The 72,089-nt window shown below is 41.0% G+C and overlaps 1 pseudogene; it reads right to left on the minus strand.

The window, feature by feature from the left end:
• Positions 1–14,808: 14,808 nt before the first annotated feature.
• LOC147436782 (putative protein S-acyltransferase 7) lies at positions 14,809–48,127 on the minus strand (annotated as a pseudogene).
• Positions 48,128–72,089: the final 23,962 nt, after the last annotated feature.

The following is a 72,089-nucleotide window of genomic DNA, read 5'->3' on the forward strand; positions in this document are numbered from 1 at the left end:
ATGGTTTTGTTGTGAGTTCAATGATTTATGTATAGAATTTTTAGAGTGAAAGAGAGATTAAGTGAAGTGAGTAATCACTCTGGAGAGTGTAGGAGTCGTAGTGTGTAAATACATTTTGAGTTGTATTGGATTTAAATGGAAACCCGCGGGAGAGGGAGGGGGAAGGGGGTCTATGGCCTTAGCGGTAATGAACGCTGCAATATTAGCGGAAATGCACGCAGTAATACCTACGGTAAAATCCCGCTTGAACATCAAAAGGGTTTCTCTCTCCTTATTTTGAATTCCTCTCTCTTGTTTTGTGGTAATGGCCCGCGGGAAACACCACGATCTCTCATAGTGAAAGTTTGGATAATGTTTTTCCCAATTTACACTCAAGTTTTAGAAAGTCAGTACAAACTTTAGTTTTTACCCAGCTTTTTGCTAGTTTTGTGATCCAAATCCTATTTTCCTTTACAAAAATTGTTTATACACATGCAATGAGTCAATGGTATCAAATTTGAGCTGAAAATAAATAATCACGGTTATTTACTTTATGCCCAAAACGAACATTTTTTTGCACTTTTTCAATGGGACAGTCTTTTCAAGAGTTATTCTAAGTCTATGAATCAAGTCAAAACTTAATTTGGCCTAAAATATCAAGAAAAAGTAAATAGTCTGAGTCTTTTCAAACTCTTAAAATTTTTACCTCAATGTGTCCTTGAACTTACCCACTGGTTCATACAACTTCTAAGCATACTCTCTAGTTGGATTGAGTGATTTGGAGACTTTTCGTGCTATTTCTAGCCGTAGACCTGAAATTCTACAACTTCAAATAACAACTCACAATGATTCTTTCGGAGAGAGAAATTTTCTGAAATCCACCTCGGATCCTACTTACCCTACTCCTAGGTTCTCATGCAATGGGGTTGTGGAAAGTGTCCACAAACACTCGTTTTCTTGTTTTTTATGGTTTCTTAAGCATTGATGTTAAGACTTGTCTCGTCTATCAATCATTCTCAAAATCCTAATATAATTCTACAATCCTACAATCCTAAAGGCATTCAGCAAGTACAACTTACCTCCAAGCTACCTCTACACAGCAAAAGACGACAATCTTAAGCTATGCGGTTTCTAAAAGAAAGTTTTTACTCTAGGAGATCCCAGAGGAAGTTAAAGGATTACTTCACAAGATGCTCGTGTTTTTCCCTAGTTTAGGTCTCTTCGATCCCCAGCAGCGGTGCCAAAAGTGGGACGGGTGTCTAACCTCACTTCTATCTTATAACATATTTAGCAAGAACTACGATTAAATTGTCAACCCATGGGACGAAGCTGACTTGACTAGTGCATAGAGGCTACAAGAGGTTTTCAATCTCTTGGAAAACAAAAAACAACTCGCATCTAACTCAAGCTACACTCAAGTGACTGAAATCACCAAAAGCCAATCGTTCATCGGCGGCAAACAAATCACACCCAGTACAGCATCAAATGACATCCAAATGTAACGAAACTTCTAAGATAAGTGTATAAAACCTAAGCACACATGCTTATGGTCTCAAATCCCACTTTAGGTCAAGTGCAAAAATCATGATTATTAACAGTAGTGGATTTCTGACCTAGTCATTTTTGACCCAGAATGCATCTAAATGCGTACAAATGATGCCCAATACCCCACATATTCTTAGTTTTTTATTTTGAAGTGTAAATTTCTATTTATGATGAAATTAGGCCGCGGATCGGCAACGCTAAAAGCTACGAAATACTGTGAAATGCTTACGTCAATGCGTAGAGCTCTTACCTGCGGTTGCAATGCAACAAACACGACTGCAATGAGACAATCGGGGAGGGAGTAGGAAGTGCAAGAAGGAGAGAAGTGAGCTCTATTAGCTCACACTATGTATTTCATTATCCAAAACTTGAAATCAACTTACAAAAATTGGCTTTTATACCTTAGCCAAGGTTTTTGGTGGTCAAAACTAATAATCTAGGAGCTCTAACTAAAGATGGGTAATGACAGGTTGATACAATTTGGAAGCTTGTAGCCCCGGCTCATCAATTACAAAGTTTATCTGAAAAATAAGACAAAATAATAAGTGTTTTTACAATGAGAGCTCCGAAAAATGGTATCCAAGTTAGCTTGCTGCTAATAGAAACATGGGGCATCATCATTAGCACCTTAATGTGAAAAATCAAAGATATCAATGTTCATTCTACTCTCTTGGTTATTGTCAGCCATGTTAACAAAATTTGTGTGCTTACTTAGTGTATTCTTTGGCAATTTAAAACCTTAGTTCCTACTCCTCGTAGTCTTTGAAAAATGGCACTTAAGTATCTATACCCACGACTTCAATTCGTTAATTATAGTGAGTAGTAGAGTGGGTCTAATATTGCAAAATTGATGAGGGATAGCTCCTTTCAGACTTCTTATGTCTCAATAATGGTAAAGCCATAGGCAAGTCTAAAAAGACCTCATTATTAAGACCAAAGCTCCCGAGGTGAGCACCATATCCCACATAGTGGGCTCAACAAAATTGATAATAGATCCCAGTCCCACTTACGCTAATATAACTAACAAAATCAACCATTAATAAACTACTTAAGGACCTCTCTTCTTAAGCAAGAAAAGAGAAACCAAATGCTCTGATACCAATGTAATGGAAATAGCCTATGAACGTTGAGAGTAGCGAAATTAGAAATTAAAGAAAGCAATTCTGTGAGAATACATTGTGAGCATAGAGGGTGAGTTTGATTGATGGTAGCAACATAAACATAGTATTTAGTTAACTTGGTATGAACAATACTTTTGCAAGAGAGAGAGTTTAGTGAACATGAAAACAATTGAGGACCACATTTATGTGGAACTGTTCTTGTAAGATCTCCGATTTTTTAGTGTTACCATTCACCGAGCGAGGTTTCTTGAGCAAGTCAAAAAACCGAGCAAGACCTTCACGAGAGAGAGAGAGAGAGAGAGAGAGAGAGAGAGAGAGAGAGAGAGAGAGAGAGTTCAACAACAAAAAAGCTTAAGGACAAAAGTTCATGCCATTCGTAGGATGTTTAATCAGTTTGAAGAAGTGCAACTATATCATATTCCGAAGAAACAAAATGAAGATGCCGATTTACTTGCACAACAAGCAGTTACATGTGTTGAGAAAGAAGTGCAGGTCATCATGGTGGCAGCAGTTGTCAAGCAACTGAGATACCAAGGGTTGGAGTCATTGGCTCCCATTATTGGCTACATTTTGGAGGGTGAGTTTCCACAAGACTTCACGAAGGCTCAGAAGAGGAGACTCATGAAGAAGGCAAACGTGTATCTCTTCCTAAAAGGATCCCTCTACCAAAGAGGAAAAGATCAGGTGTGCAGAAGAGTACCAACTATCGAGGAAATTCCAGCCATTCTAAAAGGTTTTCATGAAGAGGCATGTGGTGGTCATTTTGCCCAAGAATTAACTGTGAAGAAGATTTTGCTTGTGGGGTATGTTTGGCCAAGTTTGCATGTGGATGTTCAACATTGGTGTAAAAGTTGTCACAATTGTCAGATAAATGGAAATAGAAGGTTGGTGCATGGCCCGAGGCAAATAGTGCTTTCAAATGGACCCTTTGAAAAATGGGGCATTGATGCTATGGATCCTCTGCCTAGAACAAAGAATGGTAAACTCTACATTCTAGTGGCTGTGGACTACATGACTAGGTGGGTAGAGGCTCAAAGTGTGGCAAGGGTAAATGGTAAAACTGTGAGCAAGTTTGTCTACACTAATATTTGTTGTAGATTTGGCACACCTCTAGAGATTGTTTCGGATAATGGTCCAGGGTTTAGGAAGGGCTTGCTCACAGAAGTTTGTGAAGAGCTTCACATTCTACATCGTCATAGCACACCATACTACCCAAGTCAAATGGTTTGGTGGAGAAGGCTAATGGTGTCATTGCAGGAATCATTAGAAAGATGGTGCAAAACAAGAAAAAATTATGGGATGACTTCTTGGATGGTGCCTTGTGGGCATATCGAACCACATATAGGGAAGCCATGGAGTTCACACCATTTCACTTGGTCTATGGTCAAGAAGCTTTGCAACCCATCGAGCTCAACATTCCAACAATGCGACTTCATGGCAAAGCAGCACAAGATGATCAAGAAGCATGGATGGATCGACTTCTTAACTTAGCTGAGCTTGAGTGGAAAAGAGAAGCAGCATATGATTGCTACAAGAGGAAAGCAACGCAAGCGAAAGAAAAGCTCGACAAGAAACTAAAGGACAAAGGCATCAAGGAAGGAGATCTGGTGCTAAGGTATGACAATCGACTTGATAATCGTTTTGATGCAAAATTTGAAACTAGATGGCAGGGGCCATACCTAGTTAAGAAGGATTTCAATTCAAGTTACTATCAACTTATGGACTTGAATGGGAAAGAGCACTCTAGGAAGGTAAATGGTTATCGCTTGAAGCCCTATTTGAGTCGCCTTCTACCAAAGGATCTACCAAAGATCTATCAAAGGGCAGCTGTCTCATGTAAGTATTGTTACATGAAGCACCAATGTAACTCCAGTCAAAATGCCGAGGGGCCAAACAATGAAGATCTCGTCAAGGACTCTGAAGTACTCTCTTTGGAAAAGATGCTCTATGATGGTACATGAATATACCATCATCCTGGGGGAGGGCTAATGATAGCCGTTTTTCGGCTTTCCAAAATAGCCATAGTAAGCTACCTCACCCTACCAAAATCACCTAAACACTGTGGCTATTCTTACCTTTTCATTGTACATAGGCGTGTGTGAGTTAGGGGGCTTTTTCCATATCTTCTTAAAATCCTCAGCTAGCTAGTCACTGGGCTAGTTGAGTCAAAAAAATAAAAAAAATAAAAGTATATTATGGCCTCTTTGTGTGTAAATATTTCATTGTATATATGGCCTAAATATAGGGATTTTTATAATTATTCTGGTATTTTATTTAAATATTTATACTTAGGTGTGTGTTTTATTAAACCTGTGTATACCTTCTTTCACCCTCTTACACCATAAGTATATTTTTTGCCAATATTTACATACTCTAACCTCATATTTTTCCTTTATACAAATCACTCCCACATTTTCACCCTCACCCTCGTGAAAACAAAAAATTGATTTCTACTCATTGGTCACGTTTATTATATTATTTACTTGCATACCTTTTCCTCTTTCACCCAAAATAATACAAAGAGGGACCATATCATATGATTCCAATATATTTCCATATCCATAATTCCTCCATATTTTTATTATTATTTTTACTCATTATTCTAACACCATGTGCTCATTGAGCTAAAGTCCATGAATAGTCCATACACTAGTCCCACCATGTATATATTTCTTTATTCACCAATAATACTTCTCCATGCATGGGTCAAGGGCAACTTGGATGCTTTTTCTTATGATATGACAAAGGAGGGGCTCACTCTTGGATGCATTGTACAAATTCAACAAAGGAGGGGGCCACTGAAGACTTTTTGTGAAGAAAAAACAGGTCTTTTGGTGGGATTTTTAATATCCATCTCCACTCCGAATTTGGAGCGGTGGTCAAACGAGACAATGTAGACCACGCTCTGAATAATCACCTCAAATTTTTTCATGATTTTTGGAGCTACCAGAGGTGAGCTATGATTTTTTGAGTGGACCCCAGTCTGCCCACTTTTGTCACAAATAGCCCATAGTCTTCTCTCACCTCTTTCCACACTTCTACACACACACACACACACACACACATTCCTCTCAATCCCTCACTCAAACCTACACCTTCAATGGTTTCTCTCACATTCTTCACCATTAACCTCCCCTCTTACTTCCATAGCTCTCATATGAGCTCTCCATGTATATACACCATCTCTATGCCTCTCTCTATTATCTCCAAAGTACAATTCCATCTTACTCCTTATATATATACATACATTCAACATGTGTACCATGCTTAACCTCTGAAAATCAAGAGATCTCATCAATGGAATTACCATTTTCATCGTGATAATCAACCTTGGCGACAGTGGCGTAAAGAAGAGAAGACGAAGAAGAAGATCGATAGTCATTTTGAGAACCTACATAAGTAAGTCCAAAACTTCTTTAAGCTTCACCATCACAAGGATTTTCTCACTTTATTCAACCATCTTACTTCAACCATCCACCCCATTCTACCCATTGTAAATATATCATTAACTTTCTAGTGATTACTAACACTAACCACTAACATACTAACACAAAATAGCATTGACCTAACCATAAAAGAAACCTCACCTCAAGACATGTACAAAGTAACTCTCTCTCTCTCTCTCTCTCTCTCTCTCTCCTTTTCCTTAAAACTCTACTTTCACCTTATTCACCATCAATAATGCTCTCTTTTGAGCCCACATCCATGACTCAAGCAGACAAAGAAGGCCCGCAATGTTTTGATATTCAAAAAAATCATAATCCTGATTTGTTAGCTTGTAAATTAGGATTTCTAATAATCTTAATGAGGGGTCTCCAATCTATAAATAGGCCCCTCTCCTTGTTGTAAAACAACCTCCAACATCTCACATAGCATCCCAACACTCTATGCGTGAGGAGAGACTTAGGTGTAGCAACCACTTGTGAGCTTCACTCTTGGTGTGAGAGAAGCCTTCGAGCTACACATTGCAAGTGAAAGAGCGTGAGTTCCACAAATCTCAAAACCACTATTGTATATGCTCCTTCATCATCAATAAATTGAGGTTTGGTGCATCAAAGGCGTGATTCGGCGATCAAATCTTCGTCCTTCCATTAGTGCAATACGTTTTGATGAATTCAAGGTGACTTGTGTATTTTGAGTTTCTATCGGTTGATCTTGATTTTAGAAAGTGTTTTAGTGTGTTTTTCATTGCCAATTTTGTGTCCATTGTAAGAGGGTATTGTGGTGAGAGGTCTCCCACACCCTAAGACAGTGTGTGTGTGTTTTGACAATGTTTAGCAATCACTAAGCTTTGAGTGAGTTTTGTACAAGCTCTACGATAGCAACCTAACAAACCATCTCCATTTGCAAGTCACAAATAAGGTATTACGCAAGATCCTTTTCTCTCTCTCTTCCCTTTGCTCTAGCTCTCTCTGGTCCATTTTGTGTGTGTCTTGGTGTGGGGTTGCTTGTGTGTGTTGTGTGGTGCATCTTCTTGGTTGTACCAAAATCTCTCTTGCGTCCTAGTTCGCATACCATAACTAGGTGGTGCCCCTATCTTGTTTGGGTTTGGCTGTGGGTTTGCTGTTTTGTTGTGCTTGTAGTTTCCCCAGCCCCAATTGAGCAGCACGGGAGCCTTGAGGGGTGTTTAGAGTTCGCCTCTCTTGTTGCCCACCCCGGACCGCCTCAATAGATACGGGCGAGAATACCAACGTATTCTCCCAGAGGAAGTAGAAAGAGCAACAGGTCCAGGAGCATCATCATATGCCCCTGAGGAAATGTCGAGAGCCGTCCACACCCCAAGCAAGTCAACGAATCCATTTTCGTATGAGTATGACACTACCTCACATTCCACCAGACCGCAAGCATTCAACAACCAAGACCAACCAGCAAACCAGCCATCATTGTAGGCATGGCTTCGGCAGAGTGCAACAATGGAACCAAACCGAAATCGAGATGGTTATCCAGCCGCACGAGGGCTCAGGGATTTGCAAGAACCACCACACTATTCAAGGTATCAAGAAGAGAGTAAGCCAAAGACACAAGGGTCGACCGAGCTTGGAGGACCACCCATCGAACGAGTTCGAAGAGAAGAACCACCTCCAGCAAGAACCGTTAGAAATTATGGCTTAGGAGAACCGTTGGGCGAATAACCAGCCTATTACAGAAGGCCTGAGGAGGTGTATAGACTTGGACGGGGTGATCCAATGATGAGGTTTGTAGACCATCGCATAATTAGACCTTCTCAAGTGCAAAAATGGGTAAACAAGAAATACACAGGAAACAGAGACCCAAGAGATCATGTAGCAGCCTTTGTGCGTGTAATTAGAGCCAAAGAGGTGTTATATTTTCCTACCCAATTTGCAGGGTTTGGACTAACCCTAGAGGATGATGCTGCAACTTGGTTTGACTCTGTGGAGCGTAGAGACTTTGAGTCGATGGAGGAAGTGTTTGACGAGTTTATTGAGGAATTCTCTCAAAGGGGAATAGCTCATAATACCGTCTCACAAATCCATAAATTCAAACAAAAAGATGGAGAATCTGTACGGAAGGCAGCCCTAAGACTAAAAAGATATGTTAAGTTATGTCCTGTTGAATAACTGCCAACTCAGTCCAGACTTATGCTGATATTCATCCAAGGACTAAGGAATGCAGATCTCCAGAAAGACTTACATATGAAGAGGATCACGACGTTGAATGAGTTGACCAAGGAGGCTTTGTACCTTGTGGACAATTGTGCGGTCTACAAAGAAGGGGAGTTCAAGGACCTTGATGACGATTCATCTTCACAGCAAAGTGGGAGCAAGTCTTCCAAGACAACACTGAAAGGAGAAATAGCGGTAAACTAGGAGTAGCTCGTAGATGAACTGCTAAAAAAGATCAACTTGTACGCCAAACCCCAAGCTAAACAGCCCAAGTGGTGTGCTATTGAACAAAAATGGACAAACCATGGGACCAAGGAATGTTACTATAACAAGGGATATGTGAGGGAGAGGCCTTAGGCTCCCCAAGCTCCTATAGCTTCCCCTCAAGTTCCACCCATGCCTAGATATCAAGCAGGCAACTTACCAAGACCTCTAGGTGTAGAAAGACCACAACCGGTGTTGGGGCAACAACCACCCCTACCAGGTTTACGACCAGTTGGTATAAGATACACACCAACGGTAACTGAATCAAAAGAAAAGGCTTTGGTGCCTATGCATGCATATTATGAAGATCCCAATGGATATGCGGCAAACCCTGTCTATTATCCACCGGAAGAACCCAAGACACCAGAACCATGGAGCATGATAGGGAACCAGGGACCTCCAACTGCTGCACAGGCCGCAGGAGAAGGAAGATATAGCTTAGATGAACGAACATTGTTGTTCATAGCCAATGGAGGCATGGGTGGACAGAGACAGGCTTACCAGCAACCAGGGGCTCAAGGAGCACCTCAACAACCCAAGGGACCCTGTTACAAGTGTGGCGGAGACCATTGGCTGAGAGATTGTCCTCTTGATGAAATCATTAGAGTCAATGCGTATTGCCCCGAATGTGGAATTACTCATTTGATTCCCGATTGCCCTAAAAACGCGAGAAAAGGAGCAAAAACCACCTTGAACCTGTTGGAAATAGTACCTTCCAGTGGAGGATCGGAAAATGAAACAATCATACCTATTCAGGCGGTAACACGAGCACAAGCCCAAAGAAGGACGAACGAACCCATAATAGAAGAACCAAAAACAGATGCCCAAGGTTCAGAAACGAAAAATCCGAGAAGCACTTGGAAAGCGAGAAAGGCGCGTAGGAAAGCCAGGAAAGAACTAGAGAAAACAGCCCTATCCGATGAGTTGAAACATACAAAGAATAGATTGGAGCGGTTAGAAGATCTAGCTAGCTTAAGCTCACACACCATAGCAGCCATAGCACCCAAGGAGATAGCAGAGTCCAAAAGTGCAGGATCAGGAGGATCTGTACTGGCAGACAAGGTAAACAAGGAGCTGGATGCGCTTCTAAAAGCTTATGAAGCTCGACTTAAAAAGAACCAAACCCAGGAGCAAAGGTGGATGACTTATCCATATGCAGAAATAGAAAAACAAAGGTTGGATATGTGTAAAAAGATGATCGAGACGGCTCAATCATTGATGGAAGACCCATTGGGTAAATCGGAAAATTCTCATGACGCACCAGCTCCAACCCCTATCCAACCAACGTTAGAGAAACATGAAGAAACAAAGGAAAGACTCACTAATGATTATGAATCCAGAGGAGAGCCTATCATAGCGCCAAATACCACCGATGAGGCAAGTGACGGGGTCCATCCTAAAATATTGGCAGAAATGGGAAAGGACAGTAACGGTCTAGATGATCTGTGGAAGCAAATCAGGGAGGCTAACGAGGCTAATAGGATGAGTCACTACATGAATAGCACGAGAAAAGAAAAGAACGTGATCTTACCTCCTATTGAAGAACTCGACGCAAGATCACAAGTGAACTTTGAGATACATTCACAAGGGCGAGACCAAGGATCTATTAGTTCGGGGCACAACCAACCAGACTCTTTGAGAACTTTACCCTCTTACCTGGGAGAATATGAAGCTAAGTCGGAAGTGAGAGCACTTCCATCTCAAAGACTTCCTTCTAACAAGGTGATGGATTCACAAGGATTTATTGAGCTGTTATCCACCCCGGTGGCATGCACAATCACGTTAGCAGAACTCCTAAGGTTAAGGCCAAACATGTGGACCACAGTAGGAAAATGCTTAGAAAAATTTGGAGTAAAAGACCCCACCTTGAAGCTACAAGAAGGAATCAGGGAGTTGGACAGACCTAACCTCAACACTAGACCTGTACCATTGAATAAGGTTGGAGAATATTACGAGGGAGAAGACGGAAACACGACGCTACCAGTAGAATTACAAGGAGTAGTTTCCAAATCTATTCTTGATAGTGGAGCAGGAGTTGCTATGGCCACCAAGGAAATCTGGAAAAAATGGGGAAACCAGCTTTGAGGGCTACCAGAATGAAGCTGCAGTTGGCAGATGGGTTCATGGAGAGGCCTCTCGGACTCTTAGAAAAAGTAATTGTCACTTCGTGCGGGATCGAGTATGAGCATACATTTGCAATAGTCGATTTCGACAAAAAGAAGAATTATGAGATAATCTTGGGATGACCATTCATGCAACAACTGAAGATGGTCCAAGATTGGGGTTATGACCACATATACCTCGGACATGGCGAGACGACAACTAAAATACACCTGAAAAACCATAGTTACAAAGATGTGAACCAAACACCAGTGGAAGAGTTTGATTCGGCGACAATAGTAGGATCGGAACTACCAGCATGGTTAGGGCAACCAAAAGAGCTATGGATGTGCCGAGCTTCACATTGTGGAAGCTTAAGAAAAGAGAAATGCGTCTTAGAAAGAGCAATTGAGGACAAGGAGTATATTTCGGAACCTTTCCCTGAAGATGCCTTGGAACCTCTAGAATGGGAACACATACTGGCAACATTAGATGTCTGTACCATTACCGACAGTCCAACAAAACAAATTTGCGATAAGGATGGCTACGACGTGCTACCCTATTACATGGTAAGCGTTATACCAGAGAAAGAGACGGTAGAACCTACAGAACAAGAAGAGTTTTACAACTCCTCTGAACAATTGGAAGTAATCGATGAGGCAGATAATGAGCGTTCAGACACCTCAAGTGAGCGTGGGAATGAAGCCGAGAATATCAAGTTTTATGATTTTGCTAATCAACACCATAGACGCCAAGAACGCTATAGGAGGAAAAGAGCAGGAAAGAAAGTGAGAGAGAACCTGATGCCCACGATAAAAGGTAAAACTCACCATTTGATGCTTGTAAAAGCAGAGGATTGTGTGAAAGATCAAATATCAGGGAAATTCTCAGAAAATCGAAAAGAGCGAATGCGAGAAGAAATAAAACAGGTAAGAAAAGTTAAAACCGAAACAAAGTCACAAAAATCTGAAAAATCAAAAAAAGAAACAACAAAAGACCAAGAGTGGACCAAACTAGAGCGTAAACAGAAATACCAAGAACTGAAAAGGTCTTTGAGAGAGATATGGACTACTGAAGAAGATAGTGATGGTAAAGGGGAGTCAGAAAAGGGCAACATGAACGTACCAGCACACTATCAAAAATTTACTATCCAAGATAGAAAAATCATCATGACACCACCAATCAGGGAGAGGACCAACCAAGAATCTTACGATGGGCTTGAAAATGCAAAGAGAATAGACCTCGTAGAACCAAGTGAAAAGCCTCAGCCGGTCTATATGGCTAACGATTTAGAGCCTGAGGAGGAAGCACAGATAACACAACTTCTCACGAAGTATAAAGATGTGTTCGCTTGGTCCTATAAAGACCTCAAAGGAGTTGATCCATTGATATGCCAACATACAATTCCTTTGAAATCGGACGCAAAACCTAGCAAACAACGTCCTTATACATATAATGACACATTTGCCAAACGAATCAAAGAAGAGATTGACAAACTGATGGAAGCGGAGTTCATCTATGAGATTGAACATACAGATTGGGTGTCACCCATTATGGTAGTTCCCAAGAAGAATGGAAAACTGCGGGTGTGTGTAAACCTCAAAAAGGTGAATGCAGCAACCATAAGGGATAATTATCCCTTGCCAATTACAGAACATGTCCTTGAGCGAGTGGCTGGGAAACGGGCTTATTCCTTTCTGGATGGGTTTTCAGGATACAACCAACTGGCAATAGCAAGGGAGGATCAACACAAAACAGCGTTTGCCACAAAATAGGGGATTTATGCATATCGAGTTATGCCATTTGGCTTAACAAATGCACCAGCCACTTTCCAAAGGTTAATGACTCACGCTTTCAAGGAATACCTAAGAATATTCTTAGAAATTTACATGGATGACCTGTGTGTACACTCTCTTCTGCGAGAGGAACAAATTGACCATTTGCAAAAGGTCTTTGAAAAGTGCAGAACATATCGAATCTGTCTGAACCAGGAAAAGTGTGTATTTATGGTTAAGCAAGGACGAATCTTAGGACACATTGTCTCAAGAAACAGCATAACCACAGACCTAGACAAAGTCAAAGTCATTGTAGACCTGCCCAGACCTACTAATGCGAAACAAGTGCAATCCTTCATGGGGGACTGCGATATTATCGAAGATTCATATACATGTATGCGGTTATCGCACAACCTTTGTATCATTTGCTAGTCAATTTCGAATGGACCAAGGAGTGTGAAACCTCATTCCAAAGGCTGAAGGAAAACCTTATATCAGCACCTGTACTAAAGGCACCAGATTGGGAAACGATATTCCATGTGCACATTGATGCTTCAACATATGCAATTGGAAGTATTCTAGCTCAACCTGGAGACAGAACAATGGATTTTCCGGTTTGCTATGCGAGCCGAAAGTTAAATAGTGCAGAAAAGAACTACACAACCACAGAGAGGGAAGGGTTAGGAATGATTTATGCTGTAAAGAAATTTCGGCATTATTTGCTTGCAAACAAATTTGTGTTCTTCACAGATCATCAAGCTCTTTTATACCTAGTAAATAAACCTTGCAATATAGGGAGAATCGTACGCTGGTTTATTATATTGCTAGAATTTGACTTCACAGTGGTAGCCAAAAAGGGTAAAACCCATCTGCGAGCTGATCATCTTTCAAGAATACACAACGGGGAAACTCCTCAAGGGGTAGATGATGACATAACAGATGCTTATCTTTTCAACCCCGGGGGATTCACTATTAGTAATGGGGGGATGTCACCTGCGTGCATCAAAAGTAGAGAAACCCCCTTATGTACGATATCTTACATGCTAACCTACCCCCCTACATACGGACAAGATACGTACATTCTCGCAATGACCACCCCCCCCTCATACGGATTTCGTACGGAATGTCATGACCTGCTATTTTATGTATGTTAGTAACATAACAATTTTAGAAGCACATACTTTTGCAAAAATACATGTTGACGTGCAAATGAATAGAAGTGTAGATTGTAGTGTGTTTTCATTTGCAATAGATGTTAAGAGAACAAACCATGAAAAGCAAAAAATATAATGAATACTAAATTATAACAAACCAATCGATTCAATGTAATTTGTCAAAAGACGATGTCAAAAGACAGACATCATTTCCCTTGTAAACTGATACAAATCTTAGTCTCAAAACAAATGATACTAGCCACCTACTTAGTAGGCTTCCCACATGGGATTTGAGGCACGCATATGAAATGGATTGTTCTCTAAATAACAAATAATGGTATGATCATAAACAACCATGGAAAACTTCACTTATTAAATAAAAACACATTACAAAAGGTATTAACTTATAATTTTTTCCCTAAATGTATCTCTTTCTTATTAAAATATCTCTCTCTCTCTCTCTCTCTCTCTCTCTCTCTCTCTCTCTCTCTCTCTCTCAGACACACACACACACATGTCATGTACCAAACTCAAACGTTTCTATTCATTCTGACTTTTGCAAACAATATGTAATAGAATATTAGAACTATAAAATAAAGGCAAACTTAAAAGTCTCCTCGTTTTTAAGTCAAAATTTGAAGCTTTTGCTAAAAGCATTTCTAGTTCACTTTAAGCCAAGCTTGCAATCAAGCTGGGTTATTATAATTCAAAGGATAAAAGCCAAAACTCTTGAAGAGAAAATTGAATAAATGATCCAAATAGCTTTTTTTTAACAAAAGAACTAGAGTCTAGAGACCGATAGCAAGAAAAGAGCACAACAAATGTGACTTTATATGAAAAGAACCACTAACCAATAAATCGCAAGACCAATGATTGGGTAGAAGATTGTGCCAAGCTCTCTTAGGCTCATCATTTTCCTCCTCTTCATCAAAGCCAGGGGACTGTCAAATACAAGTAGCACTAATGTGACCAATACAAACAAGTAACCAAGCCTCTTTCAGGTAATGCCTCCATAGAATGAGTGAGAGAACCACCTTCTTCCATGCAACCGTAGGAAGAATGATCCCGACTTTTTATAAAACCATTCTCATATCTGTACCTTATTTCTTTACTAGAACTCTCGTAGGTCTAATGAATAACACTCCTTTCTTGAACAAAAGCATCAAGAGCAGTAGGCATCCAGGGGACTTTCGCCCTAATCTCAATGTTGTTATAACTTTTGTCACCGCCATGGTCAAAAGCATCATCAACTTCGTTTGGTTTTGTCTGAAGCTTCAACTTGTGCACAAAAATCTATCCTGGACATTCCAAAACTCGAGTAAAGAATGTCTCTCATGTTGTGAAAAACTCCTTGATCATAAGGATTTTCCTTCTTGTCGTAGCGATAGCGGAAGTTTTCATAAGTCTTTCGTCCAATGCATTGTCCAGCCCATGGGCAATGATGGTCAAAGAGATAGACACAAATATTGTAGATAGAGCAATGTGAGCAACGGGGAGGCCTGTATAGCATGCAGGTGTCACAACACTTGATTTTCATAGCCATCCCATTCACAATCGCATCCTTTGTTCACGAAAGCCTTCGCCTTGGTGTTTTCCCGCCACTCCACTTGGATGATGAGTAGCATTCTTCCTTTGGTTCAGGTGGATATTTATTACGTGGAATTATACCAGGGTCCCTATCAGATGTCAGCTAGAGAAAAACTAAGACACCATATGTAAAAGCTAATGTAACCACCAGGATTGATATACCACCAAAGTGTGAAAAATCTTTCACAAGGTGCCTTCCAACAAAAATACCAAACACCAATACAGGGACTAGGATGAGAACCAAAGTCAATAGCAATAATGCAACATCAGGACCAAAAATCAGCCTTCTGCCCAATAGGAACCTATTGCTACCCTTCCAAGTCCAATCGGCATGCTTAACATCAATTGAAGTTTTGGCAAGGTTGGGCAGCCTTTGAATGTCTATTGTGATCTTGTTTGCATATCCATTCTCCCAACATCAAGCAGAAAATTGTCCTGCTAACTCTCCAAAGTGGGAATTTTTGCACGAAGAGGCCATGTCCCGTGCATCAGGCCCTGTCCAGCAGCTACATGCATTCATCTTAACGAGATTCCCTTCGAACAACGCCCAAAAACTTCATTAAGAATTCAGACATGCAAGCGATAACTAAGTTGAAACTGTGTGGGGTATGTGTGAGCACTAATACAATGGGTGCCTAATGAGAGAGAGAGAGAGAGAGAGAGAGAGAGAGAGAGAGAGAGAGAGAGAGAGAGAGAGAGAGAGAGAGAGAGCGACCTTTAGGTAAACCTAAAAAAAATTAGACTTACCCAAAGCTTGAAGCAAGCATCTATCATGACCGGAACAATAGCAACAAATAAGTAGATTGATGCTTTGTCTGCTTCAAAACCGTAGTGCTCTTACATAATTTCCACAAGTGTTTCCTAGCCAAACTCAGAGTGATACCTGGAAATGCCAAAACACCATCAGCTTGGACAAAAAGAATGATGCTCATGAGTACTCAGAATCTCCTAGTCCACTTTTCGTCTAAGAATGCAGAATAAGAAGCTGATACCTAATTCATATACCTTGGATAATAACACAAAAGGGGCATATGTCAAAAATTGTGGAATATGAAAGATGAGGTTTCTATGTTACACAATTCATACACTGGTCAATGTTGCACAGGAAAAGGATATATTTCTACATCCTGGAATCGATAATCTGCTATGAGTAAATGCAGAGGCTACCAACAGGTCCTTCCTCCTCTTCTTCTTAGTCACAACAATCTAATAGAAACTACAGTCTAGGATAGTGAAACATGGAAACCATTAACATGCAGATAAAAAAAAAATAGTGAGAAAAAGTACCCTAAAAGAATATCCGATAGTAGAATAATTATGAAGGCTTTTCCAGCATATTTAATCACTTATGCGTCAATGTTTGACTGGGGAAATTTGGCCACATATCTATTTTGACACTTGCAGAGTTGAATGTCTTGATGTTTGAGGAGGTAAATGATGGGTGTCCCAACCCTTAGCAACACACATTGAGCATGGCAGCACCTTTGCTTATAGAAGATATTGTGCATAAGTATTCCACAATTGCTAAACATACATTTTCATGCCTACCACAAGGTAGAAAGCGTAAACTAGAATACATTGCTACGATCCTGAAGCAAGCGACCACATTGTCTAGTCTTGCTTAGGGAATGTGTGCTCGAGAATTGTAAGAACGTCAATACAATTGGTAAAACCAAGTCACTCCATATGTGAGCACTGATCGCAATAAGTTAGGTAACTTAATCCTCTTCCACAGGAAGTTATCAAATGTATTAAGTTTGTACATAATGAATACAGCAAAAAATAGCTGCACACTTGGTGAGAAGAAATTACCCCTTGGCTATGCCGAGAATTATTTTCATTCGTGCATTCCATGGAATAGGTTCAGCTGCACCCAATGGGCCATGAAGCCACTACTGCAGGTTTCCGTTGTCCAATACTCATAAACAAGCATTCTGCAAAATGAATACCATTACATTCAACAAGAAAGACTGCTAGAACTAAAAAAAGAAATTAATATCTCCCACCTGTGAGGACCTTCGGCACGGTATCCGAGAAGGCTGACAAGGTTTTTATGCCGGACACATAAAAAAATGAGGGTGTAGATGTAGAGACACGGGCTATGCAGACGGTGGTATTGATGATGATGATGTTGAAGAGGCTAATGAGGATTTGAATGTCCAAGATATTGATGCCTACTGACTACACAGAAGAAGATTAGTCAAGTTTATGGTAGCATCACCCCAACAAATCTAGAAGCTTGTTGAACAAGTCTTAAAGATGTTAGCTAAGGGAAAGGACTGGGAGGTACCGTATTTTCTCATTGGTATAGCTATCTTAGTTTTCTAGTGGAGTAAATTAACTCTTTGAAATACCAAGAACAACACCCTCATGTGAAAGATTCTTAAATTGGCTTGTTAGGGTATGTGTCTTATGGCATAACCACTTAATATCCCTCCCCCCCCCCGGTGGGGTAGGCCTCCCCCCCTCCCTTATGCATACGATACAAGCATGAAATAATGGGGGAGGTACCCCTATTGTATACGCTTATGACTAATCTCTAAAAACCCCCCTCTTGTACACTCACGTGTTACCATACGGAAATCCATAGTGAATCCCCCGGGTTTTCAACATTGAAATGGTACCCAAATGGTCTCAGGAAATAGTTAGCATTCTCTCCTTCGGAAGTGAGTTTGATAATACAGGAAGTAGATCCAAACAGCAAACAATTCGACAAACAAAATACTTCCAGTTGATAGCAGGACGGCTGTATCATCTTGAATCTGACCTAATCCTACGATTATGTATGAATCCGGAAGAATTCGAGTGCTACCTTGAAGAGGCACATGTCCAGGGTTGTGCACTTCATTGTTCGACAATGAAAACACACCAGAGACTGAAACAATTAGGGGTTTATTGGCCAACTATTGAGGCGGTCCGGGGCGGGCAACAAGAAGAGCGGCCTCTAAACACCCTTCGAGGCTCCCATGCTGCTTAATTGGGGCTGGGGTAAGCACAATCAGAGACAACAACAACCCACAGCCAGAAACCAAACAAGAAAAGGGGCACCACCTAGTTGTAGATGCGAACTAGGACGCACTTGATATCTCCTTGTACTCAAACGCACAAAGAGAGGGGAATGCAAGATAGCCACACACACCAAACACAAACATTCACCATGCCAGAGAGAGGTAAAGTGCACAAATCAACTTGAGCAACTCATTCTTAGCCTTAAAGACTAGATGCACACAAAGCTTGATGAGAAATAGAGAGACAACAAAAACTTGACCTTGTTGCCAATACACAAATTGTCTTAGGGTCACGGGAGCCCTCTCACCGAGCACCCTCTTACAATTGAAAGTTTTGGCAAACAATTAAGCAAGCCCTCAAACCACCAAGCATGAAATGGCACAACAAACTTCAAGGACAATATAACTTCAACCACCTAATGAGCCAACTTATCAAGTCAATTTGGAGAGAAGAGTCCTAGTTGCAGCATACAATTGCACCCAAAACTATGAATCTTATTTATGGACAAGAGTAGGCTACAAGTGTGATTGCAGAGTATAGTATCACTCCACTCCTCTAGATGGCATAACTAACTTCAAGCTTCTCCATGCACCTATGTGTAGTGATGGAATAGAGCACTCACAATGCACACACTCTACACAACTAGGCTTGAAGAGTGGTGTGTTATGTGTTGAGAATAGTGTGGTGTAGTGTGATCATGTGATGATTTACAAGGGAGAGAAGGGCTCTATTTATAGGTTTTAGAAGCCCCGATTTGGATTAGGCCTAATCAAGTTTATTTGAAGGAATAAAAGATTATGCATATTTTTTTTTTTTTAATGAGGGTGGGTCTCTCTTGTCCTTTGAGTCACATGGATGTGGGCTCAAGGGAAGAGAATTATTGAGGATGAAAGGAGAGAGGGATTGAGTGAATAATTTGGGAGTGCCTACTCTAGTAGAGAGTGCATTTTACAATAAGGTTAGTGGTTAGTAGTTAGTAATTATCACTAAAAAATATTTACAAAATCATTCACCAAATGGTGAGATATATGATGAGGAAAGTTAGAGAAGGGATGAGCTTGTAAAGAGAGGTTGAAGCTTTGGAGAAGTTGACATTCACCTCTTTACAACACCGGAAGAAGAAGCAGTCAGCATGGCGAAGCAGCGCGTGTCGATGAAGCTATGTTATTTCAAACCTTGGAAAATTCATGATAAAAGCCTTCATTTGCAGAGGTTATCTTTGGATTTTTGCTGATTTTTTGAAGTTCTTTACAAAGTTGAAGAGAGTATGGTAATATGGACATATATGTAGAGAGAAAGGGGGACACATAGGGTGTAGAAATGGAGGATGAAGGCTATGGAGGTGTGAGAGATGTGGCAATGGTGAAGAGGGTGAATTAGGACATAGGAGTTGCAGGTTTGGGAGTGGGAAGGAGAGGGAGGAGTGTGTGTGAAAGAGGAAAATGATAAAGTGGAAGAGGGAGTGCGGCTGCATAGCATGGGCAAACTGGGGTCCACCAATAAAATCATATCTCACAGCTCCTAGGTCAAAAAAATATGAAAAACTTTGAGCTGAAAGTTCAGCTCACGAGCTACAACTTTTGTTTGTATCACCTTTTCAAATTCGGGGTGCATGTGATCTTTAAAAATTCAGCAATACCGACTGAGTTTCCCACTGCACAAGGTCCTTGTGAGGTTCTTCTTTGGATGATTCTTTTGAATACCTCCAAGAGTGAGCTCCCCATGGTGCATGCATGCATGTCATATACCCTTGACCTTATTTGGTAGTTCTATAATTGAAGATATTGTTGAGATCATGATATAAGTGAATAGTACAACTAAGAAAATCAAATATTGAGGGGTCTAAAAAAATATGTACATGTCAAATATAAATAATATAGGTGGAAAAAATATAAAGGGGTCAAAATAAATCTCTCTCATTATATGTCCACCATAAAAAGATGAATATTTTTGGTGTTTTAATTTATGAGAGTAAAAGAGAATGGATGTAGGAAGGAAAAATCACAATAGTGAAAAAATATACACATAGATAAAACTAGTTTTTTTGGATTTTTTTTGGGATGGAGTTACACCAAAAATAAGAGAAGCTTGCATGAAATTATTTTTATATGGAATAAAGAGTATGCAAAATGGTAAGAAAAAATATGGTAATGGTGAGTCAATGTACATAGCATAAATAACACACCATAGGTAGAAATATTTAAATAAATACCAAAATAATTATGAAAAATCCTTTTATTTAGGCCCTATATACAATGAAATATTTACACACAAATGGGCCATAATATACTTATATTTTTTTATTTTTTTATTTTTGGCTCAACTAGCTCAGTGACTAGCTAATTAAGGGTTTTTAAGAAGATATGGGAAAATTCCCCTAACTCACACACACCTATATACAGTGAAATGGTAGGGATAGCCACAGTGTTTGGATGATTTTGGTAGGGTGGTTTAACTCACTATGGAAATTACGGAGAGCCGAAAAACGGCTATCACTAGCCCTCCCCCAGGATGATGGTATATTCATGTACCATCATAGATCATCTTTTCCAAAGAGAGTGCCTCAGAGTCCTTGACAAGATCTTCAGTGTTTGGCCCCTCAGAATTTTGGTTTAAGTTACACTCATGCTTCATGTAACAATACTTACATGAGACAGCTGCCCTTTGACAGATCTTTGGTAGATCCTTTGGTAGAAGGCGACTCAAATAAGGCTTCAAGCGATACCCGTTTACCTTCCTGGAGTGCTCTTTCCCATTCAAGTCCATAAGTTGATAGTAACTTGAATTGAAAGCCTTCTTAACTATGTATGGCCCTTGCCATCTAGTTTCAAATTTGGCATCAAAACGATTATCGAGTCGATTGTCATACCTTAGCACAAGATCTCCTTCATTGATGCCTTTGTCCTTTAGTTTCTTGTCAAGCTTCTCCTTCGCCTGCGTAGCTTTCCTCTTGTAGCACTCGTATGCTGCTTCTGTTTTCCACTCAAGCTCAGCTAAAGTAAGAAGTCGATCCATCCATGCTTCTTGATCATCTTGTGCTGCTTTGCCATGAAGTCGTATTGTTGGGATGTTGAGCTCAATTGGTTGTAAATCCTCTTGACCATAGACCAAGTGAAATGGTTTAAACTCCGTGGCTTCCCTATATGTGGTTCGATACGCCCACAAGGCACCATCCAAGAAGTCATCCCACAACTTTGTCTTGTTTTTCACCATCTTTCTAATGATGCCTGCAATGACACCATTACCTTTTTCTACCAAACCATTTGATTGGGGATAGTAGGGTGTACTATGACGATGTAGAATGTGAAGTTCTTCACAGACCTCTGTGAGCAAGCCCTTTCTAAACCCTGGACCATTATCAGAAACAATCTCCAAAGGTGTGCAAAATCTACAACAAATGTGAGTGTAGACAAATTTGCTCACTGTCCTCTCATTTACCTTTGCCACACTTTGTGCTTCTACCCATCGCGTCATGTAGTCTATGGCCACCAAGATATACGATTTCCCATTTTTAGTCCTAGGCAATGGACCCATAGCATCAATGCCCCATTTTTCAAATGGACCATTTGCAAGGACTAACTGACGTGGACCAGGTAACAGACGCTTGTTTCCATTAATCTGACAGTTGTGACAGCTTTTACACCAATGTTGAACATCAATGTGCAAGCTTGGCCAAACATATCCGGCAAGCAAAATCTTTTTTGTAGTGAGTTCCTGTGCAAAATGACCACCACACGATTCCTCATGCAAACCTTTTAGAATGGCTAGGATTTCCTCAATAGTTGGTACTCTTCTGCACACTTGATCCTTCCCTCTTTGGTAGAGGGATCCTTCTAGGAAGAGATACGTGCTTACCTTTTTCATGAGTCTCCTCTTCTGAGCCTTCGTGAAGTCTTGTGGAAACTCACCCTCCAAAATGTAGCTAATAATGGGATTCAATGACTCCAATCCCTGGTATCTCAGTTGCTTGACAGTTGTTTCCACCATGATGACCTGCACTTCTTTCTCAACACGTGTAACTTCTTGTTGTGCAAGTAAATCGGCATCTTCATTCTGTTTCCTAGGAATATGATATAGTTGCACTTCTTCAAATTGATTAAACAATCTACGAATTGCATGAACTTTTGTCCTTAGGCTTTCATTCTTGCATGCCCAAATGCCTAAAATTTGCTTCACGATGAGAAGTGCATCCCCTTTTACCATGAGACGTTGTATACCTTGGCCAATGCATATCTTTAAACCATGAAGTAGTGTGTCATATTCTGCTTCATTGTTGCTAGTTGAACCTGGTAGATTGACCTTCTCTTGCATGACCACCTCCCCACTTGGGTTGAGCAATACTAGCCCTCCCCCTGCTTTTCCTGTGACTCGTGGAAAAGCTCCATCAAAGAACAAGGTAAAAGCATTAGGAATACTTTTAGGTGGTAGCAATGGTAGGGTCTTTACTTCAGGCACCTTAATCTCCTTCTCATGTACCCCATATGTAAGGATCCCTGCCAATTGTGTACGCACACTATCTTCTACCTTGAAAGAGTATTGGAACTCTTGCAATTCCATAAACCACTTTGAGATCCTAGTGCTAAGATTCATTTGAGATGACAACCAAGGAAACAAATTTTCTGCAGTGAGAATTACAAAAGGTTTTGGTAGCAAGTAGGATCTAAACTTTCTCACTGCAAACATAAGAGAAAGCATCATGAGTTCTGCCTCCGTGTAGCTTCTCTCCAAAGCATTCATGACCCTACTAGAAAAGTAGATGGGTCGCATCCTGGTACTGTGGGGATCTTGTTGTAATAAAACTGCACCAATTGTTTCCTTCCCAACACTAGAGCTAACAAAGAATGTGTACTCCCAACAAGGAGGGAGGCATGAGTATTGGTAGCTCTGACAAAATGACTTTAATGTTACAAAATTACTCTTCAAGCTCATAAGACCATGCAAATTCTACTTGTTGTGTCAACTTTTGCAAAGGATGAAGCAACTCCGAAGCTAAGTGAATAAAGCGTGACATATACTTCACCTTTTGAATGAATGAGATGACCTCTTTGAGATTCTTGGGTGATGGGAGCTCAATAAGAGCCTTTGCCTTTGAAGGATCCACCTCAATGCCTTTATAGGAAACCTTGTGACCAAGCAAGATCACTTCATCCTCACCTATGTGACACTTGTCGGGGTTGAGTTGACCTCCCATGTCGTAGAGCTTCTTTAAACCTTCTTGTACCCTTTGTAGATGCAATGATTTTGAGCTATAAATGCAAAAATCATCAATAAAAACCCTAATGGACTTCCCAAAGAATGCTTGAAACACCATGTTCATGAAGCGTTGGAATGTTGCAGGAGCATTTGTCAGACCAAATGGCATGAATCTAAAAGCATAACAACCCCAAGGAGTGATGAAGGTTGTTTTTAACTAATCTTCCTATTAAGTATGGAGCCTGATGTACCCTTGTAATTTTCTGTGGTAAAAGCGCACATTTGTAAGGCCCCCATTATGAGGAGAAGCCATCGTGCGTGAACGAAAATCACTCACCGAAAACCAAAATTTTCACGGACAAGAATCAGGGGCAACTTTAGAGGCCTTGGGGCCGGAGGCCCCCGAGACTGTTTTTTTCGCCGGAATATTATGGCCGGACGGCAGCCGAAAAGTGGTCGAAAAACAACCGGTCAGTTGGCCGGTGGCCGCTAGTCAATGGCCGATGGCCGGTGGCCGGTGGTCGAAAGTCAATGGCCGGTGGCCGGTGGCCGAATTCAAAAGTGGACTTGTCTTCTCAAGGGCGGCCACACATGGGCGGATTGGAGGGTCCGATTTGGACTTATTCGCACAAGGGCGGCTACACATGGCTACCTCTCATAAGAGATGGCAGCCCTTTTGGCCTATAAAAGGAGGCCATTTCTACACACATTTCATAGTGTGAAGTTGATGCAACAAGGTGAGTGTGAGGTGGTGAGAGTGAAGCAAGGCGGGAGCTCTATTAAGGGTTTAATCCCTTTGTAAACCACTTCTTCTTTTGAAGTGCTAAAGCCATTGAGTGGCTGCTTTCCCGTGGACGTAGCCCACATTGGGTGAACCACGTATATCGTATGTACTCTCTCTCTCTCTCTCTCTCTCTCTCTCTCTCTCTCTCTACTCTATAATCTCTTGTGTGTGAAATCTATCTCTCTCCATTAAGTAATCTACTCAAAAATCTATATAGCTACGTCTTATTTCCTAACACTTCCAATGCGATACCTATTTGAAAGTAACCCAAGTAGCCATCACACACAGTGTACTTCTCATGACTAGCTACCTCATTTAGTATCTCATCTTGAAATGGGAGGGAAAGTGATCTCTTTTTGATGCCTCATTGAGTGGATGGTAATCCACACACACTCTCCACTTGCCGGTTTCTTAGGAGTGACAACAACGGGAGAGACTCACTCTGAATTCTCCACTGGATAAATGAAACCTGCTGCTAGAAGCTTTCTTACCTCCTTGAGTAAAGCCTGCTCCTTGATGACTCCTAGCCTTCGTAGCTTCTGAGCCTTAGGTGTGGCCTCTGGCTTCAACTCAATTTTGTGTTGAACAGCATCTACTCCACACACATCGGTGTAGTCTTTAGAAAAAAGCCTAGGAAATTTCCTTAACACACCTTTGAGATCCTCTCTTTCATCCTTTGTAAGTGTTGTAGATAACATATCTTCTAGCATTCCTTCATCTTGCACATTTTGGTTCTCTTGGGAACCTACCTCTTCCAAACCTGGGCAAGAGGTCTCTTGGTTGTTTGGATTAAACCTTACCCCCATGACTTCGATGGAAGACTCCTCTTCAGTAATGCTGCCGCTACTTTCTCCTTCTGAAGTGTTATCGGTCTAGCCTTCCTCCGTCTCACTTTGAGATGATTCTTCATGGATCTCCTCTTGGCATTGCTCCTTCATGTCAAAGACAACCTTCTTATGATTGTCATTCCTGCAAATTAGCTTTCCACTCTCCCAATCCTACAAAGCTTGCATTTTCATTAGCCATGGTCTCCCTAGGATAAACGGGTAACCATTTCCTTTGGTAGACATAACATAAAAATCCACCGCCTTCTTAATGCCAAAGGCCTCCACAGAGACATTTTTACAAATGCCTACGCACCTAGCCTTTCTATTGTTTTCCATTTTGACTTTAATTTCAGGTGTCTCATGGATGTGCATGCCTAGTTTTTGCATGAGTCCCTCTGTCATGATGCAAATTTGTGCACCCCCATCCACTAGACCTTTCCTAACCAATCTTCCTTTGATGTAACAATCTAGCACAGGTGTAATATCCTCATTCATTTCAGCATGTGCAATTTTTACAACAGGAACACTCTCTTTTATCTTTCTCCTAGTGCTAACTGCCTTCGTTAAATCCCTCCTAACTTGTGGGCATAATGCAAGAAACAGAGGCCGTGAGATATCAGGACCCTTACCTCTCATGTCTTCCAATAGGTTATATGGAGCCATACCATGTCCAAGAAGGAAGTCTTGGAGGTTGATACGACGTCGAGTCCTCTTAGCTTCGTTGGTCTCCTTTGCCTTCTTTTCTCATCCATGGTCACTTTGTGATGTAAACCCTTCTTTCTCCTTACCTTTTCCTCGGCCACACTTAATGCCATTTTCTTCCATGTCAACCTCATTTGAGTTTGTCACCTCTACTACATGCACATTTGGGTCTGGAAAAGGTGGAACTCCTTCCACTCCTTGTGGAGGTGGTCTTGATCGATTTGGCCTTTGTAGAAGCCGTGGTTGCTGACTAGTTCCTTCACCTGCATTCATCACTGGGTAATTTAAGTTAGGTCTCCCTGGCTCCCCACGGGGCCAAGGACAATTATACATCCCATGTCTAGACTCACTGCAATTCCAACATTGCAAGACTCTCCTAGGTCGTGAATCTCGCTCGTCAGACTTCTTTGCTTGTCCCTTTGGACCTACAGGTTGTGCAAGGTGAATTGACAAGCTGCTTAAAGATTCATTTAACTTCTCAATCACTTCCACCGTTACCTCAGGAAGCTCCCTAGATGTTGATTCTTGTGACTTACCTTTGGGTCTAAGAACTTCTATTGGAACCTCCCCCCTTAAGCACTTGAGTTTCCTATATTTCTCAGTAGCCCTAGTTTCAGCTGCTTCAAAGGTAGCAGGTGCACCGGCCTCAACTTTTATCTTAAGGTTAGGAAAGAGTCCGGCTATGAACCTCTCCTTCTTTAGGAACTCTACACCATCACCAGGGTTAGCAACATTTATCACCCATACAGCCCAAAGACGTAGAAACTCTTGCTTGTACAAGTAGTAGTCATCTAAGTCTTTTTGCTTATGAGAAACAATGTCTTGCCATAGCTTTTGAGTGTTTTGGGGATCAAAGAAGTATCTCTTGAAATGATTCACAACTTCCGTGTAATTCCCTTTAACTTCCTCAGGCAAAGAGTCAAACCAAGTGCTAGCATCTTTCTCAAGGACCACCTCAAACATCTCTACACGTTCTTGATCAGTTACTATCCTCTTGATACGAAAAGACATCTTGAAATTTGCTAAAAATAATTCTGCATCCTCTCCAGGCTCTCCAAAGAAAAGAGGATATCCGGACATTTGGCGTTGGGCCTCCATTGAATCGGTTTCAAAGTGACAACACGTTTTTGTTTTTCTTTCTTAAAAAATTTTCACAATAATGTTTTCTAAATTGCAATCTATTCTACAACAAAATAAAAAATATTCACATCAAATGACCTATGATAATCAATAAGAGGCAGGATGACAGGGTTTGGTGATGCGAGAATTTCTCCTACTCTTTGGGCACCAAACATGAACACCATACGTTGTTGAAAATGGCTTTTTCTACTAATTGCAATGTTTATTCTAATGTGTGGAGTGAAATGAAAGGGGAAAACCTCTATTCTTGGGCCATTATCCATGGTCTATGCATGACCTAATTCTTAAAACAAAACAAAAATATAGACGTACAAACTAAGGTCGTACCTAATGAGAGGCAAAATAAAATGATTTACTGATGCGTTTATCTCTACCAACCTAAGAGGACCTAAAATTCTACGAATTACACGTTGAAATTGCAACTTAGTACTAACAATTATGTGTACCTTTTGCCTTGCAATGGGAATGAAGGGATCATACAAATTCTCATGATCCATGCAAGCTACTTGATTATGCTAAAGGTTGAGCCTTCACAAAAATACACAAGCCATCCTCTGTGGGGGCACCAATTGAGGCGGTCCGGGGCGGGCAACAAGAAGAGCGGCCTCTAAACACCCTTCGAGGCTCCCGTGCTGCTCAATTGGGGCTGGGGCAAGCACAATCAGAGACAACAACAACCCACAGCCAGAAACCAAACAAGAAAAGGGGCACCACCTAGTTGTAGATGCGAACTAGGACGCACGTGGTATCTCCTTGTACTCAAATGCACAAAGAGAGAGGAATGCAAGATATCCACATACACCAAACACAACCATTCACCATGCCAGAGAGAGGTAAAGTGCACAAATCAACTTGAGAAACTCATTCTTAGCCTTAAAGACTAGATGCACACAAAGCTTGATGAGAAATAGAGAGACAACACAAAACTTGCCCTTGTTGCCAATACATAAATTGTCTTAGGGTCACGGGAGCCCTCTCACCGAGCACCCTCTTACAATTGAAAGTTTTGGCAAACAATTTAACAAGCCCTCAAACCACCAAGCATGAAATGGCACAACAAACTTCAAGGACAATATACCTTCAACCACCTAATGAGCCAACTTATCAAGTCAATTTGGAGAGAAGAGTCCTAGTTGCAGCATACAATTGCACCCAAAACAATGAATCTTATTTATGGACAAGAGTAGGCTACAAGTGTGATTGCAGAGTATAGTATCACTCCACCCCTCTAGATGGCATAACTAACTTCAAGCTTCTCCATGCACCTATGTGTAGTGATGGAATAGAGCACTCACAATGCACACACTCTACATAACTAGGCTTGAAGAGTGGTGTGTTATGTGTTGAGAATAGTGTGGTGTAGTGTGATCATGTGATGATTTACAAGGGAGAGAAGGGCTCTATTTATAGGTTTTAGAAGCCCCGATTTGGATTAGGCCTAATCAAGTTTATTTGAAGGAATAAAAGATTATGCATATTTTTATTTTTTTTAATGAGGGTGGGTCTCTCTTGTCCTTTGAGTCACATGGATGTGGGCTCAAGGGAAGAGAATTATTGAGGATGAAAGGAGAGAGGGATTGAGTGAATAATTTGGGAGTGCCTACTCTAGTAGAGGGTACATTTTACAATAAGGTTAGTGGTTAGTAGTTAGTAATTATCACTAAAAAATATTTACAAAATCATTCACGAAATGGTAAGATATATGATGAGGAAAGTTAGAGAAGGGATGAGATTGTAAAGAGAGGTTGAAGCTTTGGAGAAGTTGACATTCACCTCTTTACAACACCGGAAGAAGAAGCAGTCAGCATGGCGAAGCAGCGTGTGTCGATGAAGCTATGCTTTTTCAAACCTTGGAAAATTCATGATAAAAGCCTTCATTTGCAGAGGTTATCTTTGGATTTTTGCAGATGTTTTGAAGTTCTTTACAAAGTTGAAGAGAGTATGGTAATATGGACATATATGTAGAGAGAAAGGGGGACACATAGGGTGTAGAAATGGAGGATGAAGGCTATGGAGGTGTGAGAGATGTGGCAATGGTGAAGAGCGTGAATTATGACATAGGAGTTGCAGGTTTGGGAGTGGGAAGGAGAGGGAGGAGTGTGTGTGAAAGTGAAAAATGATAAAGTGGAAGAGGGAGTGTGGCTGCATAGCATGGGCAAACTGGGGTCCACCAATAAAATCATAGCTCACAGCTCCTAGCTCAAAAAATATGAAAAAATTTGAGGTGAAATTTCAGCTCACGAGCTACAACTTTTGTTTGTATCAGCTTTTAAAATTCGGGGAGCATGTGATCTTTAAGAATTCAGCAAAACCGACTGTTTTTTCCACTGCACAAGGTCCTTGTGAGGTTCTTCTTTGGATGATTCTTTGGAATACCTCCAAGAGTGAGATCCCCATGGTGCATGCATGCATGCCACATACCCTTGACCTTATTTGGTAGGTCTATAATTGAATATATTGTTGAGATCATGATATAAGTGAATAGTACAACTAAGAAAATCAAATATTGAGGGGTCTAAAAAAATATGTACATGTCAAATATAAATAATATAGGTGGAAAAAATATAAAGGGGTCAAAATAAATCTCTCTCATTATAAGTCCACCATAAAAAGATGAATATTTTTGGTGTTTTAATTTATGAGAGTAAAAGAGAATAGATGTAGGAAGGAAAAATATACGCATAAATAAAACTAGTTTTTTTGGATTTTTGTTGGGATGGAGTTACACCAAAAATAAGAGAAGCTTGCATGAAATTATTTTTATATGGAATAAAGAGTATGCAAAATGGTAAGAAAAAATATGGTAATGGTGAGTCAATGTACATAGCATAAATAACACACCATAGGTAGAAATATTTAAATAAATACCAAAATAATTATGAAAAATCCTTTTATTTAGGCCCTATATACAATGAAATATTTACACACAAATGGGCCATAATATACTTATATTTTTTTTATTTTTTTATTTTTGGCTCAACTAGCTCAGTGACTAGCTAATTAAGGGTTTTTAAGAAGATATGGGAAAAGTCCCCTAACTCACACACACCTATATATAGTGAAATGGTAGGGATAGCCACAGTGTTTGGATGATTTTGGTAGGGTGGGTTAACTCACTATGGCAATTACGGTAAGCCAAAGAACGGCTATCACTATGTATGCGGATACACATTCTTATGTTACCAATTGTACAGTATGTAGTGCCAAACGACCAGTGGATCACGCAACTTTGTTTCGGGTGAACATAGCACCTGCATGGAGTCAATATATCATTGACTTCCTAACCACTAGAACGTTCCCTGAGAACATTACAAGAGCACGGGAAAAAGCTATAGAGCTGAAAGCTCATGACTTTCAGTTAATTGGAAATCAACTCTATAAGCGGGGAAAGGACAATCAACTTCGAATCTGTGCAAAAGAAAGCAAATACCTGCTGATTCTAGAACATGCACATAGCGGAGTAAGTGGAGGCCATTTTTCGGGCGATAAGACGACAAAAATTGTCTTAACCGCAAGAATTTGGTGGCCTACATTGCACATGGATGCCGATGAGTTTGTAAAGCGTTGTGATGCGTGGCAACGCACCAAGATACCAATAAAAAGACATGAGATGCCATTAAGGCCAATGATGGGGGCAAGGGCATTTGCAAAATGGGGCATTGATTTTGTAGGACCTATATCACCCCCTGCATATCGCACCCATACCAAATATATCATTGTGGCTATGGACTATCTCACAAAATGGGTCAAAGCCAAAGCAACACAAAAAGCTGATGCATGCACCACGGCTCAATTTTTGTATGAGAATGTTTTTGGACGTTACGGGTTACCAATAGAAATTGTCAGTGACCGTGGAACACACTTCCTCAATGAAGTCATTGAATATCTACTAGAGGAATTCATGGTCATACATAGGAGATCAGCACCATACCATCCACAGGCCAACGGGCAAGCTGAGGCCACAAATAATGTTAAGTATGGAGCCTGATTTACCCTTGTAATTTTCTGTGGTAAAAGCGCACATTTGTAAGGCCCCCATTATGAGGAGAAGCCATCGTGCGTGAAGGAAAATCACTCACCAGAACCAAAATTTTCACGGACAAGAATCAGGGGCAACTTTAAAGGCCTCGGGGGCGGAGGCCCCTGAGACATTTTTTTTCACCGGAATATTCTTTTTTGCCGGAATATTATGGTTGGACGGCGGCCGGAAAGTGGTCCGAAAACAACCGGTCGGTTAGCCGGTGGTCGGAAGTCAATGGCCGGTGGCCGAATTCAAAAGCGGACTTGTCTTCTCAAGGGCGGCCACACATGGGTGGATTGGAGGGTCCGATTTGGACTTATTCGCACAAGGGCGGCTACACATGGCTGTCTCTCATAAGAGAGGGCAGCCCTTTTGGCCTATAAAAGGAGGCCATTTCTACACACATTTCATAGTGTGAAGTTGATGCAACAAGGTGAGTGTGAGGTGGTGAGAGTGAAGCAAGGCGGAAGCTCCATTAAGGGAATAATCCCTTTGTAAACTACTTCTTGTTTTGTAGTACTAAAGCCATTGAGTGGCTGCTTTCCCGTGGACGTAGCCCACATTGGGTGAACCACGTATATCGTGTGTACTCTCTCTCTCTCTACTCTATAATATCGTGTATATAAATCTGTCTCTCTCCATTAAGTAATCTAGTCAATTATCTATTTAGCTACGTCTTATTTCCTAACAACTGGTATCAGAGCAAGGTTTGCTCGTAGCTAAATTATCTCAAGGAAATGATTCCTTGAATTGAGTGGGAGTTATGGCGGAGGAAGGGAAGCTCAAGATTGAGAAGTTCAACGGCAAAAACTACCAACATTAGAAGATGCAGATTGAAGACTATCTCTACGAGAAGGACCTCTATTTGCCACTATGCGGTCTTGCGAAGAAGCCCGCAACAATGGCAGATGAAGCATGGATTGTCCTTGATCGAAAGGCACTGGGAACAATCTGGTTAAGCTTGGCGTCAACGGTGTCCTTCAATGTTTGGGAGATGAAGACCACGGAGGACTTGATGAAGTCACTTGACGACTTCTACGAGAAACCATCGGCATCCAATAAGGTATTTCTTATGAAGCGCTTGTTCAATCTAAAGATGGCAGAGAATGGTTCAATTGCAGAACACCTAAATGACTTTAACACAAACATAAGTCAACTTCGATCAGTGAAAATCAATTTTGATGACGAAGTGCGAGCTCTCCTTATACTATCATCTCTACCGGATAGTTGGGACAGCCTTGTGATGGCTGTAAGTAATTCTATCTCTGGCACAAATACTCTTAAGTTTGATGATGTTGTGGGTGTTCTCCTAAGCGAGGAAATGCGAAGGAGAAGCACAGGAGAATCATCAAGTGCTGTACTATCAGTGGAAAAAAGAGGAAGGCTTAAGGAGAGGTTCAAAAACCAAAAGGGTCGTGATCGCTCAAGGCGGAGCAAGTCACGCACAAAGTCAGTTCTTGAACGGTGGAACTGGGGCAAGAAGGGCCACGTCAAGAAGGATTGCTGGTCCAAGAAGAAGAAGGAGACAGAGTCTCAAGACAACAAGCCAACATTGGAGGCCAATGTGGCAGGTAAAGTAGAGCAAGATGCTCTAATTATCTCATTAGACAATGTGTCTAATTCCTGGATAGTAGATTCCGGGGCTTCATTCCATGCGACACCACACAAGCAACATTTCCAAGACTACACCAAAGGTAATTTTGGGTATGTATACTTGGGAGATGATGAAGCTTGTGAGATTGTCGGCAAAGGTACAGTTTCTATCAAAACTGCTAACGGAAATGAATGGAAGCTTAAAGATGTTAAGCTTAAAAATTTGATCTCTACAGGACAATTGGACGATGAAGGTCACAACATTGCATTCGGAAACAAACGGTGGAAGATCTCAAAGGGATATTTGGTGGTTGCCAAGGGTGAAAAAGTCAATACACTTTACTTGTGTACTGTTAGCATGCAACCTTCAGCTTGTGCAGCAACTACAGAAGTTGACAGTGTGGTGTGGCACTACCGACTTGGGCATATGAGTGCCAAAGGAATGCAAATCCTTCAAACAAAGAAGCTTCTACCAGGTTTGAAAGAAGTGGACTTAGAGTTCTGTGAAGATTGTGTTTATGGTAAACAAAAGAGGGTAAAATTTCAAAAATCAGGAAATGAAAGAAAAAATAAAAAACTTGAGTTGGTTCATTCTGATGTTTGGGGTCGTGCAAGTACACCATCACTTGGTGGCTCATTGTACTATGTAACATTCATAGACAATGCGACTAGAAAAACATGGGTTTATGTCATGAAGAATAAATCCGATATATTTTCCATATTTCAAAGGTGGAAAGCCTTTGTGGAGAATGAAACAGGTACCAAGGTTAAATGCCTCAGATCCGACAATGGAGGCGAATATTGCAGCCAATCTTTTGAAAGCTTTTGTGCTAGCAATGGCATTCGGAGGCAAAGGACAACCCCAAGGACACCTCAACAAAATGGGATTTCGGAAAAGATGAACAGGACAATCATGGAACGAGCACGAAGCATGCGGCTACATCCAAGCCTACCGCTTGAGCTTTGGGCGGAAGCTGTAAGTACGTCTGTGTACTTAATCAATCGATCACCCTCAACGGCATTGGATGGGGGAGTTCCAAAAGAGGCATGGACAAGTAAACCGGTGAATTATGCATTTCTCAAAGTGTTTGGGTGTGAGGCTTTCATGCACATAGATAGAAGCCTAAGATCAAAGTTAGATGCAAAGTCCAAAAAGTGTTTCTTCATTGGCTATGGAGAAGGAGACTTTGGGTATCGCCTATGAAATCCTGAAGATGGTAAAATCTTAAGGAGTAGGGATGTAATTTTTAACGAAAAAAATATGTACAAAGATTACTTGGAAAGAAAACAAACAAAAGAAACAGGTGATGAGTACATGGATCTTGAGGATGGTGAAGACTCAAGGACTGCAAACGGTGACAATGTGCAACAACGTCAACCAAATGAGGAGCCTCAACCTATTCCCCGAAGATCTACAAGAGCAAGTAGACCTCCAGAAAGGTTTGTTCCTTCCTTCAACCATCTCTTGATCTCAGATTCTGGAGAGCCGGAATCATATGAAGAAGCTATGCAACATGAATCCAAAGAAGAATGACGAAGAGCATGCAAGTGGAGATGGACTCACTACATCGCAACCAAACATGGGAGTTGGTTGAGTTGCCCAAAGGTAAGCGGGCACTTCAAAACAAATGGGTGTACAAGCTAAAGGAAGAAGAAGGTGGGAAGAAAAGGTACAAGTCTAGGCTTGTGGTAAAAGATTTTTCTCAAAAGAAAGGTATTGACTTCAATGAAATATTTTCTCCTGTTGTAAAAATGAACTCAATTAGGCTTGTCTTAAGCCTTGTGGCTGCTCATGATCTAAATCTCGAGCAAATGGATGTAAATACGGCATTCCCTCACGGTGACTTAGAGGAGGAAATCTACATGCTTCAACCAAAGGGGTATGAAGTAAAAGGTAAGGAGAAAATGGTTTGCAGATTGAAGAAGAGCTTGTATGGTTTAAAGCAAGCATCAAGACAATGGTACTTGAAGTTTGATCGATGGATGTTGGATCATGGATTCACAAGATGCAACTCGGATCACTGCATCTACACGGAGAATTTGGGAGATGGGAAATTCATCATCCTAATGTTGTATGTTGATGACATGTTGATTGCAAGTGCGAACATGCAGGACATCAAAGACCTAAAAGAGGAGCTGTCCAAATCTTTTTCAATGAAAGATTTAGGTGCTGCAAAGAGGATACTTAGTATGAAAATATCAAGCGACAGGACGAAGAAGACAATAAAGCTATCTCAAGAAGATTACATCAAGAAGGTACTAGAAAGGTTTGCAATGCAAAATGCAAAACCAGTTTCTACACCTTTGGCTGGTCATTTTAAACTAACGAAGGATATGTGTCCAAAGACACAAGAGGAGATAGCCTATATGTCTAAAGTTCCATATGCTGCAGCGGTAGGTTCTCTAATGTATGCTATGGTCTCGACAAGGCCAGACATTGCACATGCAGTGGGAGTTGTGAGTAGGTTCATGGACAACCCAGGTAAAGAGCATTGGCAAGCTGTGAAGTGGATACTTAGGTATCTAAAAGGGACAACAAAAAATGCTTTGTATTTTGGAGGAACTGATATTTTTCTAGAAGGGTATGCTGATGCAGATATGGCAGGTGACAAAGATACTCGAAGGAGCACTACTGGCTATGTGTTCACAGTTGGAGGCACAGCAGTAAGCTGGGCTTCAAAGCTGCAGAAAGTGGTTTCACTTTCTACCACGGAAGCAGAGTATGTAGCAATGACAGAGGCAAGCAAAGAAATTCTGTGGCTTCACAGATTCTTAGAAGAGCTTGGATTCAAACAAGACAATTGTGTCTTGTACTGTGATAGCCAAAGCGCTATCCATCTTGCGAAGAACTCAGCCTTTCATTCAAGGACAAAGCACATTGAGGTGAGATATCACTTCATACGCACTCTTTTGGAAGAGGGACAACTAAAGCTAGGAAAGGTGCATACAAGTGAAAATCCTGCAGACATGTTTACAAAGGTGGTCAACAAGGAGAAGTTGAGCTTTTGCTCATCTTCAATCGACATTCAAGGATAAGAAGCCAGAATGGAAAGCAGTCACAGGTTTGGTTTGGAGATCAGTCTCCAAGTGGGAGATTGTTAAGTATGGAGCCTGATTTACCCTTGTAATTTTCTGTGGTAAAAGCGCACATTTGTAAGGCCCCCATTATGAGGAGAATCCATCGTGCGTGAAGGAAAATCACTCACCGGAAGCCAAAATTTTCACGGACAAGAATCAGGGGCAACTATAAAGGCCTCGGGGGCGGAGGCCCCCGAGACATTTTTTTTCGCCGGAATATTTTTTTTCGCCGAAATATTATGGTCGGCCGGCGGCCGGAAAGTGGTCGGAAAACAACCGGTCGGTTGGCCGGTGGCCGGTAGTCAATGGCTGATGGCCGGTGGTCGAAAGTCAATGGCCGGTGGCCGGAAGTCAATGGCCGGTGGCCGAATTCAAAAGCGGACTTGTCTTCTCAAGGGGGGCCACACATGGGTGGATTGGAGGGTCCGATTTGGACTTATTCGCACAAGGGCGGCTACACATGGCTGTCTCTCATAAGAGAGGGCAACCCTTTTGGCCTATAAAAGGAGGCCATTTCTACATACATTTCATAGTGTGAAGTTGATGCAACAAGGTGAGTGTGAGGTGGTGAGAGTGAAGCAAGGCGGAAGCTCCATTAAGGGTATAATCCCTTTGTAAACTACTTCTTGTTTTGTAGTACTAAAGCCATTGAGTGGCTGCTTTCCCGTGGACGTAGCCCACATTGGGTGAACCACGTATATCGTGTGTACTCTCTCTCTCTCTCTCTCTCTCTCTCTCTCTCTCTCTACTCTATAATCTCCTGTATATAAATCTGTCTCTCTCCATTAAGTAATCTAGTCAATTATCTATTTAGCTACGTCTTATTTCCTAACAAATAAAACACTATGCATGGTTCGCACTAAAATAGTGTCAGCATCAAGAATCGATTGGGATCAACAGCTACACTCAACACTATGGGCATACAGGGTAGCTTAAACATCAATAGGAACAACACCATACAACATGGTGTTTGGGCTAAATGCTATACTACCTATTGAGTTTTTAATCCCAACTCTACGAGTAGCAACAAGTTTGGAATGGACAGAACATGAACTCTCTTCAAGAATTAATGATCTTGAAAAGCTAGATGAACTTCGCTTACGAGCTGTCGCTTCAATCTATGCTAAAAAGAGAAGACAAAAGGAATTTTTTGACAAACATGTGCGTACCAAAGAGTTCAAAACAGGTTATTAGGTACTTGTTTATACCTTGAAGCACCATGCCAAGAAACTTAAAAAGCGAGGGATGGGACCATTTGTGATTCATGATCTATCACAAAGTGGAGCTGTCAAGCTTGCTACATTAGCAGGTGAAGAAATGCCAAACTGGATTAGTGGGTGTCGACTGAGGAGATATCTTCTACCCCTCACACAGGAGATGCTCCAACAAATTCATCAAGGAAAGCAAAGAATGAAGGAAAAAGAGAGAGTAAGGGAGGAAGCTCAAGCCGAAGCACAAGAACGCATTGCAAAAAGACGGCTTCTACGACAACAACAACAAAGTAAACCACCATTGAGAATCAATGCCATTTGACTGATGAACTTGGAGGAGGAAACAGTAGAGCCAATAATTACAGTCAAAGTGGGCAACAATCAAGTTGAATCAATAGCCTTTCTTGATTCGGGTGCTCAAGAAAATTTGATCTCTTACGGATTATACCAACAGCTCAAAGTCACAGATCAACTTCATCCTACCCCCCAAGTGCTGAAAAGTAGCACATCACACCCATTGAAAACATTAGGATGGACTATATTGCATGTACAGCTACATCAATATATTTACCCACACAAATTCTATGTGGTGACAGATGAAAGCACACAACACCCAATGATGCTAGGGCAACCTTGGCAAAAAGCATACAATGTCTAGATAGACTGGAAAGCAAAGGCGGTCAAAATTCAGTACGAACATGAACAACAGGTGATAGCTTTTTCTCAGCAATACCATCATGATGAACTGCAAGCCATGCAATCACTGGCAACAGAGACAAAAGAACAAATACCATCAAAGACTACCATGAAACCTGAGACCAACAACCTGGTAAAATCCAACCATGCTAATCACAGACAGCTGACGTCACTTTCCACAATGCAAAATCTAGGCTACCAACACAAGGTAAACGAGTAAGGATGCGGAAGGATAGAAATGCAATGGCGGAAAAAAAACAATGTAACAACCGGATTCCAACAAAGCAGGCGGTGCAATCCAAAACCAATGTCATAAAACAGATATGGATCCCAAAGAAAATGCTTAGCCATAACCCAAATGTCGCTCACATTTGGATACCAAAGCAAAAGCCAAAGGAAATCCCTACGGTACAAGCACCAATGGAAAGTAGACATCTGCAGGTCAACAAGGAGAACAGATATATGTGGAGGTTGATGACAGACAAACCAGTGGCAAACAAGAAAGTGCCAAACCATCTACAAAAGTTGGCAGCACCAAACTACCAATGGAAAGCCAAGGCCATAAGGCCCATAGCTATCACATCCCAACAAATTCTATCCTCAGAACAGCTACGACTCCATCAACCATGTCGGAAAAGAAATTGCCTCTTGCCAAAAGGAAAATTAAACAGAGAGCAGTAGAGTTACAACTGCTACTTGCAAAGAAAACAGGAAGCCTCGACGGCGAGTGCCAATAAGCATCTTGCTTACCCCTTCTCTTGCACAACATTAATTTTTCCATGCATTGACCGAGTATGCATAAAATAGGGCCACATTAATCGGCCAGGCATTAGCACAACTTTTTTCAACCTATGCACGGCACATACTCCGAGGCGAAACCTTGTCGTCTGGGAGGACTCCGGCTAGGAGGGGGGGAGGCATTCTCAATGCGGAACCAATAACAGAAACAACAAAAAAGGGCATGATTTTCGACTATTTTAAGGGTTGACGTTTGATTGCGAAATTTTTTGGAGTAACCCAAGTATAGATGCCCTTATACATCATGAAGCTACAGGTATAGGCCAAATCAAGCCCCTAGGTGTGTGTATATAAGTAGAAATAGCCATTTTTCAGGCAAAATATTGGTAAAACGGAGAAATCTGGCCATAAAAATTGCATGTGAGTGTATATAATGTGTTGCGGTGATATTTGTGATATATTATGATTTTTGGGAATTTTCTGGGTTTGATTTGCTATTTTCCTTTTAATTTTGCTAATTTTCAGCAGGAAAAATTCAAAAATACAAAAAGCAGGTGAAAAACAATCGTAATGAAAAACAAAAGATATGGGGATGACAAGTGACTAAAGGACAACCTATGGTACAGTGGGGGTGCAATTATGAGACTGGAGCGGAAAGAGTGTTTTCGCCAGGTTTTGACCGAAATGACAAATTTCTGGTAAACAGGGCAAATGGAGTCCAAATCAAGAAATTTTTGAGCCTAAACTGCATCTCGCAGAAAGATAGGAGCACATGTCAAATTTCATGAAAAATGGTTCGGGGACCTCCATTATAAGAAATTTCCACCCCATTTTTAGCTCATTCTCACTATTGACCTTGTGGAGAGAGCTTCTGCCACCTAGAGCGGATCGACCTTCCAGCAGCTTCTATGACGCGCACATCTACCTGACCAGCTCCAGACATGAGAGGTAGGCTCACCACCTTGAGCTTTTCGCGCATGTTTGTCATTATGTCGCGAAAACTAGCGTAGAGGTCACACACAAAGCGAGCGGTACAGACCTGCAAGTAGAGACGACAGCCTAACGGCTAACCCGAAAGCAACAAGACTTCATCGGCAGCTTACCCTAGTCTAGGAGACCAGTCCTGGATAGCCAAAGGCAGTGGGAGACCATCGTGGAAAATCCTAATTCCCGGAAACCCGCAAGAGGCCACCAAATGGGAAATCGGCAAAACGGCGACCAAATGCTACCAAAATTTATGGGTAGGAGCATCTCGACATGCTCGACAAGTCCATATGATCCGCATGACCAAAAAGTTACCCGAAGCGGCACTAAACCTCAGAAACGGCATCAGACACACAAAACGTCAAAATGCACTTGCGGCCAAACTGCAAGTCCGTTTGCCACCAAACTTCACGAGCGGCTTTCCTAGACCATCAACAATCAAGTCCTATGGTGTTAGACCACCACAAATCATCAAAGGCATGTAAACGCAACCACGGGTGCTTCTAGAGCGACAAATTGACAAATGGAGCTCCGATGAAGCCAAAGTCGACAAAAACCATGCGGCAAGGATCCCCAAGGGATTGGGAAGCTATGGAGACCAACATCGAGAAATTTCATCGCCAAAAAGCACTCCAAAAGTCAAAAAACGGCTCGGAGGCTCTGAAGTCCACACAGGGAGTTATACTCTATCCATTTGACTTTTTTTGTTAAAATTAGGCTCAAAAGGGACTGAAGGGGGCAAAGGGCAAGCACTGAGAGCACTAACACTGAAAAAAATCATCAGGAGACATCCTACGCGTAGGATATCTCAAGGGAACTTTTTGGCACAAAACCCAACAATTTTTGTCATGCACATGTTCTGAATGACAATTGCAAGCCCTACACCAAGTTTCATCACATTTGGATCAGATTTGACCTCATGTGCATGGAAAAATGCAAAGTTAGGACATAGAGTCAATAATGGGCCATTGACCTACCAAATCTTGTCCAAATCTCATTAAACTTGCACAACACATTCACACACACATCAGCAAACCATCTGTGTGGTCAGGGAGTAAAAATGATGAATTAGACATCCTACGCGTAGGATATCTAATGGACCTTTTTGGCATGGAAGGGAAGCTTTGTCATTCCAGATTTAATTACCTCATTAGCAAGAGCCCATATGTCAAGTTTGAAGCCATTCTAATGACTTTTGACCCCCAACACCTTCAAGATACACTTTTTGAGCCCAAAAACACCTCACAGAGTCCTACAGGCATCAAATCTTATCCAAATTCAAATCCAAGAACATAGCCATGTTCCATACGCCAAGGACAACCCAGAGAACAAGTTTCATGCAATTCTGATGAAAAAGACATCCTACGCGTAGGATGTCTTCAGCATAAATTTATCCTTCTGTGCAAGAAATGACATCATAGGAGCCAATACCATGATGCATTGAGCCCATATACCAATTTTCAACCCATTTGGACATCAATTGCTAGCCATGATGGACAATCTACCCAAATTGGGACCTAAAGCCTAAATCAGCCAAAAAATCCACTTTTTGTCATCCAAATTCAAATCCAAGCGTATAACCATGCTCCATGAGCCTTACACTACCTGCATTTCAAGTATGAACCAATTCTGAAGAAAAAGACATCCTACGCGTAGGATGTCTAGATGGAATTTTTTGGCCAGATTTGCACTCTGAGCACATGCACAGCTTCACAAGTTCCTTTTAAGCTATAATTTCAATTTTCAAGTCATTTGGATAAGTAAAACTCAGTTTAGCAGCTGATATGGAAAAAAAACGCTAACTTTGGATTGCTGAGTGCAACAGGATCTATGGCAGCCTCGAAGTCACCGGCAAAGAAGAAGAGAATGACAATCAAAGATTATCTGGACGAGGTGGACCCTTTTGTCATTCCAGAGGGAACACTAAAGCCCACCAGCACCTGGATACAAGAAGATCTGTTAGAGTCAAACAACCTAAAGATCTACCAGGGGGTGTTCAAAGACAATGAAGGCAATGTAATAGAGCTGCCAATGCTGCCAAGAGAGCTCAATGAATTTGTCCGAAGAAAAATGGCCGGCTACTTGGAGAAAATTGACCTCCATAACTATTTTGAAGCAATACCAGCAGGGGTGGACGTCAAAAGAGTATGGGAGTTTGTAACAAGCATAAAAGAGGATGGAGTGGCCAAGGTGACAGATTTGCACGGCAGACCCGATACAGAGATTATTATCACGGAGCGGGTTGTAGCCCATGCACTAGATCTCTCCAATCAAGGAGACAGTGTGACAAAAAGAAGGGATGAAGTCAAGGTGTACAAAGATAAAAAGTCCAATTACACCTTTGAAGACATCGCCAACCCAAAGGTGGCGACCATGAGCCAATTGTACAACCAGTACTTCCACATGTGCACGAAGAGGCCACAGAAGTACAGGATGCCGCCAGGTGCAATTGCCACAGCATTTACTTGGGCGATGACAAAAGGCACCCCAAAGATAATCAACTATGTGGCATACATACATCACAGCTTGGTAAAAATGGGCAACAAAAATCCAACCTACATAGTTCCAGGAGAAATGATAACCAAGGTAATTTATGCAGCACTACACGCCAAGGGAAGGTGGCCTGACCCCCCATCTCAGAATGATTGGCTAAGGGTAAAGGAAGACAAAGAAGACGAGCTACAACGAGCACCAAGGGTGGCTACAAGGTTGAAGAGACGGCTAGAGCCAGTTGCAGAAGAGCAACCTGAGCAGAAGAAAGGAAAAAAGGAATCTGCTCCAAGTGCCGGCCAAAGAGACAAGATCACAAAAAGCGGCTAGACTCGAGAGGCTGATGGAGAGTTTCCGAGCAGAAAGAGCCCTCAAGGGTGATTTAAATGAATTATGGAAGCCATCTCTCGAGTCTATGTCCGGATCATCCAGAAGAGTGCAGAGGGACCGCTTTGAAGACTATATCAAGAATTTCAAGATCCTTGATGTTGTAGCAGAAAACATTCCCCATGTCCCTTTCACCAAGGAAGAATTGGAGCAGATAAGGCAGACATTGCTAGATGAACAAGACAGCCAAGAAAGGGAAAGAAAAACAAAAGCGGACAGAGACTTAAAGGGCAAAACTGCAGCTTTACCAGATAGCCCTAAACCCAGCCCACAGCCATCACCGCCACCCGGATCACCACCTCCTAGCAGCCCTCCACCAGAAGATAAGGAGGCTGAGGACAATCAAGAAGAACACCAGGCTGAGGAGCAAGAGCAAAGGCAAGAACCTGAGCCCAAAGAAGAGGCCAAGCCTGCGTCTGAGCAAAAAGAACTAGAGGAGGCATACTATGCATTTTTGGACCTGCTAGTTGCAGGCTATACAAGGGAAGAAGCCACCACAGTCGCATTCGACTTTGCGAGGACAGGGCATAAAGAATAGATGCCAGGCATCAGGCTAGTTGAGCTAAAGGAAATTGCTACCGACACGGTAGACCTGCACCCACCCTCTAATGATTGGGACGTGGTGATGACAATGCTAGCTGGAATAAGAGCACAATCTGTGGCATCAGACGAAGAATTGATAACTCTAAAGGCCACAGAAGAAAAGACCAAGATGGAAAGGGATACTCTGCAGGCACAAAGCCAAGGACAAAAAGAGAGAGAAGCTGACCTCCAGGCCAGCTTGGCAACGGCTCTACAAAACTGCCAAGCAAAGGAAGAAGCAAATGAGGCAGCAACAAAAAGATTACAAGCAGCTGAAGAAGAGTGTCTACAACTCAGCAAGTCATTGCGAGATGCCAAAAAAGAACGAGATAATATGACGCTCCAGCTAGCAGAAGAAACTAAATAAGTAGAGGCCATGAGGAATGCGAAGGAAAAGGTGGAGATAGAACAAGAAGCAAGCCTGGATGAAGTCCTTGAGCTCAAGGACCAATTAAAAGTCAAAGATCAAACCATCCAGAGGCTGCGAGCATCACCCGCTAGAGTTAGAGCTATGAGCTCGACTCAAATCATTTCCGAGAGTCAAATATATGAAGAGAAGATGCAAGAACTCCAGAAGGAGCTGACTCTCGAGAAGAAGCAGAGATTGATGATGGCTGAAGGTTCTATCGCAATGCAAACCAAAATGGAGGACAGCCAAAAAGCCCTACAAGAAGAATTGGAGAGCATAAAGATAAAGCTCGAGGAAGCTGAAAAAGTAAACGCTGAACTCAATGACCTCCTCGTGACTATGGGCGGAGAAGCCGAAGCGGAAAAGCAGACACTCCTCAAGCAAATTGAGGAGTTGAAAGGCCGGCAACAAGCAGAAGAAGAAAGCTCAGGGACAGCTGCCAATGAGGGCATCGACCTCGACAATGTGGCAGAACCTGTGGACACACCCATGCCAGAGGAAAGAACATCAGGATCCTCTCAAGAGCCACAGGATCTAACACAAGAAGAGGAGGAAAAATTGCGTAAAGCAATAGAGGCAGAGATCAGAGAAAGCACAAAGGAATCCTTGGAATGGGAAGAAAGGGTTTTCAAATCTATGACAATTCAGAAAATCGATGCTAACAATCTCAGACGTGAATGGCTTCAACCCTCTCTCCCATATCCATTGCTGAAATATGAGGCAGCAACAATAAACAGGCGAATCAGAGAAGAGCCAATGGTCCCTCTCTATGACGCAGACACCTCGAGGCCAGAAGGAGTAAAGCTCATAGTGGATTCTCAGCCAAAGTGGAGGAAGGCTTGGCTTACCAAGTACCCGCAATACCTAATACACTTGGTAGAGGCACCTAAACACATCAGAGACAACCTCAGCTTCTGTCCTCTACCAAGGGTTAGGACGTGGAAAGCACAAGAAATCTTACAAACAAGCCAACCCACTTGGCTGAACTACCTAAAGCTGCCGCGGGTGTGAAGGCAGGTGAGATAATAAGTATACAATACATGGTGAAAACCCTAACGGGCGCCATAAAGTTGTTCACTGGCTCACCTGACCTTACATGCATTATGATGAGAAAGATCTGCAAAACCATCCTAGCAGTGTTCGAGACCTTCAAGCCAGGCCAGGTGACTGACAGCATATTCTTCTTCCAGGATACATACAGATGTGCTTATGATATGTCAGGTCAGCCTTCCAAGGAGGTGATACATGTGTTGTATCAAAGAATTATGTTTCTACCATCCATCACCTCCAGGATTTTGAAGAAGCATTTTACACGGGGTTCTTCACCATGCATACAGATATCTTTGGCCCAACAATGCTAAATCTACATGCACGGTACGAATCACTGCTAAAGATGCAGGAGACCATAAGATGAGGCAAAGGCCATGACGGGGACGACATGAACAAGGAGGGGGGGGATGTTAGAAGCTGGACACACCCCATGGCATCTAACTACTCGGCGGACTATTATTTTTGTAATTATTCATTCATTGAGGAAAACCCGATTTTTCACCTTGTAAATATTAGGACTTACAGAAGTTTCCAGATTGTATCCCAGTTTTGATAGTTAGATTGAGTAGATGGTTGATTTTGGAACTTTAGGGTTTGAGAAGTTGTAACGTATATATACCACTTTTTGACCTTAATGAAAAAAACCTTTTGTCATTTTAAACAAGTTTGAAGTCTATGAGTGAGCGTACTGTGTACGTGAGAGAGAGTGTGAGCTTCGTCTTGGCGCTACGTGTGCTACGGTGGTCGGAATCGAGTGCGGAGAAGTGCAGCGTGTTGCCCCCGACTAGAGCTACAAGCCGATACCAACATTGTGCGTGTACGGTCCGGCTTTGGGAGCTCCTTCTACGAGCTTCATCGGTTGTTTGGGTGAGTATACGTTATCTGATTTCGCATTGCAGCATATCCACGCGTTCACATTGAGTAGAGCTACACATTAGGCACTTTAGATTTTGGAAACAAAGACCTACAGATTTCGGCCAGACATCCTACGTGTTTCTGCACCGGGTGTTTTGAGTCGTGATTTTGGTTTATAGACCTTAGGGAGAGCGGCCTATAGGTATTAGTAGGGTCTCCTTCAAGTTCTATGGTGTTTCGAAAGTGTTTGATGGGTGTTCGGCTCTAACAAGCGTTGTAGGAAGATTCCTCTTTTGCACTTTTGAAGACTGTGACTTAGACAATTGGTAGGGAACTTTGTAGGAAGTAGTTAGGAGTCGGTCGAGTGTAGGTTGACACCTTATGCTTGCTTCCACGCGCCTGCGGGTCGAGCTTCGTCCTTAGCTGACATTACTTGTTAGGTGAGTTCTCGCTATGCTGATGTCCGTCGCGGCGTATCCGTCCAACATGGCATCGAAAAATTTTGGAAAACTGCTAAAAATAGTAACTTTTTCCATTATGATTGTTTCATGGTACAATGGTGTTCTTTTAGCTCGGGGTCGGAGACCTTACATGAACACACAAAGGACTTTCAATGCTTGCCATTAATGAGGGGAGGTTTAGCAATGCATAGTTATCCCAACGAACAATTATGCCTAGCATGACCATAGCCTTATATATATAATCTTTTAAGAAGCCAGATCCTTGTCTAGGAGCATATAACTGTGAAGAAAATATGGTATCTTTGTTAAATACTCGATTGCATTCGACTACTCTCTCTCTCTTCTCTCTCTGTTGGCGGATACGCCGCGACAGACGTTAGCACATCTAGAACTCACCTAACAATATTTGTCAGCTAAGGACAAATCTCGACCCGCAGGCACGTGGAAGCAAGCATAGGGTGTCAACCTACACTCGACCGACTCTGGACTAATTCCTACAGAGGTCTCTACCCAATGTCTAAGCTATAGTCTTCAGGACTTCATAAGAGGAGATTTCCTAGAACGCTTCCAAGAGCCAAATACCCATCAAACATTCTCGAGGCACCACAGAACTTGAAGGAAACCCTATTAACACCAATAGGTCGCTCTCCCTAAGGTCCATGAACCAAAATCCCAACCCTAAACACCTGGTGCAAAATCACGTAGGATGTCTGGTTGAAATTTGCAGGTCATCGTTTTCAAAAACTAAAGTGCTTAATGTGTAGTTTTACTCAATGCAAACGCGTGGATATGCTGAAATGCAAAAACAGACAACATATGCTCACCGAATCACCAGATGTAGCTCGTGGGTCGAGTTCGCGAAGCTAGACCGTATACCCGCAATGTAGGTATTAGTGCGTAGCTCTCGTCGGGGGCAACACGCTGCACTTCTCTGCACTCGATTTGGACCACCGGTGTGCGTGTAGCATCAAGATAAAACTCTCACTCTCTCTCGTACACACTACGCTCACTCACACAGACAGAACTTTTAAAAATGAAAAAGGTTTTCTTCATTAAGTTCAAAAGTGGTATAAATACCTTACAATCTCAAAGCCTAATGTTCCAATTTAACCATCTACTCAATCTAAATGTCGAAAATGGGATACAATCTAGAATTTTCTGCAAGCCCCACTATTTACAAAGGTAAAGTGACGGTTTTTCTCAATTAAAGAATACTTTAATTACAAAGAATAATATCCCACCGAGCAATCATTCTTTGTTGGGTGTGTCCAACCGCTAACACTCCCCCCCTCCGAGTTCATGTCGTCCTCGACATGGCAATTGAGCTACTTTTTTAGTGGAGGCTTTCTCGCATCTTTAGAAGGGACTCATATCGCACATGCTGAGCTAGTAATGTCGGGCCAAATATCTATGTGTTGATGGTGAAGAAGCCAGTGTAGAAGGCTTCTTCAAAGGCCTAGTGGTGATACGAAGGAAAAAACATGATTCTCTGATAAAGTGCATGTATCATCACCTCATGAGAAGGCTGAGCAGACAAATCGTAGGCACATCTGTATGTATCTTGGAAGAAAAAGATAATGTCTGTTGCCTGTCCAGGTTTAAAGGTTTCAAAGACCGCCAGAAGGGTTTTACATATTTTTCTAAGCATGATGCAAGATAGGTTAGGCGAGCCAGTGAACAATTTGATGGCGCCCGTTAGGGTTTTAACCATGTATTGCTCACTCATTCTCTTGCGTGCCTTCAAGCCTGGCAGCTTCGGGTAATTGAGCCAAGTGGGTTGGCTTCTCTGCAATAGTTCGTGTGCTGTCCATGTCCGCATCCTTGGTAGAGGGCAAAAACTAAGGTTGTCTCTGATTCTTTTAGGTGCCTCTACCAAATGGATTAAATATTGCGGATATTTGGTGAGCCATGCCTTTCTCCACCTGGGTTGAGAATCCACTATCAGCTTAACTCCTTCAGGTTTGGAGATATTTGCTTTGTAAAATGGCATTGTTGGCTCCTCTTTTATCCGTTTGTTGATCGTAGTAGCTTCATACTTTAGAAGTGGATATGGGAGAGAAGGTTGTAGCCATTCATGCCGAATGACATTGGAATCTATCTTCTGAATGGTCATCGATTTAAACACTCTCTGCTCCCACTCCAATGCTTCTTTGGCTGTGTCTCTTTCTGCCGCTTCTATGGCCTTCTACAGCTTTTTCTTCTTCTTCTTGTGTCAGATCCTGGAGTTTTTGTGAGGGTCCCACCAGGATGTCCTCTTGCATCGTGATGTCCACTGGATCTGACACATTTTCTATGTCAATACCCTCCATTGCTGCTGGCCCGGTGCTAAAATGTTGCTCTTCAGTTGGTTGTTGACCTTTCAACTCTTCTATCTGCTTCTGAAATGTCTTCTTTGCCACTTCCGCTTGATCTCCCATGTTTACTAGGAGGTCGTTCAGATCTACATTGATTTTTTCAGCCTCCTCTAGCTTTCTCTTGATGTCTTCTTTTTTTGTTTGACATCTCTGAAATTCCTCGTCCATCTTTCTTTTCACGGCTTCTAGCTCATTTTTCATGGCCTGGTTCTCTTCTTCCAAGCAGTTTTGCATTACAAGAGATCCCTCAGCCAGCATCAGTCTTTGCCTCTTTTCCAGTGTTAACTCCTTTTGGAGTTCCTTCATTTGTTCTTCATATAGGTCATTCTCTGAAGTTGTGCCAGTCAAGCTAACAGCTCTGACTTTGGTCGGAGATGCCCTTAGTATTTGGATGGTTTGATCTTTTACTTTCATCTGATCTTTCAGCTCGATCACTTCATCTTGGATTGCCTCATGTTCTATCTCGGCCTTTTCCTTGGCATTCCTCAAGGTTTCCACCTCTTTGGACTCATCAGCAAGTTGTAGAGTCAAATTGTCCCTCTCTTTCTCCGCATCTGTCAGTGACTTGCTGATTTTCTTGTATTCCTCTTCAGCTCTTTGAATCTTGTGTTCGGCTGCCAGATTCTGTCGTTCCATCTCCTGGCATCTTTGTAATGCCGCGTCCAGACTGGCTTGCAGCTTTGTTAGTTTCTCTATGTTCTCTTGGCCCTGTTTTTGTAGTGAGTCCACTTTAGCTTTGATAAGGACCTCAATTTTTTTGAGATTATCAATTTCACTCTTAGTGGCCATTGATCTTTCTCTGAGTCCGATTAGCTTTTGCATTACCACATCCCAATAATTGGTTGGTGGCTGTAGGTCCACTGTATCGGTGGCCATCTTTTTCAACTCTACTAACTGAAGGCTATGCATATGTTCCTTGGGTCTTGTGCTTGCCAACTCAAAGGCTACAGTAGCTGTCTCTTCTCGAGAGTACCCAGCAGCTAGTAGATCAAGAAATATGCTAAAGTTCTTTTCTTCTGGATCTGGCTTCTCATCCTTTGGCTCAGCCTATGTCTTTTGCTCTTCCTTTGTGTTCTTCTCTTGCTTGGACTCTTTTTGTTCCTCAGGTCTGTTTAGCTCATCTTTTCGTTGGGTTTGTGGAGGGATAAGGGGAGGTGGTGATTGTGGCGGGCTGGATTCCCGGCTTGACGGTGGAGTTGGTGGCTTCTTCTTGAAATCACGATCTGCCTTGGTTTTTCTCTCTCTTTCTTGGCCTTCCTGCTCTTCTAGCAGTTACTGTCTTACTTCGTCCACCTCTTCTTCTGTAAATGGGATATTCACGATATTCTCTGCCATAGCATCTAAGATCTCAAAGTTTTTGATATAGTCTTCAAACCGATCCTAGTGAACCCTTCGAGATGATCCCGACATGGCTTCAAAGGGATGGCTTCCACAACTCGCTTAGATCTCCTTTTAGTGCTCTCTCGGCTCTGAAACTTTCCATCAGTCTTTCTAGCCGTGCCGCTTTCTGTGACTTGGTTTCCTTGATTGGCACTTGTAGACTTTCTTTCTTTCCCTTCTTTGACTCTGGCGGCTCTTCTAGCACGGTTTCTAACCGGTGCTTCATCCTTGTGGCTACCCTGGGTGCCTTGGGAGGTTCTTCTTCTTTATCTTCCTTTAGCTTTAGCCAATCATTTTGTGAGGGAGGTTCAGGCCAGTTTCCTTTGGCATGCAATGCTCCATAGACAACTTTTGTTATCAGCTCACCAGGTACAATATAGGTGGGGTTTCTATTCCCCATCTTCACGAGATTGTCGTGGATGTAAGCAGCATAATTTATCTCTTTTGGTTTGCCTTTCTGCATTGCCCAGGTGAAAGTGGTTGCAATGGCTCCAGGTTGCATTCTATATTTTTGTGTCTGCTTTGTACACATGTGGAAGTATTGATTGTAGAGTTGGCGCATGATAGCCACCTTCGGGTTTGCAATATCTTCAAATGTGTAGTTATTCTTCTTTTTTGAGTAGACCTTGACTTCATCTCTCCTCTTTGTCACACTGTCTTCTTTGTTTGAGATTTCAAGTGCGGCTGCCACCACCCTCTCTGTGATGACAATCATTGTATCAGGCTTGCCTTGCAGATTGGTGACTCGGGCCACTCCATCTTCTTTGATTGTGATTACAAATTCCCACACTCTTTTTATATCAATTCCTGTTGGCAAAGCTTCAAAGTAGTTGTGGAGATCCAGCTTTTCCAAGTAATTCCCCATCTTGCTCCTGACAAATTCATTGAGCTCCCGAGGTATCATGGGTAGCTCTACTGCATTTCCTTCAAGATCTTTGAGTACTCTTTGGTAGATTCTCAGATCATTGGACTCTAGCAGATTGTCTTGAATCCATGTGCTTGTGGCCTGCAGGGTTCCTTCTCGGATCACAAAAGGCTCCACTTCTTCTAAGTAGTCTTTTATAGTCATCCTTTTCTTCTTTGCAGGTGATTTTGCGGCTGCTATGGATCCTGTTGCACTTAGTAGTCCAAAGTTAGCGTTTTTTACATATTTAGCTGATAAACTGAGTTCTAACTACCCAAATGACTTGAAAATTGAATACAAAGCTCAAAAGGAACTAGGGAAACTCTGCATGTGCTCACAATAGCTTTCTGGCTAAAAAATTATCATGTAGACATCCTACACGTAGGATGTCTACCTTGTCTGTTTTTGGTGAAACTTGGCAGGCTTGTGGCCCTTGACCTGTGCAACATGCTATGTGATTGGAATTGGGTTTGGGTATCAAAAAGTGCAATTCTGGTCAGATTTAGGCTTTTGGATCACAAATTGGGTAGGATGTCCTCAACAAGTGAAAAATGATATTCAATTGAGTTGAAAGTTGATATACAGGCTTCTTACACCATGTAAATGGCTCTTATGAAGTCAGATCTTGCACAGAAGGTTAAAATGACACTGGAGACATCCTACACATAGGATGTCTATTTTATCATAATGACTTGAAGTTGGTTCTGGGGGTAACTCTTAGCATGTGGAACATGGCCCTGCTCTCAGATTTTAATTTGGATAAGCATTGGTGTGGCTAAGAGCATGTATAGTGTTTTTAGGCTCAAAAAGTGCATCTTGGAGGTTTTGGGGGCCAAGGGTGAGGGGAATGGCTTGAAATTTGAGACATGAGCTTGTGAAGGTGTTATAAAGAGATCTGGAACCCAAAAATACCATATGGGGGTCAAATTGGTCATTTAGACATCCTACGCATAGGATGTCTATTTCATCAATTTTTACATCTGACCCCACAATTAGCTTGGCAATGTGCTCATAAGTATATTGTGCAAGTTTCATGTGATTTGGACTAGTTTTGGTAGGTCTATGACCCATTATTGCCTCTATGCTCTGACTTTGCGTTTTTTGATGCATATGAGGTCAACTTTTGTCCAAATGTGATGAAACTTGGTGGCTAGCATGTACAGGCTATGTAGAAGTTGTGTGCGATATGAGATGTTGAGTTTGGTTCCCAGATATGGCCTTGAGACATCCTATGCGTAGGATGTCTCCTGATGAAATTTATATGAGAAGTGCTACTGGTGCCTACCCTGAGTCCCCCTGAGTCCCTTTTAAGCCCTATTTCAACAAAAAAGTCAAATAGATAGATAGAAACTCCCTGCTTGGATTTCAGAGCCTCTGAGCCATTTTCTGACTCTTGGAGTGCTTTTCGGCAATGAAATTTCTTGATGTTAGTCTCCATAGCTTCCCAGTTCCTTGGGGATCCTTGCCATATAGTTTTTGTTGTCTTTCGCTTCACCGGAGCTCCGTTTGGCAATTTGTCGCTTTGGAAGAGCCCGTGGTTGCGCTTACATGTCGTCGATGACTTGTGGTGGTCTACCACCATAGGACTTGGTTGTTGATGGTCTAGGAAAGCCGGTTGTGAAGTTTGGTGGCAAACGGACATGTGGTTTGGCCATGAGAGCTAGTTGACGCTTTGTGTGTTTGATGCCGTTTTTGAAGCTTAGTACCGATTCGGGTCGCCTTATGGCCATGTGGGCTATATAGACTTTTCGAGCATGTCGAGATGCTCCTACCCATGAGTTTTGCTAGCATTTGGGCACCTTTCCACCGATTTACATTTGGTGGCCTCTTGCAAGGCTCTAGAAGTTAGGGTTTTTCCCGATGGTTTTCTACCGCCTTTGGGCATCCAAGAGTGGTCTCTTATGCTAGGGTAAGCTGCCGATGAAGCCTCATTGCTTTTGGCTTAGCCGTTAGGTGGCCACTTCTACCTGTAGGTCTCTACTGCTCGCTTCCCGTGTGTACCCTATGCTAGTTTTCACATCAAACATACGCTAAAAGCTCAAGAAGGTGAGCCTACCTCTCATGTCTGGAGCTTGTCAGGTGGTCGTGCACGTCGCAAAAGCCGTTGGAAGTCCGGTTCGCTCTAGGTGGCAAGAGCTCTCTCTCAAGAAGGCAATAGTAGAAATGAGCTTTAAATGAAGTGAAAAAATCTTATAATGGGGGTCCCCGAACCACTTTCCATGAAATCTGATATGTGCTCCCAACTTCTTGCGAGATGTGGTTTAGGCTCGAAAAATTCTTGATTTGGACTCCATTTTCCTAGTTTCCGAGAAATTTGACGTTTCGGTCAAAATCTGGCCAAAATACGCTTTTCGCTCCATTCACATAATTGCACCCCCATTGTACCATAGGTTTTCCTATAGTCACTGATTATCCCCATTTTTTTTGTTTTTCATTACGACCGTATTTCACCTGCTTTTTGTACTTTTGAAGTTTTTTTGCCGATAATTAGTAAAATTAGAAAGAAAATATCAAATTAAACCCAAAAAATCCCCAAAAAACATAATAACTCAAAAACATCACTGCAAAACACTATATACACACATGCAATTTTTATGGCCGGATTTCTCCGTTTTATCAATAATTTGCCCGAAAAATGTCTATTTTTACCTATATACACACACCTAGGGGCTTGATTTGGCATTTGGCCCCATATACTTGTAGATTCATGCTGTATAAGGGCATATGTACTTAAGTTAGTCCAAAAAAATTTGCAATCAAACAACAACCCTCTAAAATAGTCGAAAAACGTGCACTTTTTTTCTCTTTTTACCATTGGGTCCGCATTTGAGAATGCCTCCCCCCCTCCTAGCCGGAGTCCTCCCGGACGACAAGGTAGCACCTCGGTGTATGTGCCGTGCATGGGTTAAAAATTGTGCTAATGCTCGGCCGTGTAATGTGGCCCTATATGATGCATACTCGGTCAATGCATGGAAAAATCAATGTTGTGCAAGAGGAGGGAATAAGCAAGATGCTTATTGGCATTCGTCGTCGAGGTTTCCTATTTGTTGTTGATTTGGTTGGCTCATTTTCTTTGCAAGTAAAAATTGTAACTCTACAGCTCTCTGCTTGATCGTCTTTCTTGCAAAAGTCGCTTGGTTTGCCACTATTGTCGATATGGCCATGGTTGTGTCCTTAGAGAGAATTGTCGTGGCGAAATTGGCCATAGTCTGTGGCTCTTTTGATTTCCCTTTGTAGCTTTGTTTTGGAGGTCTTTGTAGGTTTATTGCTACTTTTGCGGCCGTCATTGTTGTGCTGCTGATCTACATCCACCTAGATCGGTTTGCCGGTTTCATATGTAGTGTGTGTCTGCATGCCGATGTTGCTTGTACTGAAGGGAGTTCCTGTTGCTTGGGTTTCTGGATCCAAATGCGAGTCGCATTTAGGTTGTTACTAAGCATTCTCTTTGGGATCCATATCTGTTTTATTCCCTTGGTTATTGGTTGAATTGTGTGCTTCTGTTGACTTCTTCTGTTGTATTGCATGTATGCCATGTCACCTTTATCCTTCCGCACCCATACTTGTTTTTCGTGTGTTGCTAACCTTGATCTTTTCACTGTGGTCTGTGTTGTTGGATGTTTGTAGTGAACATGGTTGGCCGTTCCATGGTTGGTCTCCATGGGTATCGTGCAGTTCCTTATTGGCACCCATCCTTTTGGTTCTTTATCTAGTGATTGTGTTGCTTCCATCTGGTTCTTCCGAGGTTGTTGAGCAAAGGCTACCACCTGTTGTTCTGGTGCATGTTGAATTTTGACTGCATCCGCATTCCAATCTATTTGCACATTATACTCTTTTTGCCAAGGTTGTCCCAACAACATGGGGTGTTGTGTGCTTTCATCCTCAACCACATAAAATTTGTGTGGGTAAATATATTGATATATTTGTACATGCAATATAGTCCAGCCCAATGTTTTTAGCGAATGTGATGTACTAATTTCCAGCACTTGTGGAGTAGGATGTAGTTGATCTTTGGGTTTGAGCTGTTTGTATAATTTGTAAGAGATCAGATTTTCTTGAGCTCCAGAATCAAGCAATGCCGTCGATTCAACTTGATTGCTATCTACTTAGACTGCAATTATTGGCTCCATTGTGTCTTCACCAAAATTATTTAGTCGAATAGCATTTATTTGCAACAGTGATCCACATTGTTGTTGTTGTCGTAGAAGCCTTCTTTTTGCAATGCGTTCTTTTGTTTCTACTTGGGCTTCTTCTTGTACCCTCTGTTTCTCCTTCATCCATTGTTTTTCTTGATGTATTTGTTGAAGCATATCCTATGTTAGTGGTAAATGATACTTTTTTAATTGACACCCACTAATCCAATTTGGAATTTCTTCCCCTGCTAATGTAGCAAGTTTGACAGCTCCACTTTGTGATAAGTCACTAATCACAAAGGGTCCCATCCCTCGCTTTTTAAGTTTCTTGGCATGTTGCTTTAAGGTATAAATAAGTACATAATCACCTGTTTTGAACTCTTTCGTGCGCACATGCTTGTCAAAAAACTCTTTTTGTCTTCTCTTTTTAGCATAGATCGAAGCTACAGCTCTCAATCGAAGTTCGTCTAGCTATTCAAGATCATCTATTCTTGAAGAGAGCTCATGCCCTGTCCATTCTAAGCGTTTCGCTACTCGTAGAGTTGGAATTAAAAACTCTATGGGTAATATAGCGTTTAGACCAAACACCATGTTGTACGGTGTTGTTCCTATTGATGTTTTGTAAGCTACCCTGTATGCCCATAGTGTTGAGTGTAATTGCTGATCCCAGTCTGTCCTTGACTCTGATACAATTTTAGTCAGAACAGTGCATAATGTTTTATTTGTGGCCTAAACTTGTCCATTTGTCTGTGGATGATATGGAGCAGATTTTCTATGTATAACCATGAATTCCTCTAGTAGATATTCACGTGACTTCATTAAGAAAATGTGTTCCTCGACAACTGACAATTTCTATTGGTAACCCGTATCATACAAAGACATTCTCATACAAAAATTGTGTAGTGGTTCTTGCGTCTGCTTTTTGTGTTGCCTTAGCTTCGGCCCATTTTGTGAGATAGTCCGTAGCCACAATGATATATTGGGTATCGGTGCCATATGCAGGGGGTGGAATAGGCCCCACAAAATCAATGCCCCATTTGGCAAGAAAATGCCCTTGCTCCCATCATTGGCCTTAGTGGCATCTCATCTCTCTTTATCGGCACCTTGGTGCGCTAACATGCGTCACAACGCTTTACAAACTCCTCAGCATCCATATGCAATGTAGGCCACCATATTCCTGCGGTGGTTAAGTCAATTTTTTCCATCTTATTGCCTGAAAAATGGCCTCCACTTATTCCTCCATGCGCGTGTTCTAGAATCAGCAGGTATTCACTTTCACTTGCACAGATTCTAAGTTGATTATCCTTTCCTCGCTTATAGAGTTGATTCTCAATTAAATTAAAGTCGCGAGCCTCCAACTCTATAGCCCTTTTTGCGCTTTTGTTATGTTTTCTTGTTGTTAAGAAATCAATGATATATTGACTCCATGCAGGTGCAATGTTTACCTGAAACAATGTCACGTGATCCACCGGTCGTTTGGCACTACATATAATACAATTGTTAACATACGCATGTGTGTCAGCATACATAGTTGGCCAATTGTTAACATACGCATGTGTGTTAGCATACATAGTTGGCCAATAAACTCCTAATTGTTTCAGTCGTTGGTGTGTTTTCATTGTTGAACAATGAAATGCACAATCCTGGGCATATGCTTCTTCAAGATAACACTCAAATTCCTCAAGATTTATACACAATCGTAGAATCTGGTCCGAGCCTAGATGATACAGTCGTCCTGCAATCAACTAGAAGTTTTTTTTTTGTCGAATTGTTTGTTGTTTGGATCTGTCTTCGTTGTTATCAAATCTACCTCCATTCGGTCCGAGCCTAGATGATACAGTCGTCCTACAATCAACTGGAAGTTTTTTGTTTGTCGAATTGTTTGTTGTTTGGATTTGTGTTCGTTGTTATCAAATCTACCTCCAAAGGAAAGAAAGCTAACAATTTCTTGAGAACATTTGGGTATCATTTCAATATTGAAAAGATAAGCATCAGGCATGTCATCGTTTACTCCTTCAGGAGCTTCCCCGTTTTACAGCCTTGAAAGATGATCCGCCGATAGATGAGTTTTACCCTTTTTGACCACCACTGTGAAATCAAACTCTAGCAATATAATAAACCAGCATCGTACAATTCTCTCAGTATTGCATGGTTTATTTACCAGATACAAAAGAGCTTGATGATCTGTGAAGAACACAAATTTGTTTGCGAGTAAATAATGTTGAAACTTCTTTACAACATAAATCATTCCTAACCCCTCTCTTTTAGTGGTTGTGTAGTTCTTTTCTGCACTATTTAGCTGTCGGCTCGCATAACAAAATGGGAAAGCCATTGTTCCATCTCCAGGTTGAGCCAGAATACTCCCAATTGCATATGCAGATGCATCAATGTGAACATGGAATATCTTTTCCCAATCTAGTGCTTTAAGTACAGGTGTTGATACAAGGTTTTCCTTAAGCTTTTGGAATGAATTTTCACACTCCTCAGTCCAGTCGAAACTGACGAATAAACGATACAGAGTTTGTGCAATGACTGCATACATATATATGAATCTTCAATAATATCTGCAGTGTCCCATGAAGGATTGTACTTGTTTGGCATTAGTAGACCTGGGCAAGTCTACTATGACTTTGATTTTGTTTAGGTCAGTGGTTATGCCATTTCTTGAGACAATATGTCCTAAGATGCGGCCTTGCCTAACCATAAAAATGCACTTTTTCGGGTTAAGACAGATACGATATGTTCTGCACTTCTCAAATACCTTTTGTAAATGGTCAATATGTTCTTCTCGTAGAAGAGAGTGGACACAGAGATCATCCATATATATTTCTAACAATATTCTCAGGTATTCTTTAGACGCATGAGTCATTAATCTTTGGAAAGTAGCTGGGGCATTGGTTAAGCCAAAAGGCATAACTCTATACGCATATATTCCCCATTCTGTGGCATGCTGTTTTGTGTTGATCCTCTACTACAATTGCCAGTTGGTTATACCCTAAAAACCCATCTAGAAAGGAATAAGCCCGTTTCCCAGCCACCCTCTCAAGTACATGTTCTATGATCGGCAAGGGATAATTATCCCTTATGGTGGCTGCATTTACTTTTTTGAGGTTCACACACACACGCAGCTTTCCGTTCTTTTTGGGGACAACCACAATGGGTGACACCCAATCTGTATGTTCGATTTCATAGATGAATTCAGCATCCATCAGATTTTCAATCTCCTCTTTGATTCGTTTAGCAAATGTGTCATTATATGTGTAAGGACGTTGTTTGCTAGGTTTGGCATCTGATTTCAAAGGAATTGTATGTTGGCATATCGACGGATCAACTCCTTTGAAGTCTTTGTAGGAACATGCAAACACATCTTATACTTCTTGAGAAGTTGTGTTAGGTGTTCTTCTTCTTCAGGCTCTAAATCAGTTGCGATATAGACCGGCTGAGGCTTTTCACCTAGCGTAGAGAGGTCTATCCATTTTGCATTTTCCGGCCCATCGTAAGATTCTTGGTTTATTCTTTCCCTGACTGGTGGTGTCATTATGATTTTTTTGTCATGGATGGTGAATTTTCGATAGTGGGATGGTATATTCATGTTTCCTTTTTCTGACTCCTCCTTACCATAACTTTCTCCCTCAGTAGTCCATACCTCTTGTAATGACCGTTTTAGTTCTTGGTATTTCTTTTTACGCTCCATTTTGGTCCACTCAAGGTCTTTCGTTTCTTCCTGTTTTGATTGTTGAGATTTTTTTGATTTTGTTTCTGTTTTAGTCTTCCGTACCTGTTTTATTTTCTCTTGCATTCCTTCCCTTTGAAATTTTGAGAATCTGCCTGATATTTGGTCTTTTACACAATCCTTTGCTTTGGTAAGCATTAGATAGTGAGTTTTATCTTTTATCCTGGGCATCAAGTTCTCTCTAATTTTGTTTTCAACTCTTTTCTTTCTATAGCATTCCTGGCGTCTAGGGTGCGTTCCTGTCGCTGTTGTCTCCCCACACTCGCTTGAGCTGTCTAAACACTCGTTATCTGCATCGTTATTTACCTGCAGATACTCAAAGGAGTTATAAAAATCTTCCTGTTCTGGTGGTTCGACATTCTCATCTTTTGCTGGTATAAGGCTTACCATGTAATAGGGTAGAACATCATAGCCTTCCTTATCGCAAAAATTTTATCGTTGGGCTATCTGTAATGGTACAGACATCCAATGTTGCTAGTATGTGTTCACATTCCAGAGGTTCTAAGGCATCTTCGGGAAAAGGCTTCGAAATATAATACTTGTCCTCAATAGCTCTTTCTAAGACGCATTCCTCTCTTTTTAAGCTTCCACAATGTGAAGCTCCGCACATCCATAGCTCTTTTTTTTGCCCTAACCATGTTGGGAGTTCGGACCCTGCCAATGTAGCTGAATCAAACTCTTCCACTGGTGTCTAGTTCACATCTTTGTAACTATGGTCTTTTAGGTGTATTTTGGTTGTAGTCTTGCCATGTCTGAGGTATATGTGGTCGTAACCCCAATCCTGGACCATCTTTAATTGTCTCATGAATGGTCTTCCCAAGATGACCTCGTAATTGTTCTTTTTGTCGAAATCGACTATTGCAAATGTATGCTCATACTCGATTCCGCACGAGGTGACAATTACTTTTTCTAAAAGTCCTAGAGGCTTTTCCATGAACCCATCTACCAGTTGCAATTTCATTATGGTAGCTAGCCGGTTTTCCCCATTTTTTCTAGATTTCCTTGGTGGCGATAGCGACTCCTGCTCCACTGCCAAGAATAGCTTTGGAAACTACTCCTTGGAATTCTACTGGTAATGTGGTATTTCCATCTTCTCCCTCGCAATATTCTTCAACCTTGTTTAAAGGTACTGGCCTAGTGTTTAGTTGAGGCTTGTCCAATTCTCTGATCCCTTCTTGAAGCTTCAAGGTGGGGTCTTTTACTCCAAATTTTTCTAAAGAAAAATGGAAGAGGAAAAGGATCCGGAACAGTAGCTGCATTCAGCTTCCAATAATCCACACAAATGCGAATTTGCTTGTTTTTTTTTTGGTATCACCGCAATGGGAGACATCCATTCGGGATTATCAATAGGGGTAATTAAACCCACCTGCAAGAGACGATCAATTTCCACCTTAACTTGCTTTGCTACATTCAGATTCATCCTCTATGAATGCTGCTTCACTAGCATCGCACCTGGTTTTAGATTAATCGTATGCTGATAAAACTTTGGATCCAATCCTTTCATATCCACATACTCCCATGCAAAAACATCCTTGAATTCTGTCAACAAATTAATCAAGTCTCCTCAAAAACTTGCCTCTAGCTGTTTATTAATATGAATGGGCTGAGACTCCGCTTGATCCCCTAGAAAGACCGTCATCCTCCTTGACCCTTGTAACTTTCCCCATCTTTGCTTCAAACGCACATTCTTGCTTAATAATTTCCTCCAAGGATTCGGGGCTAGGCAAAACTTTTTGTTGCTCCCCTGTCTCTGGTGAAATTCCTGAAACCCCTAAAGATTTCCCCTCCGAAATCATAGAAATGTTTGCAAGATATAAAGAAACTAAATCCGGGTTAGCCTTCAGGAATTGCTCCTCTTCTAATCCTTCCACCATATTCACTATCTCTCCTATCACAAGCCATGCTGCTTGAACTGATTGCTTGCATGTTCCCAACATCACCCGAACTTTCCTGCGATCCTTTTTAACTGTAAGCATATTTGTCTCCCAACTATGCTTTACCTTGGCTTGATGTAACCGTTGGCCTCCCCAAAATAATATGATAATCCTGACTGTGATCCTCAATATTTAAGACTACTAAGGAAACCGCAAAAGTCAAGCCAGCTACATCGAGGACAATGCCTCAGAGTAATCCAACTGGTTGTACTCTTCTCTAATCTGCCATGCAAAGTACAAAAGGTGCAAGTTCCCAATCACTAAGTCCAAAATGCTCACAAGCTTCTTGAGTAATAATATTCACTCCTGCACCTCCATGTAGCAGTACTTTGTCGATGTATGTGCCATGATATCTGATTGAAAGCTCCGAAATGCGAGTATCCGTGATCCTATTTTCCGGCAACAGGACTGACTCTTCCCCCTCACCCTCAGCTACCGCAATGTTGTAATGTCCCCAACCCCCGCCTATACCGAGGTCGGGATGGGATCCTTGACAGGTCTCTAGGTCTTATAAAAATTGGAGTCTCTAGACAAGAAAAATCCAAGGAATAAACCTTTGCCATTGACAATGGCTTGGGTCTATAGCCTTAGAAGAAGACCTAGTCCTGTCTCGCAGCAAAAACGGGACAACGTATTCAAACGGCCTAAAAAAAAATTCTTATTCCATAACTATAACTTTATCATTCAGATTATGGTTTCCTTAGCCAACGCTTTTTTCCTCCTAACATATGTGAGGGCACAGCCGTTGGTGGATTCCTCTTCCAAGTGAAGAAGTTTCTAAAACGTTTTAGTGCACAGGGATGGATAGTTACCTGACTAATCAGGTCCACCCGTCCATGATTGACAACCTTAGTCAATCCCCACTTACCACCCCGCACTCACACATGATTCATTTATCTTACTATCACATTGTTTTAAACATTTAAAATAATGGTTTCTTTTTACTTTCCTCACAGTAATTCCTTGAATCAATTATTAAAGACAGCATTGAAAGCATTCTTTTAGAAAACAGACATCTTTAAACTTAAGACAGGGTACTATCAATCAAAACATTATCCATAATAACCATGACCAGTACTCTTCTTGTCTCAAGACCACCTAAGGGTGAAAATCGGCACCCATTCCTTATTCAAATCCGGAGTGGATAAACCCCCACCCAAGGTTCCGGGTGCCCATACACCAAACCAGTTGCCCATACAACCGGGCGGCTTCCCTAGGATAAAAACGGTATCCTAACTTATGTAGAAACATCAAGACATGACACGGAGTAGAAACTCATCATTCATGGGGGTAACCGAATTAACCATGGCTAGAAAGCCAATCATTATCGTCAATTTATATAAAGAGGTCGGAGGTGTCTTGAGATAAGCTGTCTTAAGGATGATCAAACATATCTTTCCTAATTCAACCAGTTTTAACCCAAACAATTCTTTCCTATATTATAAACAAATGTACATTGGAAGTTACCTTCCGTTTTCAGCCAGTTTATCCTTCTTACGTATGCAATGCTAACTTATAAAATAACTTAAACTAATTAAAGACTTAATTGAACAATGGGACACCCACTTGGGATTGATTGGCCATTTGCTGCTATGCTGGCGCCTGAAGACTCTCCTCCGTAGGCCTACTACTAGGCCCGGCTTCGTCGTCGTGCGTTACTCTAGTTTGTTTTGGAGCTACTTCCTCATCATCAGATGTAGGATTTGCTCGGGTTATTTTTGGTATCATAACTTCTTATCCTTATAAAAAGGACGTCTAATTATTAGGTAAATAGTTCAAAATCTAGACTTTACCTTTGTATTCAACCATAACCCATCCAAGGTTAAATTTATAGTCTTAATTGGTAAATTCTTGACCTAGTAATTTCTTATTTGTCTATATAGGTATGATAACTTTTTCCACCGCTTTCCTAAGGGTTTTCTAAGCTCTCCTAACTTTCTTATAATTTTCTATATCTTTTTCCTATTTTCCCATCAACTTTTAAGCTAATAATCTACTTATTTTGGGCTTAATATTTATTGTATTTAATTTCTCTTAAAGATTTCATTTCCTTTTCTTGATATCATAGGATTACACTTACTATAATTTTCCTAAAAACTTTTGATCTCAAAGTCTATTTATTTTAATTAATAATTCGCTAAAAATAGGACTTTTGGTCAATTATAATTTTCTAACCTCACCAACTAACTATGGTATAATTACCACAAGTAGATAAAGATATTTTTTACCTTTGGTAATTATCTTATTATTTTCTCACTTAATTATATAATTTCCATCTTCAATTTTCAGCTAGAATTAGGATAATTTGACTTAAATAAATACTTATACTACTTTTTTAACCTTGAAATATTTATCACGGCCTCTTTATTATGTAAGATAGCTGTGATAAATAGAATGTAATCATATAGCATGATTTACTAATTTCCACCTTGAATTTTTCACCAAAATTAGTATATTTTGACTTAGATAAATATCTATACTACTTTTCTAACTTTGGCATAATTATCACGGCCTTCTTACCACCTAATTAATGACTGATAAATATATCACATCAATTGAAATTAATTTACTAATTCCCCCTATTTAAATTGCTCAAAAAACAGAGTAATTTTGCCTAATTAATTAGCTAGATTGATTATCTTAGCTTCTCCTAATTATCACGGGTTTCTTAACACCTAATTAACCACTAATAAATATATCACATCAATTAAAATCAATTTATTAATTTCCCCTATTTAAATTGCTCAAAAACATAGTAATTCTGCCTAATTAATTAGCTAAATTGATTATCGGAGTTTCTCCTAATTAGAACATGTTCCATTGCACCCACTTAACGACTGATAAATATATCATAGCAATTGAAATCAATTTACTAATTTCCCCTATTTAAATAGCTCAAAAAACAGAGTAATTCTGCCTAATTAATAAAGAAAATTACTCAAAAAATTATAGGATAATTTTTCTAGCTTAATGACTGTCTAATGAAACTCTGATAATTATCTCATCTTAATCTAAGCTTAATTAATATATTTATCATTAATTCATGATTAATTTGACTAATTTCAGCCCTAATATGATAGGATAATTAATTAGCTTAATATTACTAAGATTAATTACAATAATCATCAGAGATTAATTAATTAAGAGAGGTTCTATGAGTATACGTAGGCTTAATCTTTGATTTATTAACAAACTAGCTTAATCTAACCTTGCTAATTAAGAAGGATTAGGCTAAGTATCGTTTAAGTTAATCAATTAGAGATTAATCTCTAATGATTTCTGCGTAGTGTCCTCTCTAGATGAGAGAGAGAGTATCAAGGCTCCAAGTCTGTGTAAAATGTGAAGCTAAGGGTCCTATTTATAGTTTTCTGGCACTCTTAAGCTCTCACGGGCTTAAAAAAGCAGTTGCTTGCAGTTCAAGCAGTCCCCTACAGGTCAAAAAACGACCCCTGTTGCTAAATGAGTCCCTGGCAGGTCAATGATGACCCTCCCATTACCTGCCAGCTTTTAAAATATCAATTATGCTATATTTTGACCTATTTTTTCTTAATCTAGGAGGACTTTAATAAATTCTATGCTTAAATGATTACTGCAACCCTTCAATTTTACCTATTTTACTCAATTCACAGTGTAAACTTCTAGGGGTCATAACTATGCCAGTTTTTATCGGAATTCAATTCTGAAAATTTCTAGCCCGGGGTTTGCTATGCTTAAGATTCCAAAAATACCAATATTTGCCATGGTCGGACAATTCTACATTGCTTTTTCAATAATCATATCAGTTTGATTAAGCTTTATACAACCTTTAAGGTTTCAGAAACTGGAAACCTTACAATCACCCCAACTTAAGAATTTGAGATGTCCTCATCTCAACCGAAATTGGGAAAATCTTTGAGAAGAGAAATTCATCCTCCCCAAGTGGCATCTTCGAAGGGATAACCTTTCCACTTTACCAAATGTTATCGATTACTCTAAGAGTTCTTTCCACTTTCTGGTTGGAGTTACTTGCTAGCCAATTTTTCCTCAAGAAACTCTTAGTGTTGAGCTCATCTTAAAAATCTTTACAACCCATTTGTATCATCTCAAAAAACAGGTTAAATCAATTCCATAAAAGATCCATATATCCACCTTGTCAACATGAACAAGCTCGGTCTAACTAACCATTCAGAGCAATCAGCCTTCGACAAGTATCATGTATTTCAGCTTTGCCAATCTGAACGCGCTCGGCATGTTCTTGCCGTTCTGAGCAATCTGCGTTCGGCACAAGCTTCCACCATTGCACCAGAGGTACCTTCTCTGTGCTTTAACCTGGTTGACCAACATTATGTAAAGGGTTTTAAGAAGTATCATACCAAGAATTCTTTTTGACTTCCTATTAGTCTCGTTACTTTAATACTTTCATATCTAGGTTATCGTGTGCACAAGGAATGTGAGTTGGTTGCTTAATAACTATCTCAATCTCAAGATTCAATTTCTTTTCATACTATCGAGAACTTCTGTCTCATTTGCTAGATCAACCCTTAATTTCTTGATTAAATACCAACTTAACTTTAGATTCATTAAGTAATTTTGGAGAAGAAAATCATGTATTCCATTATAATATATAAGTAACTCAAGTTTTTACATTATTGATTTATAGTGGTTTACAAAGCTCTAAGATTGCTAACTATGGTAAAGGGAGTGGCTCTTTTATCTTTCTTATTCATAAGGTTGGTTCTCCTATGATTGCATAAGATCCGGTTCCTCGTGCTCTTCCTCTACCTCATCCTCCATTTCTACCTCCTCTTACATTATCGCCTTGATTTTGAGGAATGGTTCTAGCAGTAGTTCGAGGGATTTGCTCTTCAGGACAATTATTTCTATAGTGTCTCATTTGATTGCATCCATAGCACCTAACGTTTGGGACAGCCTGCTCCAGGTTTACTACTGCAGCTAGTCCACGTTGTTGGTATCCTTGGTTGAAAGTTCCCATGGCTCTTCCCTTAAAGTTATTAAATCCATTATAGTTCCTTATGGAGTTGGTTCCTTCGGCTGCAAGAGGCTTAGCCCTGAGAAGGGCATCCTGTATTGATGTAGGCCTCATGGCTTCGAGACGTGTACTCAGGGGTTTGTTGCGGCCTTGATAGAAACGGGCAATTTGTTGCTCCATGGTCATCTGGGGAGCATAGCGTCGTAAAGACACGACTTAATGTAGTACTCCTCTAATGAAAGTCCTAGTTGGCGTAGATCAAAGAACTCGTTCATTTTGATAGCATAATGTGCAAGAGGGAGATAACGTTCTTTGCTTGCCTGCTTCATTTTCTCCCAAGATGGACTACTGGTGGGATTATCTCACGAGTAGAAAATCTATTATACAGCCATTTCATCACGCTTTTTTTGCATTGAATAGTCTCGCGATAGGCAAGCCCTCATAAACCTAATGTTGAAATCCAAGAATTTGAAGTAGGCCTGATGGAAATTTTACTCCACGGATAGGGATAATTCTCTTTTTCCTTTCACTCCCTCTTTCTAAATAAATACGTTTTTAATTGGATTTTTTAAAGATTACTTATTTAGACTTAACGCCTTAAACTTTCCCCTAGGTCCAAGACTTTAGTTAACACATGCTCTGATACCACTTGTAATGTCCCCAGCCCCCGCCTATACCGAGGTCGGGATGGGATCCTTGACAGGTCTCTAGGTCTTATAAAAATCGGAGTCTCTAGAAAGAAAAATCCAAGGAATAAACCTTTGCCATTGACAATGGCTTGGGTCTATAGCCTTAGAAGAAGACCTAGTCCTGTCTCGCAGCGGAAACGGGACAACGTATTCAAACGGCCTACAAAAAAATTATTATTCCGGCCCTATAACTTCATCATTCAGATTATGGTTTCCTTAGCCAACGCTTTTTTCCCCCTAACATATGTGAGGGCACAGCCGTTGGTGGATTCCTCTTCCAAGTAAAGAAGTTTCTAAAACGTTTTAGTGCGCAGGGATGGATAGCTACCTGACTAATCAGGTCCACCCGTCCATGATTGACAACCTTAGTCAATCCCCACTTACCACCCCGCACTCACACATGATTCATTTATCTTACTATCACATTGTTTTAAACATTTAAAATAATGGTTTCTTTTTACTTCCCTCACAGTAATTCCTTGAATCAATTATTAAAGACAACATTGAAAGCATTCTTTTAGAAAACAGACATCTTTAAACTTAAGACAGGGTACTGTCAATCAAAACATTATCCATAATAACCATGACCAGTACTCTTCTTGTCTCAAGACCACCTAAGGGTGAAAATCGGCACCCATTCCTTATTCAAATCCGGAGTGGATAAACCCCCACCCAAGGTTCCGGGTGCCCATACACCAAACCAGTTGCCCATACAACCGGGCGGCTCCCCTATGATAAAAACGGTATCCTAACTTATGTAGAAACATCAAGACATGACACGGAGTAGAAACTCATCGTTCATGGGGGTAACCGACTTAACCGTGGCTAGAAAGCCAATCATTATCATCAATTTATATCAAGGAGTCAGAGGTGTCTTGAGACAAGCTGTCTTAAGGATGATCAAACATATCTTTCCTAATTCAACTAGTTTTAACCCAAACAATTCTTTCCTATATTATAAACAAATGTACATTGGAAGTTACCTTCCGTTTTCAGCCAGTTTATCCTTCTTACGCATGCAATGCTAACTTATAAAATAACTGAAACAAATTAAAGACTTAATTGAATAATGGGACACCCACCAGGGATTGATTGGCCATTTGCTGCTGCGCTGGCGCCTGAAGACTCTCCTCCATAGGCCCACTACTAGGTCCGGCTTCGTCGTCGTGCGACGCTCTAGTTTGTTTTGGAGCTACTTCTCATCATCAGATGTAGGATTTTCTCGGGTTCTTTTTGGTATCATAACTTCTTATCCTTATAAAAAGGACATCTAATTATTAGGTAAATAGTTCAAAATCTAGACTTTACCTTTGTATTCAACCATAACACATCCAAGGTTAAATTTATAGTCTTAATTGGTAAATTCTTGACCTAGTAATTTCTTATTTGTCTATATAGGTATGATAACTTTTTCCACCGCTTTCCTAAGGGTTTTCTAAGCTCTCCAAACTTTCTTATAATTTTCTATATCTTTTTCTTAATTTTCCCATCAACTTTTAAGCTAATAATCTACTTATTTTGGGCTTAATATTTATTGTATTTAATTTCTCCTAAAGATTTCATTTCTTTTTCTTGATATCATAGGATTACACTTACTATAATTTTCCTAAAAACTTTTGACCTCAAAGTCTATTTATTTTAATTAATCATTTGCTAAAAATAGGACTTTTGGTCAATTATAATTTTCTAACCTCACCAATTAACTATGGTATAATTACCACAAGTAGATAAGGATATGTTTGACCTCTGGTAATTATCTTATTATTTTATCACTTAATGATATAATTTCCATCTTCAATTTTCAGCTAGAATTAGGATAATTTGACTTAAATAAATACTTATACTACTTTTTTAACCTTGAAATATTTATCACGGCCTCTTTATTATGTAAGATAACTGTGATAAATAGAATGTAATCGTATAGCATGATTTACTAATTTCCACCTTGAAATTTCCACCAAAATTAGTATATTTTGACTTAGATAAATATCTATACTACTTTTCTAACCTTGACATAATTATCACGGCCTTCTTACCACCTAATTAATGACTGATAAATATATCACAACAATTGAAATCAATTTACTAATTTCCCCTATTTAAATTGCTCAAAAAACAGAGTAAGTCTGCCTAATTAATTAGCTAGATTGATTATCTAAGCTTATCCTAATTATCACAGGTTTATTAACACCTAATTAACCACTAATAAATATATCAGATCAATTAAAATCAATTTACTAATTTCCCCTATTTAAATTTCTTAAAAAAACAGAGTAATTCTGCGTTATTAACTAGCTAGATTGATAATCTGAGCTTCTTCTAATTATCACAGGTTTTTTAACACCCACTGAACCACTAATAAATATATTATAGCAATTGAAATCAATTTACTAATTTCCCCTATTTAAATAGCTCAAAAAATATAGTAATTCTGCCTAATTAATTAGGAAAATTACTCAAAAAATTATAGGATAATTTTCCTAGCTTAATGACTGTCTAATGCAACTCTGATAATTACCTCATCTTAATCTAAACTTAATTTATATATTTATCATTAATTCATGGTTAATTTGGTTAATTTCAGTCCTAATATGATAGGATAATTAATTAGCTTAATATTACTAAGATTAATTACAATAATCAGCAGAGGTTAATTAATTAAGAGAATTTTTATGAGTATACATAGGCCTAATCTTTGATTTATTAACAAACTAGCTTAATCTAACCTTGCTAATTAAGAAGGATTAGCGTAAGTACCGTTTAAGTTAATCAATTAGAGATTAATCTCTAATGATTTCTACGTAGTGTCCTCTCTAGATGAGAGAGAGAGTATCAAAGCTCCGAGTCTGTGTAAAATGTGAAGCTAGGGGTCCTATTTATAGTTTTCTGGCACTCTTAAGCTCTCACAGGCTTAAAAAAGCAGTTGCTTGCAGTTCAAGCAGCCCCCTACAGGTCAAAAAACGACCCCTTCTGCTAAATGAGTCCCTAGCAGGTCAGTGATGAACCTCCCATTGCCTACTAGCTTTCAATCTGAACCATACCCCATTCGGCTGCTTGCCATCAGCACGTTCCTGTTTCTTTTGATCATATCCCATAGCTTCTGAACACTCGGACCGCCAATTCCCATCTCCCAAACAGAAAAGACAGGTCTTGGGTCGATTAGGATCTCGTCTACCTTGCTTGTGACCGCGAACCCCTCCTTGACCCCGTCCACTTGCTTGTCCTTGAAATGGTGCCTCTGATGTATGAGCGTGAACCATCACCACCGCAGGCTCTTGTCCCTACCCTGACTGTGGTGGGTGCCATGTAGAAGAATCCCAACTCCTACGATCCCAACCATTGAAATAACATTCCACTATATTATGAGTGTTGGCCTTGCAAATCGCACACCATTTCTAATTCATTGCACACTCTTGAGTGGCATGTCCCAGATTTCGGCACTGAGTACACCACAGTTCCTTCAGACTTTTAGCCACCATAGAAGGCTCTGACGATCCGGATGGAACACCTTTCCCTTGACGTTGGGATTTTCTCCAAGGTGGCACCTCCGATTTTTTCCCCGAATCGTTGCTGCTTGAGTCTGAGGAATCTAAGGTGCCTCCTCCGATTCTTTCCTCGAATCGTTGGTGTCTGCAGCCTCCTACTCCGAACTATCACTACCACTTCCCTAAGACTTACGATGAGATTTCTTTCGATCTTTTTTCTTTGGCTTCTTTGGGGATTCCGTATCCTCTAAAGCTTCTCCTGCTACAACAACCCTTGCAATTACATTATCCAGTGGAGTAGTTACCTTATCCACTATTGCCATAGCAGTTTTGAGATCCTTATTGAGTCCTCGCAGAAAATAATCATTCAACACCTTGGCTGCTAGTGGTTGTGCCTGAGGTACCCGCTGCAAAAGCATCCGGAATTTTGCAGCATAATCCTCCACTAGCAACGACTTTTGACGTAGCATCCGAAGCTTTTTCAAATGTTGAGGGACCGTCTTTTCTATTTTGAACCATCGCAAGAACGCTCTGGACCCTTCAACATACGTTTGAAAGTGATCGTCGGAGTATTCTGATAGCCATTTGGCAGCTTTCCCTGAAAGTGTAGATTCAAACACCGATTGTTGGTGAAGAGGAACCACCACTCCAAGATGATTCAATCCATACACTTTATTAAATTTTCGCAAATGTGCATTAGGGTCTTCTTTTGAAAGACCTCAAAAACGGCTATACTTAATCTGACCACCCGCCACGTGCTGTGCCATAGTCCCTTGCCCAACTGTACCCCCTCCTCGAAAAAGCTGGCGAACACTAGGAGGTGGGGACAATGGCGGTGAAACCCAGGATTGCTTACCGGAGATGGTGGTGGAGCAACATGAGTGGGTGAGGGTGAGCGCACGACAGGAGGACATGACTAACTACGTGGAGTACACCGTGCACGCCATTTAGGCCTACCATGCACTAGGCTTGGCGATGGGTGACACATGTTCCTTAGCCTGTGGTGTAGAGAAAAAAAATTCATCCGAACCGCCTCTCCTCCGTTGTCTCCCCACAATTGGAACCACAGGGTCAAGAGGACCCTGCGACCTAGTGTGCATGCATGTTCACAGGAGGTCACCCATCGCGCATGGTGGTCGCCAGATATAATGTCTATTGCCCGTAGAGGAGCAATAAGAATTACAAGAATGAATACCCTCACACTGCCTTACATTATATGAACATCAAAACACATGAAGGCAGAATAGAAGACAAGTCACAGAAACAGAACACCACCTTCTTCATTGATATGCAACCGAACATAGAGTACAAGAGGGAAATGCATTGATGACATGAACATAGAGATATCCCCAAATACTGGTATACCGCCCCATATACAACCACTGCTCCAGCATAGATCGAGAACTGTGCAAAAACCCCGTCCTGTCTCATGATATCCCATGACGAACTGTCCCAAAGCCGCATGACTCCTAATCCTCAATGTCTAGAAGACTGCAGGACCACAATGTGCGGCTTATGCCGTAGCACAATCAACATCCCCCTGTCCGTGTGTCACAAGCAAAAACATGCACGCCCGCACGCACAAATACACCCTCTCTGAATAGATGTGTGTTTTTGTCATCTCTCCCTCTCTCCATGTTTGCCTTAAACTAGACCATTTGCCTTTGTGTTCACCCTGACACACACCATTGCTCACCTATTTCAGTCCCTGCTCGACTCTGCCATGTCCCCAATTCAATCCTGGCAAAGCAAGCAAGAGGTCTTGCAACACTCTCACTGACTATTGATATTGAGCACATTATAGAATGTTAAGAGCTGTGACACATCTAAAGCACGCTCACCAATTATCACCTCCGTCTCCTCCTCCTCCTCCTCCTCCATGCCTATTAGCTAAATCCAAAGGTCACAAATGCTCTATCGTCAGATTACCTACACAAATGTTCCAGATGTCCTCCATGTCCTCAAATGCCTTGCACAGACCATCCCTTGATCCTTCCACCACCTTTCCTTTGTGCTCTTGTCTTGCCAAAAGTTGGTGTGTGTGTGTGTGCATGTGTGCGTGTGTGTGTTTTTGTTTTAAATTTAATAAATACACACTAAGAAACAAGACATTCAAAAGATGACTGGCTAAAGATGTCGATGCAAATTTGTACAGAAACAACTATACAACATAATAAGAATGAGGTATCATTCCAAATGAGTTTATACAGAGGTATCCGACTATCCCAGTTGAATCATCAAGTGTTATCAAAGTCAGACTGCAGCATGCTAAACCATTTTAAGCCAATCTCACCTGCATCCAAATAGTCAAGACAACAGATATGTTAGACTTGGCTACGTATGGCAGGTTTCAAAGAACCTATCACTTGTTATCCATGTCAAACTTAAAAATTGGTTAGCCATCAAGAACGTGAGCTAGATGAGTAATCTTTTAATTGTGCAATAGGCCTGCTCACCTACTATCAACACCCATTAAAGTATGATAAAGAGATTTTCTTTGGTAAATCAAAAGATCATTGCTAGATCAAAATTTAGAAGGGTAACAATTCCAAATATCAAGTCAAAAAAGAATACAGTGGTCAAAGAAGCCAGGCCAGTAGAAAAGTGATCTGAGCCAGTAAATTATCAGCAAAGTCAGCACACTAGATGTGAAAGTTTTGTTAAGCCAACATGACAATGAATAAGGCCAAAATCACCTAGGATTAGACAAATTCAACTCCAAACTACCCTTTACTAAAAATACCTAGTAATACAAGTCCAAAACCCAGTGGATACATAATAAGGTGGTGTTTGAGAAAGCTAAAAGTAATCTTCCTACCCAACGATCCAAACTAGATAGAACCAAGTCATAAGGAAAGAATCAAGTCCCAATGAAAAGACCAGACCCGCAACAACCAGAGACGAGTATTAGAAGTCTAGCAAATAAGTTCATATGTAGAGACCAGGATTAAAAGACCAGAAAAATGAGTTGTAGACCAGATCTCACATTAATACATAGCCAGCCGAGAAAACCTGCTATTGAAGCACATATATAGATCAAATCATAGTGAGCATGATGATATGTTAAGCCCCTTGAGACCCCTAGCAAGGGAGAATATGGTTACCAAAAATAAACCCCGATTTAGGCCAATCAAACAAGACAGAGGTTAAAA

This window comes from Adiantum capillus-veneris, chromosome 17 (genome assembly GCF_014529385.1).
Source record: "Adiantum capillus-veneris isolate H3 chromosome 17, ASM1452938v2, whole genome shotgun sequence".
Classification (NCBI taxonomy): domain Eukaryota; kingdom Viridiplantae; phylum Streptophyta; class Polypodiopsida; order Polypodiales; family Pteridaceae; genus Adiantum; species Adiantum capillus-veneris.